The sequence below is a fragment of the Pelodiscus sinensis genome, chromosome 10, assembly GCF_052426305.1.
Source record: "Pelodiscus sinensis isolate ZL-2025 chromosome 10, ASM5242630v1, whole genome shotgun sequence".
Taxonomy (NCBI): domain Eukaryota; kingdom Metazoa; phylum Chordata; order Testudines; family Trionychidae; genus Pelodiscus; species Pelodiscus sinensis.
Window position 1 is genome coordinate 28,061,133 of NC_143061.1, and position 72,089 is coordinate 28,133,221.

At 43.8% G+C, this 72,089-nt stretch overlaps 1 long non-coding RNA gene across 1 annotated transcript; it reads left to right on the plus strand.

Moving 5' to 3' along the window:
• Positions 1–13,499: 13,499 nt before the first annotated feature.
• On the plus strand, positions 13,500–47,314 carry LOC142830774 (uncharacterized). Its single transcript, XR_012906244.2, has 2 exons — positions 13,500–13,818; positions 46,944–47,314. It is a non-coding gene; the product is annotated as an uncharacterized LOC142830774 (long non-coding RNA).
• The last annotated feature ends 24,775 nt before the right edge of the window (positions 47,315–72,089 follow it).

Here is a 72,089-nt window from a genome sequence, read left to right on the forward strand (position 1 = left end):
CTCCTGCCCTTCTCACTGCCCTCAGCCCTCCTGCAACCTGCCCCCCTCTACCAGCCCTTCATTTCCCCTGTACCCACTCCTCCAGTAGCCCCATTCTGATCATGTGAGCTATCCCTCCTCATCCCCTCTCCTAACACCTCCCTCTACACACCTGCCCTGCCTCTCTCCTCTGGTGCTGGTCCCTCTCCTGCAGGTGTCTGCTCTTCTGCTTCACCCCAGAATCCCCTGGCACCTGCACCTTCCCTGACCCCTGCACTCTCCTGGTGCCTCCCCCTTCCCTCACTGCCCTTGCCCCCTTTGCCCTCTTTTTCCCTGATGCCCACCCCCTCACCACCCTCTGCCCCTGTTCTCCTCATGCCACTGTACCCTCACACATACCTTGCTCCATCCCTACCTTTCTCATGCCCACCCCTCCTTTCAAGCCTTCTCACAGCACCTCCCCTCCATCTCCCCCCTCTAACCACCAATGCCTTTACTCTCTCCTCTCCCTGCATCACCCTGTCCCCCTCCCACTGACACCCTCCCCTCCTGCCCTTTTCCTCATTGTCTCCACTTGGCCCCCTGTCATTTGCCTCTCCTCTATCCTGTCCCTTGGTGCCTTTGCCTTTCTTCTCCTGACCTGCCCCCCTCTCCTCAGCACAAACCCCTTCCTCTTATTTTTCCCCGCTCCCCTCCCCTCCCCTACCTTCGGCTTCTCCCTTCCGATTCCTGGGGCGGGAATCAGAGCTGGCCCAAGCTACAGGCCAGCCAGGCCCTAGCCGGGTGCCCCCGGGGTGCCGCGCAATGCTGCCAGGCCGGGCAGGGGCATCCCTGGGGCACCTCAGGGGGGCTGCGCAGTGCCGATGGGCCAAGAGGGGATGCCTCAGGGGCGCCGCACAGTGCTGCCAAGCCGGGTGGGGGTGCCCCCGGGTGCACAAAGGGCGGTGCTGCCGGGCCCGGGGCACAAAAATGGCTTGGGCCGGCCAACATTTGTAATCAGGCCCCAGCTCCTTCTGGAGCTGGGCCACATGGTTTGAAAGTCCCAGGCCGTGACATCATGCCATGCCTGGGCGTCTCCCCTCTCACCTCTTGTGCAGTGTTTGAGCACGCCGCGCATGCGCTCTCTCTGCCTCACAGTGCCCTGTTGATGGCCACAGGGAATTTAAAGTGAGGGTCTGTGGCACCCTGTCACAAATCCCTCTCTTCCTCCAGCAGCTGCTAGCTAGCCCGAGACATTAGGGTGTGCCTGGGCACACCTGGCACACCCCATGCGCACGCCTATGGAGAGGAATGACTGACTGACTTCACAGCTTTGCCTTCTACAAGAGACAGAAGCAGAGAAATTGCAGTTGTAAAGAGTACTCAAAGACTAGACTTACATCACATTTTCACTTCCTGGAAGATTGACACTGTGGAAATCGATCTTCCAGAGTTTAATTTAGAGGGTCTAGCAAAGACCCTGTAAATCAAATGCTGAGGGCTCCCCTGTTTATGTTGGAACTTCTACTTCTCACAAGAAGTAAGGGAAGCCAACGGGAGCACTTATTCCATTGAATCCCCCCCCCCCCCCCCACACACACAGTGAGGATGGTGCTGAAACTCAGCTTTAAGTATATCAACTCCTGCTATATTTTTTATGTAGCTGGAATTGCGTACCTTAAGTCAACCTTCAGCTGTAGTGTGGACCTGGCCTATCTGTGTTAGGGGCACATCTAGTTAGTAATGTATGTTTTAATCATTGGATACTGTTAGGAAATTTACATGGGCGAGGTGAGGGCAGGGGCTTGGTCAGCTTCAATTGCATTTTCACTTAAGTTATTGAGCAGCCCCTTATGGGTAACTGTAAGGGTCAAATCATATCCTGTCATTAGCTTCACTGAATAAGGACTGACCACAAAATTTTGATTCTAAAATATAAAAAGGTAACTTAGACTGGGACTGAGGGCAACGGTAAAAGTAAATTCCAGAACAGTCTGTGTTCTTTGTTGACATAATTCAGTCTCTATTTTCATGGTTCATTTAGTTTGGAGTCTTTTCTTTGACCATGATGAGTATGGGATATATAATTTATGATAAAGATAGAAAACACTGATGCACCGAGCTAGTTATGAAACAGGGAAACAAGAAAATAGCAACATAGCAATACCTCAGGAAAAACAATTGAAGATAGTTGGCAGGTTTTTAAACAGACATTGTTAAGAGCAAAAGAGCACACTATTCCACTGCAGAGCAGAGATAGGAAGTATGATAAGAGACTACTCTGGCTTAACCAGGAAATCATGAATGATCTAAAAATAAAAAAGGAGTCCTACCAAAAATGGAAAATAGACCAAGTTACAAAGGATGAATACAAACAAATAACAAAACTATATAGGAGCAAAATTAGAAAAGCCAAGGCACAAAATAAACTCAAATTAGAGCTCAAATTTAGAGACATAAAGGGTAACAAGAAAACATTCTACATGTATATTAGATGAGGAAGACCAAGGACAGGGTAAGCCCATTACTCAATGAAGAGGGAAATACAATAACAGAAAATGGTGTTTAATGACTTCTTTTTTCATCAAACCAACCCAATAGCTTTCTTTGATAGGATAACAAGCCTTGTGGATAAGGAGGAAGCAGTAGATGTGGTATACCTAGACTTTAGCAAAGCACTTGATGCATTATAGTATGACTAGAGAAATACAACTTAGATGGGGCTACTACAGGGTGGGTGCATAATTGCTTCCCAGAGAGTAGTTATCAGTGGTTCACACTCATGATGAAAGGTCATAACGAGTGGGATTCCACATGGATCAGTTTTGGGGCCAGTTTTGTTCATCAATGATTTAGATAGTGGTCACCAACCGGTCGATCGCGATTGGCTGGTCGATTGTGAGGCCTCGATCAGTCGATCGTGAGGCGTTCGGGCAACCCCACCCCCATTTTCTCCCCACCCCCGAGAAGCCCCACTACCTACCTCTAGTGTAGTACCGGCTTCCCGTGGGGTGGACGGAAGTCCTGTCTGAAGCCCGTGTCACTTCCAGGGGTTCCGGAAGTGCACGGGCTGCTCCCCTCCCACAGCTCTTTTGCGTGCGGGGGGAGAGGGTGTCGGCCCTGAAGGAGGAGTGCGGAGGCTTCCCTGCGCCGCCGGCGATGGAGGGGTGAGTTGAGCGCAGGGGTTTTCCAGACCATGGGAGCAGGGGTTGGCCCTGGGGTTTGGCCACGCTGCGGGAGGGGAAGGAGTTAGCTGGGCTGGGCCAGGCTGCACAGTGGGAGGGGGGGTTTGGCCCCAGGGTAGGTGCCTGCAGGGGTTGGCCGTGCTGTGCCGTGCCGTGGGAGACGGGTTTGACCCCGGAGCAGGCACCTGCTGGGGTTGGCCATGCTGTGGGAGGAGAGGGGAAGGGGGGGATGGGCCGTGCCGTGCCGGGGAAGGGGGGTTTGGCCCCAGGGCAGGCTCCCACGGGGGTTTGGCCCCGCCACGGGAGGGGGGGTTTGGCCCCGCCGCGGGAAGGGGGGGTTGGCCCCGGGGCAGGCACGCGCAGGGTTTACCTGCGCCACGGGGGGGGGGGAGGGGTCGGGCCCGGAGGAGGCATGTGCTGGCTTCACTCTGGGGAGGGGGAGAATCCTGGGAGGAGGCAGATGCAGGGGACTCTCTGCTGCCACTGGCACCCTGTCCCCACTCCCCAGACCCCACTCCCCTGTCCCCAGCTACAGAACTCTGTCCCCATTCCCGTCCCCACTCCCCGAACTCTGTCCCCACTGGCACCCTGTCCCCTGCTGCAGAACCCTGTCCTCTGCCCTCCCAGCACCCTGTTCCCTCTCCCCTGCCCCCAGCCACAGAACTCTGACCCCACAAAATGTGTAATTATAAATGCTTCATTTTAGATTTAAATAGCATGAATAAAAACAGACCATTTATTTCATAACTATAAACATGTGATTTTAATTTTATATATTGCATAATTTAAAAATAAACTGTTTATCAGAGTGTGTAAGTAAGGGCTGGGGATAGCAAGTGATGGACAGGAGGAGAATAGAGAGGGTGGGGCTTCAAGGAAGGGGTGGGGCTTCAAGGAAGGGGTGGGGCGGTAGATCTTCGCCTGTTCTGAGATTTAAAAAGTGATCTTCGGTGTAGAAAGGTTGGAGACCACTGGCATAGAGAGTACACTTATAACACGCTAGGAGGGATTTAAAGGACTTTGGAGGATAGATTCATAATTCAAAATGATCTGGATAAACTAGAGAAATGGTCTGAGGTAAATAGGATGAAGTTTAAAAGAACAAATGCAAAGTGCTCCACTTAGAAAGGAACAATAAATTTCACACATACAGAGCTGTTGCTACACTTCAAAGGTGAACGTACTGCATGGAACCCAGGGTCAGCTGGAGACTCTACCACATGGCAGCACAATGCACATCTTTACCCTTACTAATCCACATGGGATAACAAGGAAAAACGCAGCTATATGTATTCTGACTTGTGGAAACTACAGGTCAATGTGCATCTAACCACAATGGACTACACTGAACAATTAGTTACATGCATGAATGTATATGTTCATTGTTTCCTTCCATTTTCCTTAGTTCACCTAAGTTTAAAATCCCAAGTGTTGTAAGATTTTTGTGCCTTTGTATGTTTATGTTTTAATTTTGTTAACTGCTGTTTTGTACACAATGCTGTTTTGTTTTTGGAGAGTCAGAGTATCTTTTAGTTCACCCAAAGTATTGCAAAATATATAATAGGAAGCAAAACCCCAGCCATATTTGTAAATATACATCAAATCGAGCATTGCAAGATTCATTGTGGCAGGCAAAAGACCCAACCAATATATAATCTAAAGCATACAAGACAGAGGCTATTTCATGAATGCAACTGAGCCAAAGATTCAGCTACCAGTTCAGCAGAGGAAGAATCACTTAATGTGCCTTGGTAGATAGAAGGGAAGCCGGTACTGGTTTCCACTAAATTGGAATGCTTTTCTCATGGAAAGACAATGATTATAGTTGCCTGTTGCGTACTTCAGAATATGTGAGACAAAAGGGGGAAGAACTGATACCATATGTCTGGGAACTAGGGGTAAGGGAGATGACTTGGTTTCCATTTTATACAGAATTTACAATTTGGTGGAAATTATCATCCACCCTTTAAAAATTGTTCCAGCATCTCTGGCTGCCACAAAGGCCTAGGGGTAAAATGGATCACCTGTCTGTTGAATTTGAACAGCCAGAAAAAAGAGCTATTAGAAAACCCATCAGTGGATCCATGTGGTGGAGGGAAGCTTTACAGAAAAGTGCTATCAGTCAGCAAAGGCAAGGACTGGCATTTCAACATCATTAATGATAATCCATTGGTCAGGAAAGCACCTCCATGGCTTTCTAATAAATCTTGTGTTCTTAGAGATGCATGCATCCCAGCACTCTAGAGACACCACCTCTGCGAGGGGAGTAGCTAACAGGGCTGGGAACATGGCTCACAGTGCTGCAGCCCGGTCTACACTGCTACTTTACAGCACTGTATTTTGCTGGGCACTGTATTTCAGGGGTCAGACGTATGTTTTTCACAGCCCTGAGCCGGAAAGTTGCAGCACAGTAGTGCCAGTGTAAACTTAGGCCAAAATGCACTACTTTGGACTGTGTGCATGAAAAATTATGGGATGGAGAAAACAGCATCGTGGGAACTTGATTGAGAACTCTCAGAAATCGCTAGGTGAATTACTTTTCTCTCACAAAACACTGCTAGCATGCCCCAATCAGCACTGTGCCAGACAACAGCATGGGGCACACCCACCTGCAACGCACCAAACTTAATGCTGGTGCAAGCTAGGGATGTGAAAGTTTACCCATGTAAACAGTTAACCGATAAGCCTAGGCTTTTCAGTTAATGTTCACAGTTACATGCAGGCTCCCACCCTACTCCTGTGGAGCCGCCTGCTGCCTGGTGCTGCTGCCTTTCTGATACAGCTGGCTCCTGGCATGCACTGGCTCCCAAGGAGCCTCCTGCTGCCTTGCATAATTTTCAGTGGTTGCCCAGTTCCTCAGTTACATGCATTTAACATCCATAGTGCAAATGCTTCTGGTGGGTATAGCACAGTGCCTATGCAAACCATCATGTGTCCAAATACCCAAGTGATACACAAACTTTGGTGCCAACTTAATTTTGTCGTGTAGACCTGGCTTCTGTGCTTGTGGAACTTTGCAGAGGTTTTCCCTCTTTAAAGTGGCCTCTGTACAACTCAGCAGTGTATTATGGAAGCATCACTCACTGTTCCATAATGAAGGCTGAGTTGAATTTTACACACCATGCAGAAATTCAACCTTTTTTGTGTATGAAGAATGTAGTATATTTGCCCCAAAATTGAATTTTCTGAGACTTGACAATTAAATTAATTCAAGAGTAAGAGTGAAAACTATTTTAAAATTGGGGCCTTCACAAAGTTTGAGCACCATTTTTGTCCTAAATGATGTTCCAAAAATCTCTTATAAAACTCACTGACATCTTATCCATCAGCTATATTTGAAGACTTTATTTTTTTAGAAAAATAAGTAAATTTTCCTCTACTTTTCATAACTGAAAGCTTCGTCAGCAGTGCTGCTGAATAACATCCTAGAAGAGAGAATGGCACAAAGAACTGCCCTCTCTGAAAACGGTTGCCATTTCCCATTCATCCCAAGAGACTGAGCAACCAGGCTGCTCTTAATAAAGGTGGCTGCTTGCTTCACGTTCATAGTAGAAAACAGTAGGAGGTGGCTACCATTTTCAGAGGGCACTTTAAATGAGGACAGCCGCGACTTCAGTGCCATTGAGATCAATGGGAGCTGGCAATCAGTTTGAAAGAATATTCCCGGAAGGAGATTTTAATGTGCAAGTCTCTGCTGACAAGCTTTCAGTTATGAAAACTAATGGTAAAAAGTGACCCTTAATCCTAAATAGTTCTTTTCTAAAAGTTGCTTGCTGTATCAGATCTACTGAATAGGGAATGTAGGAGCAGGAAACGAGGGGCATGAATTTAAAGGAGGGTGGAAGAAACTGGTGCACGTGTGCGAGGCAATGTGTGGCATGTGTGGATAGAGAGAAATGTGAAGGACATGGATGAGGAGAGATTTGGGGTGCATGCAGCAATGCTCAAGAGGCAGTAGGAATTTGGAGGACAGGAAAAAGGGGGAAATCTGAGATGTTTTATACTGACTTCAAATGACCAGCAAGACTGAAGAAACTGATAAGCTGTGTTATTTATGCTAAAATTATAGGCTAAGTCAAGGGAAAGAGCCCTAGTTAGTGGCACAGAAAAAAAATTGCCCTGGAGCCCAGCAGACATAAATTTGTACATATGGACTAGAAAACCTGTGTGGTTGTCCTAAACCAGTGGTTCTCAACTTATTCTGGGCTCCAGACCCATTTGCCTACAGTAAATAGAACAGTGGAGGCCTTGGGGCAGAGATGTTGTAACTAGACATGTTAGTACCAGAGGCAAACAAGCATATTTGCACCTCCTACCAGAAGTGAAGCAGTGAGAGGGTTTGCAGGATCATGAGCCCTCTTGTTTTTCAGTTGCACCCTTCCACAACTGAGAGAGGCTGGGTGGTGCACCAAGGAGGGCTGGGGGCAGAAGTGGCCCCCTGAGCCCTGCTGCCTGGGACTGGCCCAAGCTGCCTGGTGTCACTGGCCTGAGCTGCCCCTGCAGCTTTGTGCCCTGGGCAGCTGCCCCACTCACCCCATCCTTGTTACAGTCCTGCCCTGGGGTGGTTTTGGTCGGCTCCAGTTTTGCATTCACTCCTCAATGGCAGCTCCTGTGCTATGGGATGGGAAGAGCTGTGCAGCCTCTGGAGTTACACTGCAGGTTTGGCACCGCCCTTCTGATTGGACCGAATTTGTATGAGTGGACTTGTGACCTAGCTCAAGTGGTTGCTATGCCACTTGTTCAAATTTTTCCACCAGGTCTCCCATCATTGTGACAGGTGGGCCAAACCCGCAGGGCACTGAATCCCCACAAGTCGCATGCCTGGAGCAGGGAGGTGAACCCAGATGGTAATGTGGGACAGGAGCTGTAGGAGACTCTTTGAAACATTCTGGTAACCTGATCTGAGGGCCTGATCCTCTCCTGACTATTCATCTTACTTCACTGAGATAGCCTTGCTAGAACATACTACAGCTCACCAGGTGCTCGTAGACAGAATAACTTTTAAAAGTTTGCTACAGTGTAGCGGGCACAATTTTAAATAATTTGCCATGGAATATGAATTTAGACATGTAACCACTGGTCCACATTGCTACCAATCTATCAGAATAGAGAATATTAGTGTCAAAATAAGAGGCTGCCGAGTCGGACTCTGACCTATTTTTAGCATTTTTAAATTACAGAACAGCACCTGTGAAGCATGGGTTGTCACCTGCAGACATTTTGTTCAACAGAAAACAGAAAAGAATCCCTGCAAACTGAAAAACAGTGATCAGAGTCACAGATCCACTGCATGTATGCCAAGGATCAAATAATACAAACCAAAAAAAATCTTAGTATTACTGGGGTCACAGGAGCTGCTACCAGTTCATGAAAATGACACTTTGTCTCTATGATGGGAAACAATAGTCACAACCAGCAATAGTGGTCTATACATTTCTGAGATTACCACCCCAACTCAGGGGTGAACAATAATTTTTGATGGGAGGGCCACGTCAAAATTTTGGAAAGTGGTCAAGGGCCGCACTTCTCTATGGATGGGGTGTGGTGTTTGGGACAGAATTTGGGTGCAGAAGGGTGCTTGAGGTAGGGGACGGGGTGCAGGAGAGAGTGTAGGCTCTGAGAGGGAGTTTAGGTGAAGTAGGGGTGTGTGGCATGGGGCACGGGATTGGAGTGCAGGGTCCAGGAGGGAGTAGGGGTGCAGGAGCGAATATTGACCTGGGGGAAGAGGTATAGGAAAGGGTGCAGGATCTGGGAGGGAATTGTGCCCTGGGTGGGATGTGTGTGCTGAGGATTTGGGTGGTAACTTACAGCAGGAGGGGGTGGTGACCTGGGGCAGAGAGTTTAGAAGTGGGGGGGGGCTAGGGCAGGAGCGGCCTGAGGCCGGCTGCGGCAGCTGGCACCCCAGGTGGAAGGCGCAATCGGCGCCCCCGCCTACATGGCCGTCAATGGCCGTGATGTAATCATCGGGCGCTCGGATGCCCCGTGACATCATCATCGGGCGTCCCAGGCCGGCGGCGCCCTAGGCGACCACCGAGTTTGCCTATGCTCATGGGCCGCCCCTGGGCTGGGGTGCCAGAAGCAGTGGCAGGCAGGCTCTGGCCCGGAGTCACTTACCCTTAGAGGCTGCCGGCCAACAGCTCAACAGGGTCCCCAAAGTAGGCTCCCTCCTGCAGCAGCCCCAGGCTGCTCAAGGAGGTTTTCTACATGAGCTGATCAGGCCCACACATCCCTGGGGGGGGGTGAGAGACTTCATGCACTGCCCTGCCCCCAGGCCAGTCATTGCAGCTGGGAGCAGGGTCTGGGGGTGGGGCAGCATGTGAATTCTCTCACGCTACCCCCCTCCCCCACACAAACACACATCCCACCAGGGTTGCATGGCATCTAGATCAGTGGTTCCTAACCATTTTTATACCGAGGACCAGCAAACCCATTCACAAACTTTTGGCAGACTGGCAGCATTCATTTGTATATTCATTATGCAAAGAACAAATATGCAAATACAATTATACTGTTCCACCAAGGGGCTACCGCTAACAGCTATCTTCAGCTTCGGCAGCCACACGCCAGGTGGTGGATGCCAGAGCTGAAGCCGGCTGCTATGCAGCGTCTCAGAGGACTGAGGTTTACCCCAACCTCTTCCCCCTGGGCCACTGCAAACAACCAGCTTCAGTTCTGGCAGTTGCCATGGCCTGGCAGCCAATGGTTCACAGCCCAGAACCAATCTGTGGACCAGCACTTGGGAACCGCTAACCTAGAGAGAATGGCCAGCTGTTTTGAACAGCTGTCAGATCACTCTACGCCAGTGGTCCCCAACCTTTAGAGGCTTCCGGGCGCCTGGGGGCGGGGCCACTCTCGCGCCGGGCGCCCGGGGGGGTGGGGCTACTCATGTGCCGGGTGCCCGGGGGCGGGGCCACACGTCCTGGGGCACGCCAGGGGCGGGGATGCCCTTGCACCCGGCGCCGGCATGTGCTCCAGGGCCGGGGCCGGGGCCGCCAGAGCGCCTTGTGCCGTGGGCCCGGGGCCGGTGCCGCCACCCAAGCCGCGCGCCTGGGGCCGGCACCGGCGCTGCGCGCCCGCATGTGCCCCGGGACTGGGGCCGCCTGAGCGCTGCGCACCAGGCACCGGTGCGTGTCACGCGCCTGGGGCCGGCGCCTCCAGTGCACCGCGCCGGGGGCGGGGCCAGCCTAGGTTGTCGGCGGGCGCACACAAATGGCCCGGCAGGTGCCATAGCACCTGCGGGCATCGCGTTGGGGACCACTGCTCTATGCACTGCAAACCCCTAGCTGGTGGGGGAGGACTTAGCATGCTCCCTGCCCCCAGGCCATTTGGAGCCCGGGGAGCACGCAAAACCTCTCGCCCCCTCCCACCCGCTGCCAAGGGCACACTTCATGGTTTAAAAAAGCTGGTGGTTCCCTCTAGGTGCATGCACCCCTGGCAGAGGGGACCCACCAGCTGTTTTGAACAGCCTCAGGGTCTGAGCAGGAGGGCCATGGGCTGGATAAAATGTCTTGGCAGGCTGAATCTGGCCTGCGGAGTGTATCCTGCCCCAACTGGATACCCACTCCAAAGAAACAGGTGACAGTTTCTCTAAATCCCAGAAGAGCTGTAGGTATGGAACAGGTAAGGGCAACTGACACTAACACTGCCCTTTTGCCCAAGAGGCCATAGACAGGCAGCTATCACAGTAGGTTCAGATAAAGACCCAGGACATGGAACAACTACACAAGTGGACATGCCCCCTGCTGTCTGCAATGGTGCCAGTGTCTCCTAGGAGACGCCCCACAGGCATATGTGACAGCACAGGGGACCTCAAGGACTAATTAAGCACTTAGCTTAGCAAGCAGGTGGATTATAAAGATCTGAAACTCTATTATGCTAATGTTTATATATCGTTATATTCAGAGGCGCTACCAAGAGCCAGTGGCCATTATTTCACTGAGAGGCACCACTGATCAGTTAGAATTCAGACACTAACTAAAGCAGATCTCTGGCAAGCATGAGTAATGATTGAACACAAGCAATAGCTTCAGTTTCTAAGGGAATTTCAGATGTATATCCATATAGAGCCCAGGAAGTAATCTAATCCCTAGGTAACAACATTGTTTTTGACAGCAGGTTGCTTTTAATCTTTGCAACATGTAGAAACTTGCTACTTTTCCTATTTTGTTCAATGGTTCAGAAATGCTGGTAAGAGAATCAGAACCAGACTGAATATGGCCCTTAATAGTGTTATAGCTCGAGCAACCGAGGATTTTTTTATTATAAAATTTGCACATAATCTAATATTGAAATGCATTGTAGAAAAGACCCTGATTGAGTATCTTACATGGTCAAGCACAAGTCTAAAACCAGTATAAATACTGCTGAGTGGTATCAGTGCTGCAAATCATAAGGTCTTTTCTGATTGTGTGATCGTTGCCTGGGATTTGGTCTTTATTTCTACACTTATGAGTATGATTATTTGTACTGTGGTGGACTCAATCGAATGCTAGAAACCCATTGTGCGGGGCACTGTAAAACACAACCAAAAGTCAGTTCCTTCCCTGAAAATGTTACAATTTAAATATCATCTCCAGGTTTGTATAAGTGTTGGTGGTGGCCAAAAGGGGTCCAAGCAGTGCAGTCCCGTCCATAGGATGAACTGGAGCAACTACCCCAGGCCTCATGCTTTGGAGGCCCCACATCTCTGGGGGATGCATGGTCTAAGACAGTCTGAAGGGTTGGGGGGCCAGGCACCAGCAAGCAACCTGGCTCCGACCACCCCACTTCACTCAGCCTCTTCCCACCTCTGCTCTGTCCCTGCCTCTCTCCACAAAGCCCTGACTCTTCCTGCCCCTACCCTTTAGCTTCCCCCAAACCTCCTTTCTAGCTTCCTCCAAGCAACACTAGGACCTGGCAAGGCAAAGCAGAGCAGGCTGGGGCTGGGTTGCTTACTGCTGCTGGCAGCAGGCTCCTCACTAACTCCCCAGGCTGACCTGGACCCCGTGTCTCCCTGAAGAGCAGATCCCTCTCAGCACAGGACTCAGGGCAGCTGCCCCAGTCACTCCTATGTATGGGATGGCTCTGAAAATATAAGTCCAAACATTTCTGGAGCCAGGCCCACATTCCTGTATATTGGTGGAGCTCAGGCATATATAGCTCATTGCCCATGATAGTTATAGCATATTAAATGCTGCTGTGTCTCTTCCAGCTATAAGAACATAGCAAAATATTCATTTCCAATAGCACAATAGATCTTACTTATATTGTCACCATCCCACAGCAAGCAAACAAATAAAACAGGAATCCTTGTACAAAGAAGGGTATTGGAGGGGAGGTATCTGTAGCATATAGTTGTTTTCAAATGTCTTATCTGTACATTGGACATAGTGAGTATAAATAGATTTCATGTTGTGTCTAATTTTGTCCTTAGCAGGTGCTACCTTTGCATGCTGAACTGTCCTTTGGGAACAAGTTGATACAGTGAAAAGGAATTTCCTTCACCATAAAATGACTCAGCATTAGAGGAGGGCAGGATTTTGCGCCAGCTCCCTTCTTGGGAGTGAGTAGCAGATTTGGGAATACAAAAGCTTTGCAAAAACACATCTCACTAATTATTTTGGCTTAGGGCGAGAGAAAAAACCAACGAATTCTGGAGTCTAAATGTTTCATTTTCCCCTTTAAAAAATAAATTCATCAATATTTTGGTTTGAAATTATTTTAAAAAAAGTTCTTTAAAAAATCCCTATACATGCTCAAAATCAAATCACAACATTTTTATTTTGTTGAAACCCACTGTTTTATACAAAATTGCCAGTGAACCAAAAAGTCAGATATTCACCAAGCTCTGGTCAGCAAGCTCTCCCTTCTGCAGACAGTGGCCGCCCTGTCATTTCTTGCCACTTTTGATACAATAAGGTGCAGTCCTTGTGTTCAAAGCACGGGGTGTGTGTGCTAGGTCCCTGTGTCAAATATGCAAATGGAAAAAACTCTTTGCAACATCTCAAGGGTCGGGCACAATGGTCCTAAATGAAAACTTTTTCCAGTTAAACAAGTTGCTACCAACAGCTCAGATTGGAAAACAGAAGGCAAACTATAAACAGGATGTGCTAATTCCAGAACTTGCTCCTGGGAACCTTCCTCAGCCAGTGTTTCATTGACTTTTGACAGTTCAATAACTTTGATGTACAATCCAATTATAGAGAGACATGTAAAATTGCTGTTTTGAAAGCAGTTTGGACAGTAATTGGCACACATTTGATACGTTTATCTTTTGTTTAAATGAGCAAAGCCAATCTGTTTATCATTGCCTGAGGTCTCTGGTTTTCCCCCCACATTTCTGAAAGCCTGATCCTGTAGTCCTCTTGTATGCTGAACTTCAGTTGAACGGGAGTTTTGCATGAGGAAGGACAGCAAAATCAGGTTTCTGAATAACAAGGTTTCTCTCTAAAATGTAATCCCTCTTTCTTGTGAAGAAGGTCTATAATTGCTCCATATTCTCTACTAAAAAAAAAAAAAGTTTTATGCTAGTCCATCAGCTGTGTGCTGCTAAAGATCTGAGACTGATTTTTCTTCGTGTGTGTGTGTGTGGAGGTTTAATCTTCATTGTCAATCAGATAATTTCTTGTGGGCTGCAGGACTGTTTCTAAAAGCATGCAGAATCTCTGGTCACAAGAGGACTCCAGGCTTAGACAAGGTAAGGTGGCAGAGCACTTTCTAGAGAATAGATTATATGCATATTTCTTATAGGAGTGGGGAACCTTTTTTTGGGTCGGGGGCTGCTGACCCACAGAAAAATCAGTCGGGGATTGCACACAAGTGAGAAGCAAAAAACCAAAAACTACAAACAAACAAACCCCAGACCAAACCCTCACTGCCATGGTTCCCGACTGAGAAGGAGAAAGACACTTCCTACATTCCCCTCAGGCACCACAGCCTAGGGGAGCCCAGGCTAGTAGATTTTGTGTGCCCCATGGTGGACAACAGAGGGGCTGGAGCACCAGCGTGGGCTCCCCAATCCTGGGAGGAGCCCCAAGGGCCGGATGCAAACAAGCCAGGGGTCGCATCCAGCCCCTGGCCCTTAGGTTCCCCACTCCTGCCTTACTCCTACACACTCTTGACCTTATTGCCCTTCTCAGCCTCCACTCCTTCCCCAGAATGTCTCAGCATGTAGTTGTTTGTTATGATGTAAATGTACATACACAAGGCACAGTTAATTAGTGCTGGTAAAACCCTTGTATTTGTAGTAATTTTGGTTTTGAAAGTTGTGTGTGAAAGTGTTCAGGTTTTTCAACAAAATGTTAGGGCTTAAATAAGTGATTTTGGTAATTTGGTTTTGAAAACCAAACACTGAACTGGAAGACAAATTTTACTTACTGTTATTTGTTAATTCATGAAAAATTCATCATAGTCTAAAATGCACAGTTTATTTTTAGAAAAGGTTTCATCAGTTTTTTAAAAACCATACCTAGCTTTAAGCACGTGGGAAGGGAAAGGGAATTGAGAGATTGGGGACTAATAAATAGAGTAGCTCCATAGGAGAGCATGATTGTCTCTTTTTAGGGAGCTGGATTAGGAATGAGAGTAAGGGTTAGTTAGTGGATTTATACTTTTACCTGATTCCAAAAAATAGCCTTTTCATTAGCAGATGCTCATTTGCATGGGCAGTTATGATGGAATTTGCCTACACAAATATGCTAGGCATACCCAAAGTTGCATGCACAAATTCTATTTCATGTCAGTCTGCCTGATCTGCATGCATAAATTTAGAAACCATGATCAGACTGTTTTAAGAATGTAGTCTTGCAAATATTAATTAAAAAAATGCATGACCTCATGGAAAATTATGGGGAGAGAAGGGCAGTTCTTATAACATCTGAAAGTGATAGTTAAACCCAAAGGGCACGTCTTCATTCACTGCACTAGCAATTTGCTCCTGTTGGCCTACCGTGGTGGGGACGGCGCCAAGCTCTGCTTAAGGTAAACCAACTTCAGCTACATATTTTTCTATTTCTGATCTTCTGTTGTTTGAAAGTCTGATTTAGGAGCTATAAGCAAGGGATACAACTGAGACAACCTGGGAGTACTTTACTGTCAGAAAGAAAAAAACTATTATACAGAAGAATTTTGAAAATGTATTTGAGAAATTCTGGGGTTAATATCTACCCCTCTTCAAAAGACTCTTTAATAACTTGCTCTTCCATTGATCTAGAGTGTGGAGGAAAATATATATTGTTTAATTTACAATATCTTAAAATATATTATCTTATTTTCACCTTGCTTATGTTGAGCATGACTTTTAAGCAATTTGAAAGCCTTTTTTGGATTTGGGGGTTTGTTTTGATTTTTGGTACAGCCTACAAAATTATTTCTTAGGACTGTTGCTCAAATAGCCACCTCTTGGATGAAGTAAAACTCCAAGACAAAGTAGAATGTCATTTCTGTAGCATCTAGTCTCCTAACTTGTGTTTTCAATCAGTTTCTCCATAAGTCTGAACACTGTATAGCGATCATGCTGTAAAGCAGGGGTGGGGAACCTCAGGCCCAAGGGCCGGATGCAGCCCCTGGGTTGCCTGGATCTTTCTCCCAAGGCTTAGGGCCTTCCCCCACATTGGGGAGCCCGCACAGCCCCTCCCCACAGCCACCAGCCCCCGAATGATTCTTCTATAGGTCACCGGCCCCCAACCCAAAAAAGTTTCCCCACTCCTGCTGTAATGCCTGTTGGCCTTAGTGGATTCAGTTCCCTCATAATCTTTATTCCCCTTGGTATATCTGTCACATTCAGAGTAGGCTTTATTGATCACAAAGGGAAAGAACAACAGTATTTATAGTAGTTTTCTGATTAAAAGAGGAGTGATAGAAGTGGACGTTATTAGTGAAAAGCAGCTTAACAAGGAAGAAAGTTTTAAAAAATGCCCCAAATTAAGTCATTTCAACAAAACAATCCTGCCGTTAACAGGCAGGTTTCCAGTTCAGTCATATCACATAAATCATGAATATGACATGCTCCTAATAGTTAATCCTTTCTAATCCTATGATTAGTTCTAATTCTTAGTCTCTGTCCTTCGGGAGCTGTCGAAGGAAGGGAGAAAGCACTTATTGGGAGGGGGCAGACAAGGTCAAGATCTCTAGCTTTTGATGAGCTGCAGTGAAAGATTAAAACATTGCACACACTGATTTTCTACCTTTGATACCTACAGAAGTTGTCTCATGCAAATATAAATCGATTTCTTCAGGATTAACAGAGCTGTCTCTGCTTCTGCACCAGGTCACAGATTGGATTTTCTGATCTTCAAGAAAAGCTGGTGAAAAATAGCTGGAGGGGTGCCATCCTTCACAGGCCCCTGGCCTCTGGGCAAGGTGTGATTTGGCCCTGCTCCACGCTCCCAGAAGGAGCAGGATCTCGGGTGGAAGGGGCAGGGCAGCCAGCCCCGAGTACCTCCAGGGGCACACCACATCAGTTCCCAGGCAGCTCTCAGCACTGCCCCCTCCCCCACCCTCAGTGCTGCCCAGAGTGTACAGCACAGCATTTTGGTGGCAATTTAAAGAGCCCAGGCAGTAGCAGAATCAATGACCGGGAGCCCCAGGACCTTTTGAATCACCAGGCCCCGGGGCAAGTGCCCCCTGTGCCCCTCTGTGAGCAGGCCAGGGTGGCTGTTAGCATCAGAGGTCTTCTCCGACACAGTCACCAAAAAATGCCAAAAGGACAATCCATGCACTTCTGCAGTTAGCATCTATTCCCACTGGGTGCTGTTTCTTTGTTTTGAAAAACAAAGAAACCTGTGACTTGGCCTTCGGCTTGATGTGACTAGGATTTCATTTCACTTTTCCATTGCCAAATGTTTAAATAATCATATTTTTGGAAGTAAATTATTGCTTTAGAACAATTGCCTATTTAACGCTTGCCCTTGGCACAAAATATGCTTTGATCAAGTAAGAATTGGTCAAATGTATAATTTTACTGTGCTTTTCTCTGAAACATTTTTCCTGCTTTTCTATGATCAGAAATGCCATCAAATTCTGCTGGCAGCATTTACCTCAGTATTTTTCCATATTATTTTTTCTGTTTTTTTTTTCAAGTTTCTCCTAGTCCTAATGCTGCTCAAACTCTCAGCACTGGTCTTATTCCTAAGCAATTACAGTAACAAGTTTTAAAAGTCCCAGGATAAATATAAAAGAAGCCCAAATGACTAGTATTATGCTTGATTGATAAATGATCTATAACAGTGTTTCTCAACCTTTTTTTATAAAGTACCCCCTTTAAATATATATATATAAGTACCCCCTTTAAAAAAAAAGTACCCCCGGTACCTACAGTTTTCAGACACACACAATTGTTTTCTATCATTGCAACACATTTGTTTATTAACTTAATTGTAGCTGAGTGGGCAATGAAATTTTTGGCTGTAAAAAGTACAAAAATAATGAAGCGCTGTAAAACTTAGAACAAAAATTCAGCTTTCTCCAAATTTCAGTTGTGTTGATTTACCCCCCGGACTTCTCTCGAGTGCCCCTAAGGGAACTTGTACCACTGGTTGAGAAACACTGATCTATACAGTGAGTTTTGATAGATTACTGACAATATAAATTAAGCTTCAGGGGATAGCTGAGTTAGTCTGTATAGAAAAAAAACAACAAATGGTTTGGAACCATTTCATAGACTAACAAAACATGTTAGTTGGTCATCTGAAGAAGTGGGCTGTGCCCATGAAAGCTCATGATACCATCTACATGTATTGTTAGTCTATAAAGTGCTATCAGACCATTTGTTGTTGTTGTTGTTTTTAATATAAATTAAATGATTCCATGCAAGGCTAAACTTGGCTATAAACCTCTCTATAGACCTCTCTCCCTCTCATTCATATTTATGTATGTATTAGTATGTGAGTGAGCAAGTTTATCCATCTGTCCATTTGTTTTTTCAAGAACTCCTCCTAAAGTACTGTTAAGAAGGATTTGGGGAGGTTACAGTAGGTCACAAATTGAATATGAATCAATAGTGGGGTGAGGGTACAAACTAGGCTAATATTCTGAGGTGAATTAGCAGGAATATTCTACTCTACTTGGACCTGGGGCAAGGCTTAATTCTGTCTGGTGCTGGATGCCACACTTTTAGCAAGATTTGAACAAATTGGAAAAACGAGTCCACAGGCAGCAAGAAGAATGATAAAAGATTTAGAAAATATGACCAATGAAGAAAATTAAAGAACTGGCATGGTTAATCTTAAGAAAAGACAACTGAAGAGGAACCTGATAACTGTCTTCAAATATGGTAAGGGCTGTTATAAAGAGGATATAGACAAGGGGGAAAAGGGAGGAGGTGTTGCTTTATATATTAAGATGTATGTACTTGGACGGAGGTTGAGATGGACGTAGGAAACAGACTTGTTGAGAGTCTCTAGGAAAGATTAAAAGGGGTAAAAAACCAAGGATGACATCATGGCAGGGGTCATTACAGAACACCCAAACAGAAAGAAGAGGTGGATGAGGCCTTTTAAAAACAACTAACACAATCATCCAAAGCACAGGACTTGGTGGTGATAGGGGACTTCAACTATCCAGGTATCTGTTGGGAAAACAACACAGCAGGGCATAGATTACCCAACAGGTTTTTAGAATGTATTGGAGACAATTTTTCTTTCAAAAGGTGAAGAAAACTGCTAGGGTATGTCTACACTACCACCCTAGTTTGAACTAGGGTGGTAATGTAGGCAACCGGAGTTGCAAATGAAGCCCAGGATTTGAATTTCCCGGGCTTCATTTGCCTATTGCCGGGCGCCGCCATTTTTAAATGTCCGCACACAGTGCGGACACAGTGCCCCGCGGCTACACGCGGCACGGACTAGGTAGTTCGGATTAGGCTTCCTATTCCGAACTACCGTTACTCCTCGTTCCACGTGCCTAGTCCGTGCCACGTGTAGCCGCGGGGCATGGAGTCCGCACTAGCGGACATTTAAAAATGGCGGTGCCCGGCAAGATGCAAATGAAGCCCAGGAGATTCAAATCCCGGGCTTCATTTGCAACTCCGGTTGCCTACATTACCACCCTAGTTCAAACTAGGGTGGTAGTGTAGACATACCCCTAGTGAGGAGGATGTTCTAGCTTTGATTTTAACAAATAGGGAAGAACTGGTTGGGAATTTGGAAGCAGAAGGCAGCTTGGGTGACAGTGACCATGAAATGGTTGAGTTCATGATTCTAAGGAATGGTAGGAGGGAGAATAGCAAAATGAAGACAATGGATTTCAAGAAGGCAGACATTAGTAAAATCAAGGAGCTGGTTGGTAAGCAAATCTAAAAGCAAGAAGGCAGCAGTTTATCAAATGGACATTATTAAGAGTGCAAGAGCACACTATTCCACTACATAGAAAAGATAGGAAGTATGGCGTGAGACCACCCTGGATCAACCAGGAGATCTTGAGTAATCTAAAAATCAAAAAGGAATCCTACTAAAAAAGGAAACTGTGTCACTTTACAAAGGAAGAATACAAATAAATAACCCAGGTATATAAGGGCATAATGAAAAGGGTGGAGGCACATAACAAGCTCAATCTAGTTAGAGATATAAAGGGTAACAAGAAAACATTCCTCAAATATATTAGAAGCAAGAGGAAGAACCAGAACAGGGTAGGCCCACTGCTCAATGAAGAGGGAAAAACAATAACAGAATGTGGAAATGGAAGAGGTGCTTAATGACTTATTTGTGTCTATTTCCAACAAGATTGGTGCTGATTAGACACCTAATATAGTGAACGCTAGTGAAAATGGGGTAGGTTCCAAAATTAAATTAGGAAAAGAAAAAGTTAAAAATTACTTTAAAAAGTTAGATATTTTCAAGCTACCAGGCCTGGATAAAATGCATCCTAGAATACTCAAAGAGATCACTGAGGAGCAGGGGCAGATGACCATTTTGCGGGGCCCAGGGCAGCACAATTTCGTGGGGCCCTCCTTTGCCACGGCGCATGCGCAGGGCTTCTTGAAGTGCAGGGCCCGGGGTGGCTGCCCCACTCACCCTGCCTTGCAGCAGGATCAAGTACCATCCCTGATGAATTTTTGCCCCAAATCCCAGGGTGGCCTCTGCAAGGATTGAACTCACAACCCTGGGTTTGAAAGGCCAATGCTCAAACCACTGAGCTATCCCTCCCCCCTGTGCAAGCTATGTTTGTTGGTGCCTGACAAAGGAATTCAACTTCTAAAAGAGCATGTGTGTTGAACAGTACATCAGGGCTCTGCATATTACAGTTCCAGCTTGATCTAATTTTAGCACGTTCAGTTAATCGAATATTAATGTTGGTCTTTTTTCTCTTTACTCTGAAACTAAGGCTCCTTCTAGACTAAAAGCCTCTTTTGAAAGAAAGTGTCTAAACTACAAGCAGATTTTTTGAAAAGGTGAGCCACTTTTTCAAAAGAGTCTAGACGCTCTTTCGAAAAAGCACAGTTTGCATTCAATAGTGCCTTTTTTCGAAAGAGTACTTCCGAAAAAAGGCATTATTCCTTGTAAAATGAGGTTTACCATGATCAAAAAAACTGATCAATCGATTTACTTTCAAAAGAACACAGCTGCAGTCTAGAAGAACTTCTAGGTGATGTTTTTTCGAAAAAAGGCTACTTTAAAAAAAAAACCTGTAGTCTAGACACACCCAAATACTCACTATTCATCCCATTTGAGTAAATTAAAAGTTACACACAGAATGAGAGGACAACTGCCTTGTTTCTAATTAGCTCTTAACATTCACACGCCCCCTTCCCCCCGCCCTCCTCCAACACCAGCCTGCAGAGCCAGCCAACCACAGAGAGAAATGCACATTACATTATCTTAGAGTATGTCTATACTTGCCCCTTAGTTCGGACTAGGGAGGCAAATGAAGCATACCGAAGTTGCTAATGAAGCGCGGAATTTAAATATCCCGTGCTTGATTAGCATATTCGTGGCTGATTGCCATTTTAAAATGCCAGTAGCCCGAATTAACTTGCCGCGTGTATACATGGTAGTCCAATCCCGAGGAGTAATAGTTAATTCGAGGGAAGGGTTTTGGATGGGACCACCGCGTCTACACGCAGCAAGTTAATTCGGGCTACCGGCATTTTAAAATGGCGACCGGCCGTGAATATGCTAATCAAGAGCAGGATATTTAAATTCCACGCTTCATTAGCAACTTCAGTATGCTTTCTTTGCCTCCCTGGTCCAAACTAGGGGGCAAGTGTAGACATACCCTTACTGCATCAGTAGGCATGGGTCTGGATGGAAGCTCCCAGATGAGATGCTGCTATTTCCATTAAACACAGCATGCATTCCTCTCTGTGGTTGGCTAGCTCTGCAGGCTGGTGTCGGGGGGGCAGTGGTGTGTGTGACCACTCACTCCCTTCCTCCTGCACCCATTTGTGACTTAATCGTGTTAGTCAGGACCAGTCCTTCCACTCAACTCATATCTCTAGTGGGGCTCTGCAGGGCAGGCCCAAAGAAAGGTGGCCCCTTTAGTTCTCACTTTCCCATCAAAGCAGGAACTGATCCATCTCTGACTCTATGCTAGTAGCATCTCACTCACTAAGTTTACTTATCTCTGATTTTTTTCAATCCCTGTCACTGTCTTAATCCTGTTTCTTATACTTCATTACCTATGAACAGTGTCCCCTGAAAGCTGTGAGCTTGTGAGGTAATTCAGGATTTTTAAATGCTACCCAGCTGATTAGCAGAGCAGCCTCAGTTGGTTTTTGTTTCTACTGGTGTTGCACATTCACACATGCCTGGGTGCACAGAGAAAAAATTATTCTGGAATGGGTAGAAGAAGATTAGAAGGAACATTGCCTATGAGTTGGCTGCCTTTCTTACCCCTAGCCTGGAAGTAGCCAGAGAGCAGACCTGATTTCACACAGAATATAGAAATTGTTAATGGTGACCCAAAACACAGCACGAGAACGTTCACTCACTGGCAATTTCTCTTAACTGCAGCATATGAGGAGGCAATGGCAGAAGACAGATTTACTTGTCTAAACCACGTCTAAGACTTGACTCAGATGTAGAGCGATCTGTTCACTGCTGATTTATTTGAAATTTGTGAGACAGAGCAAGCCATCCGTCACAGGAACATACAGATTGCTGAGTACATAAAGAGGTTGTTACAGAATGTTTTTGTAAAGGGATTACTAAAAGATGGAATGAATAGTCTGATGAGATAGTAATTTACAGCAGTAGAAATTGCTCATTATAACTGAAAATTCTGAGGCCTTGTCAACACAGAAATTATGCCGGTTAAACCTCTAAAATCTGGGATTCTCTGGTCTGGATATTGCTGGACCAGGGAGCCCCGGCTGGCCAGGTTCAGAGGCTGGGCTGGTAGGGGAGGGAGCACAGCCTGGGTGGGTAGCAGGATTAGCACAGTAAGGAGCATAGCCTAAACTGGGACTGGCAGCAGGGAGCACAGCCCTGGTGAGGAGTGTAGCCCTGGCTAGGGCTGGCCACAGGGAGCACAGTCCTGGCCAGGAGCATAGCACTGGTGATAGCAGGGCCGGCACAGCATGGAGTGCAGCCCCACCCGGCCAGAGTCAGGGCGGATGGCAGCACAACCCTGCTTGGGGCAGCACAGTTGCGGAATGCAGCTCTGCCCAGGCCAGAGGCAACAGGGCTGGTGCCCGGGAGCAAAGTCTGGACTGGAGCCCGGGAATTCAGTCTAGGCTGACAGCAAGAGTGCAGCTCCAGCTGGGGTCAGCATGCTGGGGAGCATAACCCCATCCCTGGCAGTGCTGGGGGCAGCTGGCCTATGACAGGAAGCAGGACTGATGGACAGGAAGGGAGCCTTTACCTCCCCTGGTCCGTGACTCAGGTCCCAAGGATGCCAGACCAGGGAGGTCCAACCTGTTCCAGTTTAAATTTAACTCAGCTTTTAAATCAGTTTTGTAAAGTTCTGTGATGACACTTAGTATTTGAGTGGCTAACTTCGATTTAACTTAATTCACTTCAATATTTTAAAATAAAATAAATAAGTACAGTAACAAACTGAATGAAGGAAAATTATTTACATTAAAATCACAACTTTAGTTACAGAGGTGTAAAAGTTTATGTGGAGACAAGACCTAACTTCTTTTACATATTCTTTCCATATAAATCACTTAAGAGTATGTCTGGACTACAGGCTTTTGTCGACAGAAGTTTTGTCAACAGATACTGTCGACAAAGAGCGTCTAGACTACATCCAATTCTGTCAACAGAGCAAGCCGCTTTGTCGACATGATAGTGTAGACTGATAGTGTAGACTCAAAGGACAGTGTAGATGCAATAATGCCTTCTGTCGACAGAACTCTGTCAACAGAAGGTGTTATTCTTCATAGAATGAGGTTTACAGCCGTCGACAAAACTGCTGAGTTCTGAGTTCAACAGAACTCAGCGGCAGTGTAGATGCAGGTATAGTTCTGTCGACAAAAGTCCACTTTTGTCGACAAAACCCTGTAGTCTAGACACACCCTTATACTGTTACTTGAACAATAAGAAATTGGAAAAAGGGTCATTGATTGCCAATGAGTTGAAGCTTACTTTTTTATCAAGCATGCTAAACAGCACTTGGGTGAATAATGAAGCTGGAGTGCACTTCAGAAGAGGTCTTAGGAAGATCATTCACTATGCCATTCAGACTGATAAACAGTTAAGCCATTCCTGAGTTTACTTTCTTATGTAGAGCTTGATCCTCTAGCCTTACTCACTGAGATAGCCCTTCCTTCCCTCTTAGGTCAGTAAATTACAAGAAGACTACTTGTAGGAGGACAGATGATAAAAGGTCACAAACAGAACTGGGAAGGAGGGGCAGAATTTTGAATATAATTTTATTCTTTGTGGAGGACTTTGGCGGTTTAAAATTTCAGTGACTGCAAGTCATCCAGGAGTATCATACAAAAGGAAAGGAGACAAGCTGGGGAGCTGCTGCATTTCCTTTTAGCCATCTGCCTATAGGAGATAATGAGGGTGTGGGGAAAGAAAAGAAAAGAGAGAAGAACATTCTGACTTCAGATACCCTGGTATAAGACTGGAACTACTCCATTAGCTTAGATGGATTTACTCGAGCTATACACCAGTTAGAGATCAGAACCTAACCCTAGGTCAACAAATATTCAGTTATTTTCATACAAACAAAGAGGATATTATACAGCAATAGCCACATTCTACCCTCAAGTCCAACCAGTTACTCTTATGTGTTTAAAGGCAGAATTCAATCTAATTGTATCTTTACAACCCCCAATCAATTTTTTACCAGTTGGAGGAGAGACACAAGACAAGCAGAGGGGAGTGCCTGTTGTTGACTGCAGCCACCTGAAGAAATTACTCTTTGCTTTCTCTGACAGCTGCCAAATATCTGATCAGCAAGGAGCAAGCTGCAAGGAAGCCTCCTGCCAGCAGGGGGCAATTATTTCCTGTAGGAAATGTTACTCTTCTGATTATTACATTCTACTATAGAAGCTTTGCTGAAAAGTGGAATTAGACTAATCAGGTTTTAATTGGGATAATATGTTTGCAAAGACAAATGAAGATCTGCAGTAGCTTTGTTAAAAATAAATTGTACGTCTGAGAATAATAAAGTAATAGTTTAGGACTGTACTGTCTGAGAAAGAAAACATGGTAGAGTTTCTTCCAAACTGATCCATTGATGGAGGAAGGGTTGGTTGAAGAAGCAAGTTATCCAACCCCTAAGTTATTGGGATCTCCAAGGATACATTCCCAACGGCAGATTTCTCTATAGTACCATTTGCATGGATTCTCCATAGAACTGTGGGAGTAAGAGGAAGGAACATTATGTCCAAGTCAGCCTCTTCTGATCCTTTGTTTCCTCACCAACACTTGCAGACCCTCTGTTAGGGGGAGATGGTGCCATGGAATCAGACAGACCCTCTCCCTTTCTATGTAAAAAAGCCCTAAAGAGGAATGATTCCTACTTGTCCCCTAGAAGTTAAATATGGAAAAGGCCTTTGGGATCATTTAGTGATGGGCAATAACCAGCCCATTGTTCAGATGCAGTTAACCAGGGTTAGCATCTGGTGGGCAGTCGGCACTTTATTTACCTGGTATGGCTGCCTAATACAGTAGACTTCCGATAATCCGGAACCTATGGGATTTAGGTGGTGCCGGATTATCAAATATGCCGGACTATCAGGAGGTACTATAAGCAGGTTATATATATACTGTATACATTATAGACTGTATATAAAGTGTTCTTAACCCTTTTTATTGTACATACTGTACTGTATACTGTATGTTTTCGTTTTTTTAAGCCTTTTTTACCCTTTTTGCTCAGTTCAGCTGCTGCCGCTGTTACCTTGTGACTCATTTTTTGCCGAAGCTCACTCACTAGGCTCTTGCCATTTTGATGCCGGACTATCAGGAGTGCCTGACTATTGGATGCCGGACTATTGGAGTTTTACTGTACTCCTTTTCACCGAAGATTTTTTTCCCTGTCCAATAGAAGCTGGGGGAAGCAGCGTGGACCAGAACACTACTTTCTGTAGCTCTCATTGGCCAGGAACGGTGATCCACACCCAATGAGAGCTTCAAGTGGCCGTACCTGCACAGGTGCAGATAAATAAATTGCTGGCACCCGCTAGGGGCTAAGTTCTCTCCCAGGTTATATTTGCTAGTGCTTTGTCAGGTTCATTTTAAAGTGTCCCAAGTAATAAGTTTCTATCACTTCCTTTACATAGTTATCTACATCAACTCATGCTTACATTTCTTTTTCACTTCCTGCTGGCCTCTGCGCTCCACAGCAGATACACACTAACTTCTCTATTGTTTTTTCATTTCTAATATCCTTACCTACAGAACTTTGACAAGGCATGTTTCACTGTCAAATTGCGTCTTGCTGACATTGTACATTCTTTTGCTGTAAAGCACCACCTCCTCCATCTCTTTTGCCCATTCTGTCACTGCTGTATATATTGCATGTCTATATTTATAGTCAAATATGAAAATCAGCCTTCCACACTGTTGTGCCCACATGGCTATAGTCTTCATCATTCAGAAAAAGTTCTATCTTATTGTGAACCCTTGCATTGTGAACTGAAATTTCAGTGCATTACTCTTCATCTTACCTTATCTTCTACCTTACTTTTTTATATTGGAAATATGACAGACCATTTATATTAGACAAGAGCTCCCATTTTTCCCGTCACCACTTTGTTTAAAGTTAGCCTAACACATCAGCAGTTGTAAAAGGCTGGTGCCCTTCTTTCAAGTATAGACCATACAAGCAAACAAATACTTAATGAATCCATGCTCAGCTGTCTAGGGACCCGTAGTTTGTTCCATGGTACCTGCTTATTTTGTTCCCAGTTTCACGGGGATTATAGTACAATAGTTATTAAATGCTAGGACTCATTAAACATTAATGCTGGGATTGCAAAATTACTCACTTGTTACATCTTCAGGCATATTTGACATAAAAGCAAAACAAAAAAACAAAATACATGAAAAGGTAACATCTTCCCCATCTAATTTGTCTGAAATATTCTAACAACACTTTTTATAATGATTTTTCAGTTTAGAGGAAAAACCTAATGAAAACAGACAGAGATCTGGGTTCTTATAAGCAGACATCGCAGTTTGTAATCCAGATCTTTGTCAAACTAAAGTGATAGATTGACATACCTTTACAAAATAGTTCTGGGCATGCAGTGTCTCTTCATGTAGGAGCGTCCTACAGGCAAATGGGGCATTACCATTGTCAGTTTGCTTTGCATGGTGACAAAAAAAGAAATAATACAGCCCAGTGGCATAGTGGAAGAATTTCTATCAATCTTATGCCTCCTTCTGATATTATTTTAAGTTAAACTAGTCAGATGGATTTCCAGGAACTATCTCCAACTTTGTAACAAGAGGCAAGTGTTTATGGACCAAAACCAAGAGCGGAAACTCTCAGATTAAGTGAACACTGTAATTTTTGCTGAAGAAGTTGTGTCAACCATTTTATAAGCTACCATTTCAAGGATTTCTGGCTTGCAGAGATAAATTTGAATCAGAATTAACTATTGATAGTTATTGTTTGTCTATTGATTTTTTTAAGTATTTTAAAATTATGACTGAACAAAACAGAAGTTTACTGACTTTCTTATGGCTTGTGCTTGTATCATCCAATAATCTGTTTGCATTAAAAAGCAAGTATTTTTGTATAAAGTCTGAGCATTAATTATATTTTTCAATGTCCTGTAAAGTGCCAAGCATACTTTAGTCACTATATATATAAATAATGTTTCTGTATTCTGAATCTTTCTAATCTTCTGCAGTACTGTATTATATATTTTTAAATAGCAAATGTGTATATGCAGTAATTGTTTTCCAAGTATATTTTATAAAGATTTTCAAGTCACATGCCAATATTTAATGTCCACAGGGGTAAATAAATTATTCAACAGTTAAACATATATAAATATTTAAGTAAGTAACAGAGCAGAAAAGCCCTGGGGGAATTATTCTATTTTTTTGGGAAAATAATATGCCATTTAAAATATGCTCCATGCACATTTATATGGAGGGATTTTGTACTGTCATCTTACAGCAGGGCAATACAAACTCCTCAGTATGCTCACAGTTATAAAATCTTTAGGATCCAATTTTGCTTTTATGCCATAGGCTGAACTCGTGAGGTACACAGAGGGGCTGCAGAGAAATGGGACTCCACAGTGGAATTCCTGCTGACTCAAACAGGAGCTAGAAGGCAGCAGACATATGGCTACCATTTTGCACAATAGGGACTGAGCTTTTTCTCCCATTCACTTCCAGACACACACACACACTAGGTCAGTGGTCTCCAATGCGGTGCCCACGGGCGTCATGGTGCCCACTGGAACATTTATGTGCGCCCGCGGAGCAATCTGGGCTGGCCCCGCCCCCAGGCGTGCGGCAGGTGCCAGCCCTGGGCGCATGGGTGGCCCCAGGGTCGCGGCGCATACCAGTGCTGGCCCCGGGTGCGCGGCGCATGCTTGGCCCCGACCACAGGCCCGTAGCCCATGAGCAGCCCTGCCCCCGTACGCGCAGCGCGTGAGCGGCCCTGCCCCCGTACGCACGGCGCATGAGCGGCCCCGCCCCCAGGCACCTGGCAATCCCAAAACATTGGGGACCACTGCACTGGGTTGATCCAAGTGTGGTAGGGGCTTAGTCATCGTCCTGCCTTCCTTATGCCCCATCCCATTTGGTGTGGCTAATGCTAGCAGCAGCACTAACATAATACAAAGCCTGTACTTCCCAGCTTGATTATCTAAGTGTAGCCCCTCCTTTTCACTAGCCCAGTATGAGGTTATTCAACATAGCCTTGTGACTTTTTACACAGCTTGAGGGGACTAGGCTTGAGGCTCCTGTGTATGCTCTGTGTTGTGTGTCAAAGTGTGTGAGCACCTCAGACCAGACTCACTGAGACAAAACAGCAGGAACAGACTTTATTCTGTAAGGTACATACAATACGATTGCAGTTCAGCAGTTTCTCCTCTGCTTGCAGACTACATGATCCTAGCTCAGCCTTGGGGTTGCTAGATGGTTTCAACAAAAATACCAGACACCCTTGACATTACATCACAACAGAGTTGTTGACTCGAGTCCCACGACTTGAACTTGAGTTTGACTTAAGTCGCCTAGGTGACTCGACTTGAGACTTGACTCAGGTTCATTGTTTGTGACTTGAGAGTCGACTTGAGACTTGCTAATTTTGTTAAATCGACTTGGTGAAAAAATTGTCCGAAAATGCCGATATTGATGGCTTGTACAAAAGTGATTTGACTTTTTTAAAATTAAGACTTGAGACTCCACTTGGGACTTGACACGAAAGTGACTTTAGTGACTTGAGACTCGACTTGGACTTGACAATGACGACTTGAAGACAACACTGCATAACAATCTACATTACATCTTATTTAGAAAATACCGGACAGTTATATTTTCTCATTTATATTTTTTTCAATTTGTTTCCCGAACAGAGAGCTCAAATACTGGACTGTCCAGTTCAAAACTGGACACCTGGCAACCATACTCAGTCCCTGCTCAGACCCTGCTGGGCAGGGGAGAGGAGAGCGGATAGAGGGTACATTGTATAACATAATCCCCTTTGCAAACATGCTCTAATTCCCACAACAACTAAGCCCCAGAACAAACAAACCCATGTTTTCTCTTTGTGTCACTTAAACACTTCTGAGGGTGCTCTATAAGTCCTTTTTGGTCCTACATGGAAAGAACATAGGATTGGATTACAGTTCAGCAGCCTTTCCTCTGCTTGCAGCCTAAGTGCTCCCAGCTCAATTAGTGCTGAGACTCTGCTGGGGGGCAGAGGGTACATCTTGGCTGGAAGCAGGAATTTCTCCCAACATGCCACAGTATGTAGTCTCATAGACTCATAGACTTAAGGTCAGAAGGGACCATTATGATCATCTAGTCTGACCCCCTGCACAATGCAGGCCACAGAATCTCACCCACCTCCTCCTAGAATAATCCTCTCACCTATATCTCAGATATTGAAGCCTTCAAATACTTTGAAAACCCCAAGATGCAGAGAATCCTCTAGCTGTGATCTGTACCCCATGCTACAGAGGAAGACGAAAAACCTCCAGGGCCTCTGCCAATCTACCCTGGAGGAAAATTCCTTCCCGACCCCAAATATGGCGATCAGCTAAACCCTGAGCATGTGGGCAAGACTCACCAGCCAGACACCCAGAAAGTTCTCTATAGTAACTCCTATCATCCCTCCATTGACCTATTTACCACTGATAATGAATGGTCAATTAGTTACCAAGTCCACATCTTGTAGTTCCATGAGCTGCTCCTGATGCACACTGGACCTTGGGCTACATAAGCACCAGCCACAACAAAAGGGTAAAGCTGCTGGTGCCTTCTCCCTGACCATCTTACCCTCTGTCTTCTCTCCCTCTCCCCCACCACCTTTCCCTTCCAAACACACAATTAACCTGCCACAAACTTGTGTTAAATGTCAATTATCTATGTCTTATTCTTAAGAAAGCAGATAAAAAAATTCCCATAATGCATCTAGGCCCTTATCCTGCACCACTTAAAGGCAATAGGAAGTTTAACACCAACTTGAGTGGAAACAGACTCTTAGCCAAGTGACAATACTTGTGGCAGAGTTAGAGCAATATAAAATCAACATGGCACACATTAAATGGATTGAAAATTGGTTAATTAATGTCTCAATATGTAACTGCAAAAGGGGAGTCCATCACTGAGCAGACGCATTCCACATGGATTGATTCTGTACCCTCCACTATTTTATATGCTTATCAATGACCTGGAAGAAAGAAAATCATTGATAAAGTTTGCAGATGACACAAAAATTGAGCTAGTGGAAAACAACAAAGAGGACATTCATGCTCATTTCTATTTTCCTCACTGAGACTTAACTTCCACTTCTTTCTAACAATGTCTTTTTGCCTCTCACTGCTTCTTTTACTTTGTTGCTTAGTTACAGCGACATTTTTAAATTTTTCTTTTTTCTTTTTTTATTTTGTAGTATACATTGAAGTTGAGCCTTTATTATGGCTTTTTTTAAGTTTTTATGCAGCTTGAAGGGATTTCACTTTTTATTTCTGCTTAACCACTTCATTTTTGTGTAGTTCCCCTTTCAGAAATTAAGTGCCACAGTGTTGGGCTGCAGTGGTGTTTTTCCTTTCACAGGGATGTTAAATTTAATTATAGTATGGTTACTTTATCAAGCACTACACCTGGTTCCTCTTGGACCAGATCCTGTGCTCCACTTAGGACTAAATCAAGAATTGCCTCTCCTCTTGTGGGTTCCAGGATCAGCTGCTATGACAAAAACAGTCATTTTATGTCTCAAGAAACTTCAGCTCTGAATCCCATCCCTTGAGGTAACATATACTCAGCCAATATGGGGCCAGTTGAAATTCCCCATTATTAAATTTTTATTTTAATGGCCTCTCCAACCTTCCTCTGCATTTCACAGTCACTATCACCATCCTCGTCAGGTGATGGGTAATATATCCCTACTGCTATATTTTTTTTTAGAGCATAGAATTGCTGTCCACGGAGATCCTTTGATACGGTTTGGCTCATTTCAGATTTTTACCTCATTTGATTCTACACTTTCTTTCATATAAATTGCCACTCTTCTACCAGCACAACCTGTCCTGTCCCTCTGATATATTTTATACCCTGATATTATTCCTTTTTCACCAAGTTTCTGTGATATCTATTACATCAATATCCTTATTTAATATGAGGCACTCTAAGTTCACTATCTTATTATTTAGACTTCCAACATTGGTATATAAGCACTTTTAAAACTTGTTCTTTTTTAGCTGTCGGCCATTACATGGTGTATTTGAATGGGACTCTTTTTTCATTTGACTGTTTCTGATCAGATCCTGCCAGTATTTTATAATTTTCCATCCTCTCCTCCTTACGAGGACATTAACAGATCCTCCTCTTAGGGATGTCTCTTCTGAAACGTGCTCTTTCGCACCTGTTGGCTTTTTCCCAAGGTCTTAGTTTAAAAACTGCCCTATGACCTTTTTAATTTTAAGTGCCAGCAATCTGGTTCCATCTTGGTTTAGGTGGAGCCCATCCTTCCTGTGTAAGCTCCCCCTTTCCCAAAAATTTCCCCAGTTCCAAATAAATTTAAGCCCTTCATCGCTACACAATCATCTCATCCATTCACTGATACCTTGCAGTTCTGCCTGTCTAACTGGTCCTATGCAGGGAACTGGAAGCATCTCATGGAGGTCCCAGGCTTCAATCTCTTACCTCTACATCTAAGAGGTCTCATGTAATCCTTGGATGTATAAACAGGGGAATCTCAAAGAAAAAAGGAGCAGTCATTTTACCTTGGTGTTTGACACAAATGCAACCACTGCTGGAATACTGTGTCCACAATTCAAGAAGGATGTGAATGAATTGGAAAGGGTTCAGAGAAGAGCCATGATTAAAGAATTAGAAAACATGCTTTATGGTGAAACTCATGGAGCTCCATCCATTTAGCTTAACAAAGAGAAGGTTAAGAGGGTGACAGTCTATAACAAATATTAGATAAAAGGCTCTTCACTATAGCAGAGAAAGTTATAACACAATCCAAATAGATGGAAGTTAAAGCTAAACAAATTCAAACTAGAAACAAAATGTAACTTAAACAGATAATTAACTATAGGAACAAAAGGAATCCAGCAGCTCCCAAAACATTCCCTTTATCTCTGAAGTTGATTCTGCACAAGCAAGTTTTAAAATCAATACAGGATTTCTTTTTCTAAATCATCTGCTTTAGCAACTATTTTTGGGGAAGTTCTATGGCCCGTGTTTTACTGGAAGTCAGACTAGAGATGATCACAATAGTGCTGTTTGGATTTGCAGTCTATGAATTAGCACTGCTGTCTTATAAATCAAAATATTTATATAGGGCTCTAACCTGAAATCCACACTATTCACTAATTACAAGTTTCAAATACTGAAGTTTCCTACAAATTCTACTATTAATGGGGTGCAATGTTCCTTGGAAGCCACGGTCCTATTCCCTTGCCTGTGGAGCTCAGAGGAGCCTGGAGCCAAGGTAATCCTCATTGGTCCCACCAGATTGTGCAAGACCCAAAAGAGCATAGCAGCAGCTTCATGCTTCCAGAAAGTATCCCCCCAATGGAGGATACCATAGTATACAACAAGAAACAGGCCAAAATAATATGGTCTCGGGCTGTTTTCATCAGCACAGGCTTTTCAAAGTTAGTAAAGGAGAAGGCAGAGTTGTCCAGCAAGCTCCCCCAACCATCACCCTTCATCTCTGTGGAACATGAATCACACAGAAGCTTCCACAGGGTCTTGGTCAAGGTGGTATGCGGTCTAGGCAGAATTCACATGGTTGATGGTTTCTCTCATGTACGTGGAGAAGGAAGCATGGGGTTCTGTGAGAGGACTGGGCCATGTTGCTCTCAGAGAAATATTCAGCAAAGACAAAAAGACTAGCAGGCTCTTAAAATGAGTGATTGCAGCTCCTGCTAGCTGCAGATCACCATTCCTGGCCAATGGGAACTGCAGGAAGCAGCATGGGCACTGCTTCCTACAGCTCCCATTGGCTAGGAACAGCAATCTCTGGCCAATGGGAGCTGCAATCCCCCATACCTATGGAGATGCATATAAATATAGCAGTGGCAGACGCCTAATCCTGAGGAACTGGTGTTTGCCCATCCCTGACTTAGTAACACCTGCTTCTCAAAAAAAGAAAAAAGTCACATCATAACTGTTCACAAATCAAACTGACCTGAAGTAAATGTGTGTAATTTAATCTGTGAATTCATGGCTAACAATGGATGGAGAGCAGATGCATACATAACTGAACAGGCATAACACTTTTTAGTGACCCTATCCTCCCCCCCACAAAAAAAAACACACCACAACCCAAAACCCACACACAAAAAAACCCACTGATTTCTATGTATCACAATCACACTGTTACTGTATTTTTCACAGTTCTTTCCCTGAGTTTTTCATAGAATCATAGAACTGGAAGAGACCTCAGAAGGTTATCAAGTCCAGCCCCCTGCTCTAGGCAGGACCAATTCCAACTAAATCAACCCGGCCAGGGCTTTGTCAAGCCAAGACTTAAACACCTCTAGGGATGGAGACTCCACTACTTCCCTAGGTAACCCATTCCAGTGCTTCACCACCCTCCTAGTGAAATAGTTTTTCCTAATATCCAACCTGGACCTCTCCCACCACAACTTGAGACCATTGCTCCTTGTTCTGCCATCTGTCACTACTGAGAACAGCCTCTCTCCATCCTCTTTGGAACCTCCCTTCAGGAAGTTGAAGGCTGCTATCAAATCCTTCCCTCACTCTTCGCTTCTGCAGACTAAACAGACCCAAGTCCCTCAGCCTCTCCTCATAAGTCATATGCTCCAGCCCCCTAATCATTTTGGTTGCCCTCCACTGGACCCTCTCCAATGCGTCCACATCCTTTTTGTAGTGGGGGGCCCAGAACTGGACACAATACTCCAGATGCGGCCTCACCAAAGCTGAATAAAGGGGAATGATGACATCTCTGGATCTGCTGGCAATGCTCCTCTTAATGCAACCTAATATACCATTAGCCTTCTTGGCTACAAGGGCACACTGTTGACTCATATCTAGCTTCTCATCCACTGTAACCCCCAGGTCCTTTTCTGCAGAACTACTACTTAACCGGTTGGTCCCCAGCTTGTAACTATGCTTGGGATTCTTCCGTCCCAAGTGAAGGACTCTACACTTGTCCTTGTTGAACCTCATCAGATTTCTTGTGGCCCAATCCTCCAATTTGCCTAAGTCATTCTGTACCCTATCTCTACCCTTAAGCATATCTACCTTTCCCCCCAGCTTAGTGTCATCCGCAAACTTGCTGAGGGTGCAATCCATCCCCTCATCCAGATCATTAATAAAGATATTGAACAAAACTGGTCCTAGAACCGAACCTTGGGGCACTCCGCTAGAAACTGACCGCCATCCTGACATCGAGCCATTGATCATTACCCGCTGGGCCCGGCCTTCTAGCCATCTTTCTATCCATCTTATCGTCCATTTATCCAATCCACAATCCCTTAACTTGCTGGCAAGAATATTGTGGAAGACCGTATCAAAAGCCTTGCTAAAGTCAAGGTATATAACATCCACTGACTTCCCCATGTCCACCGAGCCAGTTACCTCATCATAGAAGCTAATCAGATTGGTCAGGCACGACTTGCCCTTTGTGAATCCATGCTGACTATTCCTAATCACTTTCCTCTCATCCAAGTGCCTCAATATGGATTCCTGAAGGATCCCTTCCATGATTTTTCCAGGAACCGAGGTAAGACTGACTGGCCTATAGTTCCCTGGATCATCCTTCTTCCCTTTTTTGAAGATGGGCACTACATTTGCCTTTTTCCAGTCATCCGGGATTTCTCCCGATCTCCACGACTTTTCAAAGATAATAGCCAAAGGCTCCACAATGACATTTGCCAACTCCCTCAGTACCCTCGGATGCACTAAGTCCGGACCCATGGATTTATGTACGTTTAGCTTTTCTAAATAGTTCCTAACCTGTTCTTTACCCACCATGGGCTGTCCATCTTCATCCCATCTTGCGTCACTTAGCGCAGAAGTTCAGGAGCCGACCTTGTCCGTGAAGACAGAGGCAAAGAAAGCATTGAGTACTTCAGCTTTCCCCACATCATCTGTCACTAGGTTACCTCCTTCATCCATTAGGGGCTGCACACCCTCTCTGATCACCTTCTTCTTGTTAACATGCCTGTAGAAACCTTTCTTTTTATCCTTCACATCCTTAGCCAGTCGCAATTCCATTTGCGCTTTCGCCTTTCTGATAACCCCCCGGCATTCTCGAGCTATACCTTTAAACTCCTCCCTGGTCATTTATCCAAGTTTCCACTCTTTGTAAGCTTCCTTTTTGTGCTTAAGTTCACCAAGGATTTCCCCTGTAAGCCAGTTCGGTCTCCTACCATGTTTGCCTCTTTTGCTACGCGTCAGGATGGTTTCTTTCTGTGCCTTCAATAAGGCTTCTTTAAAATACTGCCAGCTGTCCTGGACTCCTTTCCCCTTCATGTTAACATCCCAGGGGATTCTGCCCATCAGATCTCGGAGGGAGTCAGAATCTGCTTTTTTGAAGTCCAAGGTGTGTATTTTACTACTCTCTTTTCTTCCTTTGGTCAGGATCCTGAAATCTACCATCTCATGAGCAAACTGAACTTGAATATGAGTTAAAATAAAAGAACAATTTCTAGATTATATTATGTTTGACTTTAACAGGAAAAAAAGGCAAATGTGAGAGTATGGCATTTCTGATCATTTGGTTATACAGGCAGTCCCCGGGTTACATGGATCTGACTTACATCAGATCCCTACTTAAAAACGGGGTGAGGCAACCCTGCACTAGCTGCTTCCCCCCAGCAGACCAGGGAGACGTGAAGCTAGCGCCCCCCCACCCCAGCAGACCAGGGAGACGCAGAGCGGCTTTTCTCAGCAGACACCTCAGCTTGAGAATAAAGGACTGAGGGAAGTGAGGTGTCGGAGAATAAAACTGAGCTCTGGAGAAATGTTTGGCTAGAGTTTCCCCTACAATATGCACCAGTTCTGACTTACATACAAATTCAACTTAAGAACAAACCTATAGTCCCTATCTTGTACGTAACCCGGGGACTGCCTGTAACAACTTGTTTATTTGACATTATCAGTATCATTATCAAATCTACCCTGAATTTTTACTTCACTGTTACCTTGAAAATCAGCAGTGAAAACCAGTCATACCAAAATGCTACTGGATTGAAGACTTTGTGATTTGTTTGCCTCCATAGGAAACATATGGCTCTGTTGGGGTTGATGCTGGGGATGTTTTCTATGACTGCATTGACTTATTTGGTTGGCAATTGGGGAACAGAATTTCTAGGTCCTACCAGTAGGTTCTCTATCACAGAATAAGCAAAGGAGGCAGTTTTTCCTGGACAGGAGGCATGGCTAGACTGCAAGCCAAATTACATGAATGTCAGCTTGAATAGTAAGCAAAAGCTATGAACATGCTGAAAGCAACAGCAAAAAGCACCCCACTGAGCTCTGCAGCTTGGTCTTGTGCTTAACGGGGTTCCTTATTAACTGGATATAACACACAGCTATCTCTACTTCTTTCTGAAGATTTACTGATTTCCTTCCCAAACCAGAGCTCATCTTTGATACTGAATAACCCTTGCTGCTTGCTGAAGGAATGGAATGTGCTCATTTAGGCTTTCTTCATAAAAATTTAAGAGGGAATTGTCATTTTATTTTTGGCTGTACTTAGCCCTCTTTCTCTATTTTAATACAATAAATTATTGTAAGACACAAGAGATCTTTGTGATCTTTTTTAGAATCCATTATTAGTGGGCATTAAATTGGTTCTGTCACCCTGGGATAAATCAATAGTAAGTTTAGTCCTCTGTACCCATGAATATTGGGGCATCTGTAAGGTAGCTTATTAACTCTGCAGTATCACCTCCCCCATCCCATCCCACTACATGGCATGTGCCACCTTGATAGAAAATCTACTTTATGAAGTTTGTTGCTATTGGTTTCCTGGCTCCCACTGCCCTTAAGCCCCCCACCCTTAGGAGTGTTGCACCATACAGGAGGATGCTGCACAACACTGCATATGCAGTGATTGTCATTGGTTTCTCCTGAAAGTTTGGGAGAATAAGAAAAATCTGAACATACGAGTTTCTTCATTTGTAAAATGGGGTAATATGCATACAGATGTGGTTGCTCATCTCAAGAAAAAAGGGAAAAGAAAAGATATATTGGCATTGGAAAAGGTTCAGAAAAGGGCAAAAACTGATTAGGGGTTTGGAATAAGGATGTTAAGCACTAGTCGACTATCTGATAAGCAAATGCTTATCGGATAGTTGACTAGTTGCTAACCACCCTTTGCTGCTTCTATCAGATTTGGGGGTGGGGGAGAAACCCGGGCTCTGTGCTGCACTGCCCCTTTGAAACACTGGATGGCATTTCAAAGGAGCAATGCAGCATGGAGCCTGGGATCAGCTGTGCGGCGCTGCCCCTTTGAAGTGCCACATGGAACCCGGGATCAGCTGGGTCCCCAGCTGATCCTGGGCTCTGTGTGGTGCTGCCCCTTTGAAATGCTGCAGAAGCATTTCAAAAGGGCAGTGGTGCCCCATTGACTAATCGAATACTCACTGCGAAAATGCATTGACTATTTGATTAGTCAATTACACAATATTTAACATCCTTAGTTTGGAACAGGTCCCATATGAAGAGAGATTAAAAACACTGGGACTTTCCATCTTAGAAAAGAGGAGACTAAGGGCAATGTTCCCTCTAAGCTGTGCAGCAGCAGAGCTCCACAGGTGATTAATCAGCCTCCGCCACTCAGAGGCTCAGGGCTGCTGACTGACTGGGTAGGACTGATTAAGCACCTGTGAATCTCTGCTACCATGCAGTTTAGAGAGAACACTGATAAGGGGGAATATGATAGAGGTCTATAACTGGTGTGGAAATACTGAACAAGTATTTACTTGTTCCCATAACATAAGAAAAAGGGGTCACCAAACACAATTAATAGGTAGCAGGTTTAAAACAAACAAAATGAAGTTTTTCTTCACACAGTGCTTGTGGAACTCCTTGCCAGAGGACATTGTGAAGACCAAGACTTTAATAGGGTTCAAGAAAGAACTAGATACATTCATAGAGGTTAGGTCCATCAATGGCAATTAGCCAGGATAATTAGGAATGGTGTCCCTAGCTTCTGTCAGAGTCTGGGAATGGGTTACAGGAGAAGGATTGTTTGAAGATTTCCTGTTCTGTTCACTCCCTCTGGAGCATCTGGTATTGGCCACTGTTGGCAGACAGGATTCTGGCTAGATGGACCTATGGTCTGACCCATTATAGTTGTTTTTATGTTCTTATGGGTAATGATACATGCCCTTCTACCTCCAGGGGTCTTGTGGGATTAATGAATACAAGTCATATTGAGAACTTCAGAGGAGACTCTAGGACTTCCCTAAAAGTCATTCTTATGGCCTTTGTTATACAGGCAGTCAGACTAGATCAGTGTTTCTCAAAGTGGTTCATAAAATCACGTTGAGAAATCGTTTAGCTGGCTTTGCCAGTTTATTTACTGGTGCAGCAGCCACAGAGCGCATGGCTCATATTGGCGCCGTTTAGCTGTTTGCAGCCAAGGTGAGCTGTGAGAAGCAGCATGGTCTGAGCTGACACTTCCCATGGCTCCCCTTGGCTGCAAACAGTGAAAAGGAGCCAATAGGAACTGAAAATAAACAAACTAGCTCAGCCAGTTATCAGCTTTCTCAAAGGGGTTTCATGGACCATTTTGGGAAACACTGGACTAGATGAGTATAATTATCCCTTCTGGCCTCAAGCATCTATTAAAATGATTGAAGTTACATTCTAAGTTTATTTACCCTTTTGAGCTTTGCACCACAGACCACTTTTTTCTGTACTTCTATTCTTATTTAGAAATAGTTTGAAGAAATGATGAGAACTCATCAACGTGGACTATGATAAAGAGAAAGCCAGAAGAATTCACATTTCATTTCTTTCGTACTCTAATGACAGTTCAGCTAATAACTTTATAGAGCTGTCCTAATACTTGATATTATGAGCAATGCTAGTCCAGACGATTTACATGAAATGACATTGCTGTGGCTTCTTTATGGCAAAAATTGACACTGAAATTATCTTTCTCCTTTTGCTAAGGGTTTTGAATTACTCTGCTCTCACTTCCAGGCAAAGTATTACCGGTAATTTATTAGGACGTTGCGCTCTGTTGGCCTGTAAAACCACAAACACATTTTTACATTGAGCAGGTTCATTATTTCGATAACTTGCCATCTGTGACAGTAGTTCAACAAGCATTCCCAGATTCGTTATTTAGATAGTTTCCCATTAGCTAGAAAAGGTGAAAGTGCAAGATTTTAAAGAGATCAGATGAGTTAAGGATACACAGCCCAAATCTGCAGCACTTGCTCATCTTGAACAACACTATGAGAGTAATTCAATGCATCTAGTAAGAGATTTTCATTGGTAGTAGGGGTGACAGATTCAGCTCCTCCATGGCCAAAGTTAATGACCAAAACCTATGCCCAGGGCAATCAAATTCAGGCTATGTCTACACTACAGACCTCACAGCAGCACAGCTCCTGTACAGCCACTCTATTCCAGCAGGAAAGAGCTCTCCTGCCAGCATAATTAAATGACCCTTAACAAGCAGTGGTAACTATGCCAGCAGGAAAGTGTCCCCTGCAGACATAGTGCTGTCCACACAGCCACTTTTGTTGAAGACACTTTAGTCAATCCAGGGGATGTTTTCCTCCCAAACAGCTAACAGATTTCACCAACGAAAGCTTCAGTGGAGGAACCTGACAATCTTTTGCCAAATTTCACCCACTCAGAAGAATTTCAGTAGTTTTAGAGGGAAATCTGTCATTTTATTTTGGCTGTACTTTGCCCTGCATTTTTTCTTTAATATCAGAGACCATAGTAAAACATGAGATTTTCGTAATCTCTCTTTGAAGCCACTGTTAGCAAGAATATGGACGTTTACTGCTGCCTCACTAGATTTTGATAGAGAGCACAAAATACGACAAGCTACACCATGTACAAACACTTTGTACATTGTCCACATGCAAATCACGTTAGCCAATTTTTGATTATGGGACTCTTCAGTCTTTTGTCTAATCAAAATATCTATTGGATAGTCACATGCTCAGTTATTGGTGTATCATCTGCCACAAGAGATACAGGTTCTGTTCCTCTGCCTGATACCGAAGTCCCCTTAGCTGGAAGTACTGCAAAGACTGTGAGCAGTGCTTGTCAAGGCAGCAGATTATACTGACCAGAAACAATCCCTGTAGTTGAGTGCGAGGGAAGGAGGTAATAGTTAGAACAGAGGACTCTCAAAGGGTACCCATCCAGTCTCCTGTGGCGAAAGATGGCCAAAGATGAAGAGATTTGACAAGTCAGAAATGGTTGGGCATGGAACATGGTGGGTAGTTGGAGTCAGAGGGTGAGCTTGTCCTATAATGTGGGTAGCAGCTAGAAAAAAAAAATCATTCTCCCTAGTTCATTTGTGTTTCAGTATTAAATGTTCTGAATAACATGTTCAAGCCATTTTTAGCTCCATGTAACTGTGAAAATGTGCCATTACAAACAGACTCATTACAAAAGATCATTCTTCACTAACCCAAAGCAGAGCTAAGAATGGCATATTCAAACAGAATGTCCAAGGAGTTCTTAATGTTGCTCCTATGGCCTGACCTGATGGCCAATATTCAGTTGTTTGCAGGGCTGTCCTTAGGATTTAGGGGCCCTATGCACATACACCCTGTACATGCTGCCCCATGTGACTTGTTTTCACCCCCAGTCCTGGCCACCCTGCACTCCCCCCATCTCCTCCTCTCCACATGGCATGACATGTGGTGCCAGGGAGCAGGGTAAGTGCCTGGCTGCTGTAGAAGCTGCCACTTGGCTCTGCAACTCGCTTGGAGTGGTACCAACAGTAACCAAGTAACTCCCCCACCAGCAGCATCACCCAGCAGGAAAATGAGCTTTATATTTACCTTCCAAGGTAGCAGAATCTTTCTATATGGTACAACATACTCATTAAAAATACTATGAAATATCACATTTCTGCAGGGCTGGCAACTGCAGGCCCAGGACAATGGTGGGGGAGAATTCAGCTCTGGGCCCCTAGAAGCCAGCCCTCAGCACCACACAGACTGTGCGGCGATTTCACCAGCCAGCCCTTTGCACCACTGGGACTGCACTAGGAGAGGGTCCAGTTGCAATTTAAAAGGGCCTAGGATTTTGGCTGCTGCCTCAGTCAGAGCACCAGACCTTTTAAATCACCAGGCCCCAGGAAACTGCTCCCTTTCCTTGCCCTCCCATCAGTGGCCCTGCATTTCTGAGATATTAGTCAGTCTTTGAGCTTGGGCAATTAAAGCAGAAGAAAGCTAGGAAGCATCTGTAACCCGACCTGTTCACTAGCCCAGTGTGAAGTTATTCAGCATAGGGGAAGCCTTGTGACTTCTTACACCATTGTGGGAGACTAGGCCTGAGGCTCCTTGGTGTGCTCTGCCTTGTGTATTAGAGTGTGTGCACCTCAGACCAGACTCACTCAGCCAAACCACCAGGAACAGGATCACAGTTCAGCAGCCTCCCCCTCTCTGCATGCAGCCCGTGTGCGGCTTCCAGCTCAGTCCCTGTTGAGATCCCGCTGAGGGCAGAGGGTACATCCTGGCAGGAAGCAGGAAGTTCTCCCAACATGCCACAGTTTGTAGCCCACAACTTTTAGTTCCCAGGGCTGCTGTTGAAGCACACTGGACCTTGGGCTACACATCTGTAGGCAGGGTTGCCAGATACTTTAAAAAAAATACCAAACATGGCAGGGGGAAAATTGGTTGAGCAAAAAAAAAAAAACAACCATGGGACTAAAGTTGTTGAACAAAAACAAACAAACAAAGGGCACAAAAGAAAGAGGCACTGCGCCTTTAAATCCCCACGCTCACAGCTCTCTCCACCCCTGCCGTCAGACGCAGCAGGGGGAGGGAGAATGTCCCAAGCGGCCTTCCATCTGAGAAGAACAGAAAATACAGGACATTTTATGTGTCGGGTATTTTCTGGTTTTTTTACCGGACAGCGACCACAAATACCGGACTGTCCGGGCCAATACTGGACACCTGGCAACCCTGTCTGTAGTTTTTATTCATTGTAGCAATACAGTCTTGGTGGACACTTATTTGACAGGCTTCTCTTCATAAACAAAACAAATGTTGTTAGCAAGCTTGTGCACCAATGCCTGAAGCAAAGACGCACTAGGGAAAGTCAGAAATAATGCCGTTGCTCTCCCACATTTCCAATTTGGGAATGTCATTGTGGTTAATTGAGTCTGAACACATTATCACTGATGTTCCAGTCTGTGTTGATTGTTTTTAACAAGTCTGTGTCCATTTAACACCAAACAAGAAAACGGAAAATGGGCTGGAATTTTGGGGTCCCAAACTATGCTGATGGCAGGTAGGCTAACTGAAAGTTGTGAGAAATTCCAGAAGGGTCTAGGAGCACATAATTAGTCAGTACAATAGCAGCTGTAGTTTCTTGGCTGGCTTTCCTTCACGCCTGCTCTCCTTCTAGACACTGTCACTAACTCATTAATTTTTAAAAAGTGATAGAACACTTGCAATAGTTATAGCTATCAGGCTTTTGCTATAGTTGCCCCTTCCTCCCTGTGCCTTTCCATGTATTTTAAAGAGATCCTTTACTGCATTATGTTGTTAAAAAATTGTGGGATGCTGGATCAAAGGGGTTATGTTTGTTAGTGGTCTGGTCTGCAAAGCATTAGGCACACCTGTGACACTGTATCAGAGTATGAATTCACTGCATAGAATCACAAAGTGTTCTATACCAGACACCTGATCCTGCCTTCCTTCAGCACCCCAAATTCCCCCTCATATGGCTTATTGATATTAAGGTAATACCACATGGGTGCATACATGCATGCATACAAAACGAAGAGAGCTGTTCTTGCCTTAAAGAGCTTATAGCCTAATCAATGCAAGTAGGAAATGCTCACAGGACAAGGTTATGGATGACACAGTTTAAGTTACATGTACACAGGAAGCACTGACTTGTTTCTAAGCTCTCAGGAAACAGGACATTGTGGACATTTTCATCTACCATAGAGGACCTGTGTAGATAAGTGTTATAGGAAACCTTTCTTTCTCCACAGGGATGTCCCTAGCCTCTCTCTCTCAGTAAATGGGTGACAGGGGACGGATCACATGAGGATTACCTCTGGGGCATCTGGTATTGGACACTGTCGGCAGACAGGATACTGGCTAGATGGACCTTTGGTCTGACCCAGTATGGCCATTCTTATGTGATGCCAATAAAGTGAGGCATCTTATGTGATGTCAATAAACTGGACTAGTCATATTCCTAACCTTATGAAATCACTGGCACCTGGCACTGACTTGCATATACTGCCTCTCAGCAAGTATCAATCATGGTGTACAGAGAGGAAGTTGAACTCATCTGGGTCATCACAGGCTCTGACATGCATAGAGCACACGGTCCACAATTTTTGCTACAGACCTAAGAGGATTTCTCCAGCATAGTCAGCTCCAGTACCTATTGGCAGAGGAGTTTTCTGTTTGTAGCTCCTTACTGATGCTCAAAAAGTATAATGAAGACAACTAAGGGTATTCCCACAGCCACTAGCTTTGCAATCCTACTTGATGGCTCTGGGCAGGAATCAGTCCCTATAATTCATCAGTCTTATGCAGGTGTGGAGGAAGGAAAAGGGAATAAGGGAATTTGTGTGCAGCCATCTTGGTCTTGTTAACAAGAGAGCAAGAGTAAGGCTAAGTCTGTGGCCTGACAACGCGAGATCTGTAATTAGATGCTGCCTTTGCCTCTCGCCTCCATACAGAGATAAGGATAGAATGCTGACTCTGGCAGGGACCTTGAGATAAGGAGCATCTGGGTGGAACTAAATAACTGTTAGCCCTTGGTGTTTGTAATGGGAAGGAGACTAATTGTTATTGTTATTATATCTAATAGACAGTATATAAACTGCTTCATAATTGCTTGTATTCGAAGATCTGCCTCAGGGGGGAGGGGCTTCCCCCCTGTCCGAACCAGTTTTTCCCTTGCTGCAGCTCGTAATAAAACTGCCTCTGGCTACTTGTTGCTTACAAACTCAGAGTGAGGACAATGTTTTCTTCCACAATTTGGTGCCGCGACTCGGATGGCAACGCTCGATTGAAGACAGCGACAGCGGCTGCAGACCATCCCCCTTCACCCTCATGGCACCAAACGAGAGGTAAGAGACCTTTTGAAATCTCTACTGGGGTGTGGAGGAGGACTGCCTGAAGGGTCGTCTGCTTCTTGTGGGCTCACGCCATCCGAACTTCTTGAATCTGCAACAAGGTCAGACGCAAAACGGTTCCGGGGAGGTTGTTTTGTTATCCCCGAGTAGGCCTAAGTTTATGCAGTGCTGGGAATTGCAGTGGTATTGGTGGTGCCGCCCCGGGTACGGGAAGAAGGTTGTATTGCGTCCGGACATAAGGCACCTAGGTTTATGCAGTGCTGGGAACTGCTGTGGTTCTGGGGGGAAACGTGTTGTTTGCCACCCCAAATATGGATGAGGTCCATAATGAGAGATGCATCTAAAAGTGGGAAAATTTCTGTGTGAAAAGCATGCTGAGTGTGAATATAATAAGTGGAGTGTGAATGCTGCTGCCCAGGTCTCTGAAAAGTAAGCTGATTCCAGCCGCACCAGGGCTCTCCCACGAGGGAGTTCTGAACGCAAGGGGGGGTCAGCCGAACCTCGAGACCGAGCAGATATGTGAGGGAGTGACGACTCCCCTTATTTCATGAGCTGCTGATAAAGTCTGACACTCTAGACCCAGCAGACCCCTTCTTTGGAGTGTGTAGATTTAGTTTCCTATAAGCCACTGAACAGACGGGGAGTGGACAGGATACTCCCCTGAATGACTAAAATGGATGGGGATCAGTCTAAGCATACCCCCTCACCACCAAAAGGCACCCCTGCGTACTACATGTACGTGCATCATGGTCCAAGGACCTGTAAGAATTTGACAGATTGACAGAGAAAGAAATTAAAGCCCTGAGGGATGAGATTGAAGCTCAGAAAAGCAAAAATCCGCCCTGCAGTGAGAAATGTAACTTACACGCAATTGCACTGCCTCTCCCAAGCTTAGGGGGGAATTTGGCCCAACATTACCCCCTCTACTCCTCTCTATGCCCAGCCCTATATGGCCCTTACCACACATTACTGAAGATAGAGAGGAGGCACAGAAGATAATTGAAAGGTATCAGATCTTCCCTTTAGAAGAACGGGCTCTAGTTACAAATCTGTCCGATCCAAAGCAAAACACTGAGTTTTGGAAGAGACTTAACAGCTTGTGGGAAGTATTCCTCCAAATTCTCAAGGAAGGAATGCCTGCCGACCATCAAGCCATATTGGCCCTAGGCATTTTGGTTGGAAACATATATACAGAACATAACGCAGGAGTAGGAAAGTGCTGCCAAGCAACTTCAGGAGATTCTCAAGCCCTTGTTAGCGAATAGATAACTACAGCCTCTCTGGCTGGAATCGCAGGCTACCCAAGGATGTTTCACAACGCACAAGTGGGGGCCGTCCAGAAAAAAAATAAACAGTTAAAACCTTTCCCTCACACACTGTTATAATTAGCTTGAGGGCGTGGGAGGACGTAACCTAAAAGCCACCCTAAAAGCCAACTAGTGGGAATTGAATTTGAAGATGTAATCACTAGAAGCTAAATCTGCCCTAACAAGGAGACACATTCTGCAACATAAATCTCCTTACAGAGCATGGTCGAGTGATCCACCCCAGAGTCAGCAGCATAGATCAACTGCTGCAGCATGGATGTTATGAAAATCCTATACTGAGAAGTTTAAAATTAGTAATAGCTGACTGCAGTAATACACATTTGGATTTACCTATTGAAAAGAATTAGGAGGTGTGGGGGCTAATGGGAAAGCCCATCCTCCTTACCAAATTAATACTGGACAAACCTGTGTCATTGAAAAAAAGGTCATTTAGCAGGAATCAGGACAGATCATAAGAAGGAAAAAGCATGTGAAAGGGGAAGGCAAAAGGTTTGGAGCCCTATGGGCATAGTGGAAGGAATAAGGAAAGTAGGAATACAGTCACTGGAAAGTTAAATTAATAGGAATGAGAAACGTTTTCTTTGGAAGGACAAAGCAAATGATTTGAGGGTATGTGAAGGTGAAAAATGGACTCTGTGGGAGTGTAGAAGGAAATAAGCGATTGTTGTAATATATGAAGGGAAACCTGCTTTAAAAAGTGACTCCTTGTTTCTTGCAGCCTTTTTCAATAATCCAGGCAAAGAAACAATCAAATTTAACTATTTGGCTACAGACACTTTTGTTAAATCTGCAAAAGGAAAATAAGGAATTCTATTTACACTTAACTGGTTAACTGTATAAAAGAATGAAATCTATACATTCAATCCTTAAGGTTAAATTTACTCTTTAAGAAAACAAATCTTTGTTTTAAGAATCCAAGCCCTGAAACTTCACTGTGTCTCTGTTCAAGGCTGAGTTGATAACACTTTTGACTTGCTTTCAAATCCAACATTATATGTGAATACAGGCTGCCTGGCTATTTCAAAGGAATATAAAACACCTGTCCCCTCAAGTAAATTGTCCAAATACAAAAAAAATATTTATAAGCACCCATTTAACAAAATTTAATGTCAATATTATTATTACTATAGTCTTAATAAGTAACACTGTATATGATTCTTTTCAGGAAAAGAAAAGCTTTTTGCTTGCTGGAACAATAACTGACCAACACCTTGTGCTAAGGAGAAGCATTATAGCTTCACACATTAAGCCTGATCTGTAGTACAAGAGGGAAACTGAGGCATGCCACTGTGGTGGAGGGCTAGCAACTCTAGAGGTAATTCGAGGGAGTGGAAGGTCACAAGTACCGATGAAGCGCCCTTGTTCTCGTAAAGTTATAGCTCACTCGCCCATGGAAGTGGTAAGGAACTAGCTGTAACCGGTTCCCCTAACAGATCTTAGGCAGTATTTTAAGTTATAATGGGCCACCCCGACGGGGGTAGAAATGTTTTTTTGTCTTTCAGATCATCAGAAAGCGCTGGTGCCAGCTGAAGAAAACCAACAAACAACAACAACAACAACAAAAAACCATGGTTCTGTGTCATGACAAAATAAGTTTGTGTTCTGTCCAAGTTTGTCTTGTGTGTCTTAATTGTAATACGTATTGCAAATAGTGTTGTGTGTAGGATATTGTTTTAATGAAAGGATAATTTGAGTAAAGCAGAAGCATTAATTTAAACCATCAAAATTAATAATTGGGCCCAATCAATTGGCAACTTTAAAATTCAGTGAAAGGATAATAGTTTGGTAATTGTTTAGGCTAGGAGAATGTTAATGTCTCCACAGGTGAACAAAAAAAAAAGGAACTGGAAAGAAGCAAGGAGTGCATCACGTGAACAGAAGGACTGGGAGTGGGGTACCAGCCCTCTCCCCCACCAGATTGGTTTTGCTTTAATGGCTACACAAATGAAATATTTAGCTTCTGCAAATTTGCACACCAACCATAAAAGTGGTTAGGCCAGAGATAATAAGAAATCTATAAGAAACAACACGGGCAAGTGAGACATCAGCATATTTAAGTAAAAATGCCCACAACAATGAGGAAACTAGTAACCTCACCATTGCATTAACAGCTACTTGACCTGCTACTCATTGGTGCCTGATGCCTTAAAAAGCCTCAAGAATTATGGAATTGCATGGGTTCCTATTCACAATTAAACATCTGTGAACCATGCTTGGTCCTATAAAAGAAACAGTGACTCTAGTCAACGTAACCTCCTTCAAGTCACATACATAGAACAAATGCACGCTAATAGCAATGGGGAATACATGGCCTTGGGCCTCCCCTCATTCACACATAATTGTTTTGTTTATTGTAACAACATGAACACTACGAGGACAAAGAATACACAGTCCTCTGAGTTAAAGTTTGTATGGAATATTGTGGGAAAGAAGCTAAACACTAACATCAGGCCACTGAAGTTGGACCTACTGACTCCCACTGGGGCTTACCACTTAAAGCCCAGACAAAGGTAACCCCTGAGGCATGGCTGTCATTTGTTAAACAATGGCCATTGCTAACTTGCCCTCATTTGGATATTATTAATCAGGTCCTTAAGGACAAAATAGAGCCTCCCAATTGTGCATCATGCCCTGAACAGACCCATCTCAGAACCAGGACAACTGTCACTGGTCCTTACCTTGGTGATGTTCCACACTGGTATAGACTAGCTGTGTGCTAGACTGGCTAATCAAATTGGCAAGTGCCTGATTAGGCAACGACGGGGCTTAGTAGATACCATCGCAGATTGGTTTGGGCCTGGAAACTCTGTCAGCAACACTTATGTCATAGCCCAGAAATTGTATGAGAATCCAGGCTGATAGATGCAGTAATATCCAGTGCCTGTAAAGGCCTAGACACCAGCCAAGCTAATCAAGTGATCCTAAATAGTTTGAAGGATCTGTCCAGCTCTGTGTCCACTTCCAGATATTTGGACCAGAGACTAATTGGATTGCTAATTAATGGAACTAAATTAAAGAAATTAGAAGGCCAGTATTGAAGAATAAGATAGCTTTGACCATCTAGCCCTTATGGTGGTGAGTCCCCATCTCCCCTATGCCTACCCATGGGAGTGGGGAAGTAGAGAATCCATGAGGACCCAAAGGCCCACCTGGACAGGGCATAGTATAACCTTTTGTTTTTGGCTCCTCTGGGGATTCCTCCCTCAGATCAGATCAGAATGGTAACCTCCCTGCCTGTACCAAAGCAGGAGCATATAGATAGATCGAGGGCATCGCTTATTCTGAAGGTGTGGGAGCCTTCCTATACCCAGGGATTGTTGCACCCACTTTGATAAGGAAATTGTATGTACTTGCCCATTTAACATCATGACGAATCTGCCTAGGTTTGATGTGGTTGTCTCAGACAAACAAAAACATCGAGCTGGTCCAAATAAATGGTACCTACTGGTGTTTGACTACCCAGACAGATCACTCCATCCTGCCCCTCTACATATCCGTCTGTGTGCATAACAGCCCCTCGCTGAATGATCCTGACCATTGATGGAGTGTAGCTCTATCGCATTTCGGCAGTGATGAGTAAGCTAACATGAGATCCTGAGTGGCATGGCGGAAGTAAGTACCTAGAGGAGGGTTTACTGGCCCTGCAGGCAAAGATCGAGGAGTTGGTGGCAAATGCCCAAAGATATATCGGGGCTGGCCGTCTGAGGTACACACAGATAGGGAAACACCGTAGACCATGCCAAACACCTACTTCTGCAGCACTCAACCAGGCAGTAGAGGTCAAACCTATAATCATGGGCAGTGCCAGTAAGGCGATGAAATATCTTAAAGACGGAGTTGAATAGTGTTTGTCAAATTATGTGGGAAGTTTCGATTATAACATCTATAACAGTCCTGGTGCTGTACTCGTACTTCCAGAGTAAATTAAAACCCCTTAAATTGTTGTATTTAACCTGGTGGGTTAAGGAAAACCCCAAAGTCAAGAGCAAGGAACTATAGGAGTAAACTGAGGCAATCCATGGTATCTTGCTGAGAACTGACAACTCAAACCTGAAAGTATTAGGCCAGCTTGGGAAGTAAAACAGTTCAACAGTTACTGTGAACCTGATTCCCCTGGCAACCACATTCCAAAGGGCCTCACTTTGATAAGGCTGGTACCAAACAACTGCGCGGGATTGTTTTTACGCTTTGCTTTATTCCTAGGAAATAACCTTGGTTCCAAAGGAGCTAGCTGGATTTTAGCTCAGAGAATAGAGACTCTTATGTCCATCAGCGAAAGACCGCTCTAGAAAGACCTTTACCAAGTTTTGCTAGCCATCAACACCGCTGTGATGTGCCAAGAACTGATTGTTGGCCAATGCTTCTCACTGCAAAAAGATCCCTCCATCTCAAAATGATCCTACCCCGATTGCTGATAAGCCTCTCTCTTCTGGTCCTGCTTTCCTACCTGCTGGACACCAGAAGAACCAAAATATTACAGGGTGATGTGCTGGTAACCTCTCCCCTGCATGATGCTGAACCACGACTGTTTCAAGGAAAAAAAGAGGACAAATCCGCTCCTCTGACACGGTCAAAGCCCAAAGATTTCTGACTACAAAAGGACATTAAAACTGACATTGGTGAAAGAAGCGAAGTATTGTATATTGCCAAGGAGAAACTTGTGGGAGAGGTTTGGGTTTCTCCCTTTGATCTGGACTCTGTGCTTATGGACAGGTACCATCAGCATGTACCTGCCCTCCCTAATTTGGTTACTAATTATGATATGTTGTATGATGTTACTAAAATTATAGAACAGCCCCATCATAGAATTATATTGGGGATATTAATGATTATATTGCTTTTGCTTATTAAAAGTTTCATATTTGATTGTTGTTGTAAAAGATGTAGTAATAGAAATAGCTTTTATGTTTGTACTAATTATGTAATGTTTAATGAAAATAAAGGTTTAGAAAGATAGTTGTGCTGTAAGCACAAAAGGGGCGATTGTGGAGGCAGGAAAAGGGAATAAGGGAATTTGTGTGCAGCCATCTTGGTCTTGTTAACAAGAGAGCAAGAGTCAGGCTAAGTCTGTGGCCTGACAACGCGAGATCTGTAATTAGACACTGCCTTTGCCTCTCGCCTCCATACGGAGATAAGGATAGAATGCTGACTCTGGCAGAATAGTGATAGAGATGTAGCCATGTTAGTCTGGTGTAGCTGAAACAAAATACAGGACTATGTAGCACTTTAAAGACTAACAAGATGGTTTATTAGATGATGAGCTTTCGTGGGCCAGACCCACTTCCTCAGATCAAATAGTGGAAGAAAATAGTCACAACCATATATACCAAAGGATACAATTTAAAAAAATGAACACACATGAAAAGGACAAATCACATTACAGAACAGAAGGGGGATTGCAGTCACCTTCCTTCCCCCCCCCCAAAACCCCCTTCTGTTCTGTAATGTGATTTGTCCTTTTCATGTGTGTTCATTTTTTAAAATTGTATCCTTTGGTATATATGGTTGTGACTATTTTCTTCCACTATTTGATCTGAGGAAGTGGGTCTGGCCTACGAAAGCTCATCATCTAATAAGCCATCTTGTTAGTCTTTAAAGTGCTACATTGTCCTGTATTTTGACTCTGGCAGGGACCTTGAGATAAGGAGCATCTGGGTGGAACTAAATAACTGTTAGCCATTGGTGTTTGTAATGGGAAGGAAACTAATTGTTATTGTTATTATATCTAATAGACAGTATATAAACTGCTTCATAATTGCTTGTATTCGAAGATCTGCCTCGGGGGGGGGGGCTTCCCCCCTGTCCGAACCAGTTTTTCCCTTGCTGCAGCTCGTAATAAAACTGCCTCTGGCTACTTGTTGCTTACAAACTCAGAGTGAGGACAATGTTTTCTTCCACACAGGGAAAAGCTGACTATGGCACCTGTCTATAACAGCTGTCAGTGGCAGAAGTGACATTTCTGTACCTGAGAGGAGGCAAATAAAGTAGACGGCATTAGAGTTCTTATCCATCACCTCTGAGTGTCTTTGGCATTTGGAGATTTTATTGCATAAAATAGGATGTGGTGGTGCACTGAGACTGAGAGGAAGGAAAAATACAAATAGGGCAGTGACTATGATCCTGCTGATCTGATTTTTGTGCTGCTTTGGCTTTGATGGATACTTAGCCCCATGACAGGCATGTTAGAGTTGCTGATTGTAGCCAAAGTATAAGAAAGAGTGGCTGAGGTGCCATCATTTATTGAACTAACTTCTGTTGGTCAAAGACACACACTTTCAAGCTCCACAGAGCCTCCAGAGCTAAGTAGACAGAACCATCTTTACTCATAGGCAGGGCACCCGAAAATTTGGAGCACCACTGGGTCTTAGTGTCCATTCACCCACCTCTTCCTAGCTCCACCACAGTTTCACTTTCTCTGGAGAGCATCCAGTTAAATTAAAACTGAAAAAAGCCTGACAGACCTATTAGCAGCACATTGAACCTGCGAAAGAGCCATTCAGGTGGTAATGAAGCTACTTAACCTTAGGTGTTAGTTTCTGAATTTACTATGTCAGTCTACAGGAATTTAGTTTAAATTTTGTTTTTAAAATATTTCATTAGTGCGTTGCTGAAGATTATAAAAATCACATCTCTAAATATTGTGTCCTCCCCCTAGTGCCTTCGGGCATGGGGCGCCAGTTTAATAGTACTGAGCAGGACTACATAAATCCTAAGGACTACCCTGTAAGTAGAGCTTGACAGCATGTCTCTTAGACTGACAAAAGTTGGTTGAATAAAAGATGCTGTCCCACCCACCTTGTCTCAGTTTTTTACAATCGCAGTTTAGAGGAAAGGAAATAGGGTCTAGTTTACATTCCTCAAACTTCTCTATTTAAGCCAGTTTTCTGCCAATTTCCTAAAGCCTTCCAAATGCAACTTGTTCAAAACAGTGCCATGGGAGACATATGTTCACTTTGCTGCTCTGCCACAGACTTCTTGTGTGACCCTGGGCAGATCGTTTAGTCTCTGTGCTAAAAGGGGGGTTATAGCACTACACCACCTCACATGTTGAGAGGATCAATATAAGCACTCAGATACTGTGTCAGGGAGGGATGTGAGTATCAAAGATAGGTACACAGACCATGTCGGGGGTAGGCGGGGTACAGATATCCAGCCAGAACTACCTCACACCAAAGCAAGACTAATGACAATCTTTGAAAGAGTGCAGTCAATGTGTTAGCAGGACTATACTTGGTAGTGCACAAATTGAGCCAGCTCTTTTGGGCATGGCTGTATTTCAGAATTCATTGTGGAATTTGTTCGTAAGTACAATTTTGATCAAGGCAGCTAACAGAGTTGGCCATCACTTGCTGGACACCGTAGAACAGAAAAAAGTACATTCATATTATGTCCAATAACCAGTGTTGTCTTCAAGTCATCATTGTCAAGTCCAAGTCGAGTCTCAAGTCACTATAGTTCAAGTCTCGAGTCCCTAAAGTCACTTTCAAGTCAAGTCCCAAGTCTTAATTAAAAAAACCTCAAGTCACTTCTGTACAAGCCCTCAATATCGGCATTTTCGGACAATTTTTTCACCAAGTCGATTTAACAAAATTAGCAAGTCTCAAGTCACAAACAAAGAACCCGAGTTGAGTCTCAAGTCGAGTCACCTAGATGTCAGACTTGAGTTCAAGTCGTGGGACTCGAGACAACAACTCTGCCAATAACCAGAATTGAACCCTGGTCCCCAGGATCATCTCAGCTAATTCAATGTTGTGATTATTTTGCAATACAGGAAAGCCCTTCAGGTTGTTTGGTTTTGTTGTTGATATGATGCACCCCCATGGCCTTGTGCAGAGAGAAGCCCTTCACATGCAGTGTGGAAGCTCCTTTCATATCTCCACACAAAGGTCAATCTTACACAAGCCCTTAGTTTGCAGAAACAACTTATCTCTCAGTACAAAGTGAATTCCTGAACACATCTCACTTATTAAGCAAGATTTACTGGAACCCTGTAATGAGCATTCATAGTCACCTAGCGTAGACAGAGAAAAGCAATATGAAGTTTTTGTGCAATAATTTCAATAAAATGAGTTCAGCAGCCCCCAGAGCCACATTCTCTCTCATAATCACACACAAACAAACACACTAGTAGAAGTTTACATACCTCAAACTTCTCTCTTCAAGCCAGTTTTCTGCCAATTTCCTAAAGCCTTCCAAAGGCAACTTGTTCAAAACAGCACTTGGCTACTATCTCCTGGAATCCAGCCTTTTCTAATGATTAAGAAATGCATTGCAGAACTTCACTGAGCTGACAAAACATTTGTAGAATCTGTCAGAATTTTACCTCAGACACACTAATACTGTGTGTTGCAAACTATAATCCTTCCCTTTCCCTGTTCAAAATGGGGAAAACCAACTTTCCCAAGCATAAATCCCAATCACAGTTAGGGTACGTCTAGACTACATGCCTCTGGCGACAGAGGCATGTAGATTAGGCTACCCGACAGAGTAAAATGAAGCGGCGATTTAAATAATCGCCGCTTCATTTAAATTTACATGGCTGCCGCGTTGAGCCGACAAACAGCTGATCAGCTGTTTGTCGGCTCAGCGCGGCAGCCATGTAACTTTAAATGAAGCAGCGATTATTTAAATCGCCGCTTCATTTTACTCTGTCGGGTAGCCTAATCTACATGCCTCTGTCGCCAGAGGCATGTAGTCTAGACGTACCCTTAGATTAAAACATTAGGCATCTGTAAACTGGGGGCTGACAGAATTGCTTGGTCGCAGAGCAAGGTGAAGGGAGCTACCTTGTGCTCCCAGACAGGGCTGGGTTGGGAACAGCCAGCCCCCCAGCACCACCCAGACAGTACTGTGCCCCCCACAATCAGCCTTTTGTGCCACCCAGGGCTCCAATGGCAATTTGAATCACCGCGCCCTGCGGCAATTTCCCCTCCACCTGCTACCTGGTCAGCAGGCCTGTCTGTAAATGCTAACAGAAATCCTATCTCCTATACTAAGGATGAGCAGCCTGACTTAGTGCAAAGGGCTTATGGGGCAGGCAGGTGAGGAACCTTTCCCGTCCAGAAGATTGGAGCTGCTCCACAGTTGGTACTGAAACTCCTGCTCCAGTGATCCAGGGAAAATTCATGCACTGGCACATTAAATAGCCTTCCTCCTCAGACATTTGAACGATGCAAATCTTTAGGCTGGCTGTGTCTAGGTGTGAAGAAGGTTAAGTTGATCATGACCCTTTGCTGTGTAGGTGGAAGTGTAACAGTATTTGTTCCTGCAGTTCATAAAGTTTGCTTTTTCTCCTTGGCTATGTCTACACTCACGGATTCTTGCACAATAAATATTCAAATGAGGCTAAGCGTTGAATATTGCCAAGCCTCATTTGCATACCTAATGAGCTGCCATTTTTGCAGAAGAGGCTCTTGCACCAGAAGGAGCTATCTACACTGCCCCTTCTTGTACAAGAAAAACCCTCTTATGCAATGCTGTTATTCCTGAAAATAATCAGCGTAGCGCCATTGTGCAAGAGGGCTTTTCTTGCACAAGAAGAGGCAGTGTAGATAGCTCCTTCTGGCGCAAGAGCCTCTTTTGCAAAATGGCGGTGGTTCATTAGGTATGCAAATGAGGCTCAGTGATATTCCACGCTTAGCTTCATTTGCATATTTCTCACGAAAGAAGCCGCAAGTGTAGACATAGCCTTTGTGTCTGACTAACAGAAGGCTAGTAATTATAATGTTAATGGTAATTACTCTCGTACCCTCCATAACCATCAGTTATTGGGGATTCTAGGGTTATTATATATTTTGGTTCAGATAGTAATTCTGGCCCAGTTTTAAAAAGGAAAGTTGTTAAGATATGACTTTGTTTCATGAATAAGAGGTGCCTCTGGGCATTCCCACAGAGGATGATATATTCTTCCTGAAATTATTCCAATTAGTGAGAACCATCTCATTAGTGTTCTATGCATTGTTTGTGTCCCAGGGTCAGCCACCTCCCAAGCAAGGTGGCTCTATAAAATCCTGACTCACTTTCCTTTCTTTCGCTTGGCTCCTCACTAACTCACATCACAGTGCAATATGAACTAAGAATGCTTCCCTCCTGACCAAATAAAGCAATCTGGCCGTCTTGCACATGGTCCAGCCATGGCCTGTGATGCAGGAGACAGGATTAGTAAATCAGGAGATTTGGAGGATATCAATAAGGTTGCCAACTTTCGGACTAAACAAAACTGAACATCCTTGTCCCACTCCTTCTCCGAGGCCCAGCCCGGTCACTCCATCTCCACGCTCTCTGTCGCTCCCTCTTCCCACCCCCACTCACCCATTTTCCCTGGGCTGAGGAGGATCCCCCTTTGACCAGGACTTCAGTTGATAACTGGACACCTGGTAGAAGTTTCCCTGATGTACCAGGCAACAAAGTCCGTCTGCCTGCTGGCCACTCTAACTCCTTAGAGCACTCATTTGCAGCTACTGCCTCAAGCCAACTAGAAATTTGCAGGCTTCTAGCCTACCTGGGCCTCCTCAGTGAAGTGTTAAGAACTCTGACTTCAACCCCTTTCCTTCCCTTCATTATCTCCCATAGGCCTACCCAGAGTTAATCACCTGCCTTCATTATTGCCCACTTGGGGAAGTGGGCTGAACTTGTTATAGGCGGATCAACACCTCATTTCCCCTTAAAGGATACCGCGACTCTATGACACTGTACACTAAGGTTGGTGCCCCATGTGTATGCAAGAAGTAAGCAGAGGACAACTAGCCCTGCCATTTCTGTTAGCTCCAAATGGCTGAGTGAACTGGTGGCTCTAGCTTTCAAGTGGCTTAGGTATAGATGGGTGGGAAATGGCTACACTTTGCAAAAAGGTAGCAAGTTTCAATACCCAAGACACTCTCCTCAGTGCCCAGAAATCATTAAGCTTTACATATGCACTCAGCTAACCTGGGGCATTGGGGGCAACTCAGGAATGTAGATGAATATTCTTGACCAGACCCCTAGTGAATTCCCTCAAAAAACAAAGACATGGAGGGTGAAATCTGTTCACATAGAAGAACTCTATGCTCCAAGAATTCCCTTTTACACTGGGACTGAAGATGAAAGAGTTCCAGCACAGGCAGCTGGTAGGAGACTTCCTTTGCAGAGTCCTCAGGGCAAAAGGCAGCGGGATAAATCTTTGTTTGTATAAATCAGCATGGTACCATTGAATTCAGCAGAGCTAGACCAATTTACACCAGCTGAGATCTGGTCCAAGATTCACCATCTTGTTCTATTCTGATAAGTGATGGTGTAAAAATAGCTCTGTGTGATGCAGCACATCTGTTCCCCCTGTCTGCTTAGAGCCCTAGTTACTCAAGTACTGAGAAATGGTTTTCCTGTATGTTACTTTGGCTGATCTAGTTTCTCATTCCTTCCTATGCATCGGCAAAAGCAGTATACTCAGTTCCAATCATTTACCCAGAGCAACCCCTCTGAAAGAAAGGGGTTTGCACAGATATAAATAAAAGACTAATTTGGCCTGCAGAACTTTTATCAGTGGGAATGAGCCCAATAGAAAGAGACCACTCTGACTTTCAGATCGTAGGCTAAATTTACAGAACTAGCAGGGAGAAAAAATTATTCATAAACAGTGAAATGTGAAGAGATAAACACAGAGAGCCAGGCCCTATGAAATAACTACAGCAGTCCCTCACCAGGCAATCCCTCTCTTCAGAATGTTCTCCCTGCACCACATCCAGGTCCTGTCTGGTGGGAGTGGAGGAACAGGACCTATAGAACCATTCCACAAACAGAATATATTTAATCTAGTTCTGAGACTGTAAGGATGGAGTCCCACATCATCACCAGTTTTACAGAGTCACTTTTAGAGTAGAAGAATACTTTAAGAAGGAAGTTGTGCTAGAGTTGTCTTTCCCAAATGGTAGGTCCCAAGCCACCATTGGGTCATGTTAGGAAAATTCTAATCCAGGGCTGAATTAGCCCATTAGAAAGCCTTGGCCCAGGCAATACTATACTTCTTCCAAGCCAGTGCAGAGGGAAGGACCCAGGGAAATTGGAGAACAAGCCAATCCCACAGCTACAGCTCCTGTCCTAGAGGCTTGGGTCCAACTCCCTGATCCGGCCACTGCAATCTGGAGCACCTGTTTGTATAGTCTCCATTTGGATCAGCCACTCTTCCCCCGTAACAGAGCAGTAACTGCACCCAATTCAGAGTAATGCTCAGAGTTGCAGTTCCAGGGCAGGTGGGGCATGTATGTATTGGGGAATCACCCGAGTAAAACTTTGAGAACCAGTATGCTCGAGTCTACCTCTGTTTTCAAGCTTTTTTTTTTAATTTTATGACAAATGTTGAGTCTTTATTTAGCTATAAACTTTGGCCTTAAAGCTTCCCCATCTTGTACCTTGTCAAAGTGGAACGAAAATATTATCCAAATTTCGATGCCATTTTCTCTTGCTTTATACTCACTTTGCATTGTCACAGATGTATGTGGTAATACAAAGAGAAAAACAGGGGAGAATCACATCTCATGTCTAACATTTTTGATGGTCTTAGAGCAGGATTCGTACACATTCCCTTCTTTGCTATATAGAATTGTATCTTTCAACATTGCATCCAAATAATTTGACATTTTTGTCTGCAACTGACAAATTGCAGCCTCTAGGAAAGAAGTAGTCTTTTGCATGAGCTTGTTGTTTGAAATCTGACAGACTCCCAGTAGCTCACGGTCTGCTGGAAGTGAAATGGTGCCAGCTCTGATGAGTGTTTCTTGTATAAAATTAAACAGTGTTATCGGGAGTTTTGCTGTTGCTGACATCGCTCTAAATCATAGCAGTGACATCAAAGATAGCAAACATAGCTGGTAATAGGCAAAGACATTGTAAAATGATGTGCTTTATGCATGGAGTGTTAGTTTGAAAGACTTCATAACAAGTCTATCTGCATTATATTTCACCTCACTGGGGTGAAACATGTTAGCAACTTTATAGGTTGCCACTCTACAAAAATATATGTCACTTTCAAAATAAGCACTTTGAAAACACTTTGGCTACGTCTATACTGGCATGATTTTCCGGAAATGCTTTTAACGGAAAAGTTTTCCGTTAAAAGCATTTTCGGAAAAGCGTGTCTAGATTGGCAGGATGCTTTTCCGCAAAAGCACTTTTTGAAGAAAAGCGTCTGTGGCCAATCTAGACATGCTTTTCTGCAAAAAAGCCCCGTTCGCCATTTTCGCGATCCGGGCTTTTTTGCGGAAAACAAATCTCTGCTGTCTACACTGGCCCTTTTGCGCAAAAGCTTTTAGGAAAAAGACTTTTGCCCGAACGGGAGCAGCATAGTATTTCCGCAAAAGCACTGACAATCTTACATGAGATTGTCAGTGCTTTGCGGAAATTCAAGCGGCCAGTGTGGACAGCTGGCAAGTTTTTCCAGAAAAGCGACCACTTTTCCGAAAAAAGTGGCCAGTCTAGACACAGTCTTTGGCTATGTCCACACTGGTGAGTTCTTGCGCAACAAAGGCCGTTCTTCTGCAGAGCATCCACACTGCCCACCCACTCTTGCGCAAAAAGGTTTACAGTATGGTGTCAGAGGAGAGGTGCTTCTTGCACAAGAGCTACACTCTTTTCTAACAAGTGTAAGCCCTCTTGCGCAGGAGCTCTTGCGCAAGAATGCTGTGTGGACGCGTGACAGGGATTTCTTGTGCAAGAAAGCCTTAAGGCTAAAATGGCCACCAGAGCTTTCTTGCACAAGAGAGTGTCCACACTGCTATGGATGCTCTTGCGCAAAAGCACATGGCCGTGTGGACATGTTCTTGTGCAAGAGTTCTTGTGCAGGAACTCTTGCACAAGATGTTCTTGCACAAGAACTTGCCAGTGTAGACATAGCCTTTGAGTAAAATTGGCTGATTGGCAAGCCCATCTACATCACAAATATCAAGTGTTAAGTAGAAGAACCATGTTCATAGCAAGACTGGTTATTTCATGAACTTGTAAAGCTGATTATAATTTGTCACTAGATGATGAATAGCTGGATAAGCCATTCTGAGTCATACCATATTCTCATTTATACCCCTGAAAGATTAACAGTTGATTTGGATAAATCAATGAGATTCATGTAACAATCCACCCAACCTGGCCCTGCCTCAGTAACGGAGCCCAGATCACATTGTGTTGAGTGTTAATCTGTTGCCCAGCATTACATTCTAATAGCATGCTGTGGCTTGCTTCAGCAGGGCTTCCTTGTTAAGGCTGCCCCGTGAACACATTGCTCCCAGGAAGCCACAGATTTGACAGGATCTAAACCTTTCAAGGAGCTCTATACATATTCGACCTTCACATCAGAGGAAGCCTCAAACAGTAAAATTGAAGAGGGAAAGCCAGGTTTGCTGCTATCATGTGTAAGGCAGTAGCACTTCTCATGTGAGAAGCACTGCAAGGAGCAGCCTGAAGAAAAGCTTCTCTCCCAGTGGGGAAAAGGGTTTAAGCCCTCTGCTCCACCACATTCCTGCTTTGGGAGAAAGGCTCACTAAACAAGGATGTACAGGGAGAGGCTCCTGTGAATGCCTGGTTAAAATTCTGCCTCGGACTGGTGGGAGAGTTGGAATAGTTTCCCACCACTGACAGAATTGCTTCCCTCCAAGGAACATCCTTACTTATGGCTTATAAGAACACTTGTATCTCATTTGAGAGATATAAGTGAAGCAGCTTGCAACGTGTCAGAGACTAGGGCTTTGTCTACACTGGCAGGTGTAAAGTGCTGTCAGTTACAGCACTACTCAGGCTATGTCTACAGTGCACAGTTATTTCAGAATAAGCTATTCCAGAATAATTATTCTGAAATAGAATAATTATTTCAAAATAGAATGTCTACACTGCAGGGAAGCCTCAAAATTAGCCCGAGGCAGGTTCCTTAATATAGACGTGCTATCTCGATTTAAAACCCCAGGAGGAATAACTTAGAATGGCCCTAGTGAGGGGCTATTTTGAAATAGCACAAGTGGAGTGTTTCAAAATACCTATTTCAGAATAGGTGTTATTCTTCATAGAATGAGGTTTACAGAAGTCGGAATAAGCTGTCCGTTATTTCGCAATTATTTCAAAATAACAGAATTGCTATGTAGATGCTCACATAGTTATTTCAGAATAACAGCTGTTATTACGAAATAACTTTGCTGTGTAGACACCTCCCCACAAAGCATGGTAGTGAAACCACTGTTGTGTCTTCACAGTGTTAGCTGCTGGCACAGTAGCACCATGGCACATGCAGCAGCATTGGAATGGTGCACTCTGGGCAGTTATCCTACAGAGCACCTCTTCCTCTTCTGCTGCTGAGGCTTGTGGAAAGGCCAGGAGGTGTTGCAGTACATCCTGGGTCTTGTCCCAATGCCCTGTGATGCATCCCTTCATATCCCAGCAACCCTTGTGCTTCCATCCATATTTGGCGCCATCTTTCAACAGCTTTTGGGCTGGGCTCTTCTGCCTCTTCAGTCTGCAGGAATGGATGTAAAACTGTTGAAGAAAACTCTGATCGGTCTCACTAGCACATCACGAATGGCTGTCAAGTTATTCCTTCAGCTGCAAAGTAACAATGAGGAGTCAGACACTGAGCTTGCCACACATCGTACCTAATGATACAAGATTTTGCAGAGGTGCTGATCGCAGAGGAATGCCACTTTTGGAATTGTGAAGCAAGCACCGAACAGTGAGATCACATTGTCATGCAAGCCTGGGGTAGCGAGCGGTGGCTGCAGCATGTTTGGATGAGGAAAGCCACTTTCATAGGACTGTGAAAGGAGCTTGCCCCCACGCTCCTGTGCAAGGACACCCGAATGAGAGCTGCCTTGCTGGTGGGGAAGCATGTGGGCATTGCACTATGGAAGCTGGCTATTCCAGACAGCTACCAATCAGTCAGGAGTAGCGACCATTGGACTCATATTGATGGAAGTGTACTGGGCCATCAGTTGCGTACTGCTCCCAAAGATCTTGACTCAGGCAATATGAGTGAAATAGTGGATAGCTTTGCACGGATAGGCTTCCGTAACTGTGGAGGGGTGATAGATTTTCCAATTCGGGCACCGGACCACCGAGTCTCTGGCTATGTTAACCAGAAGGGATATTTTCTATGGTTCTCCAGGCATTTATGAATCACTGTGGGTGTTTCACAGACATTAATGCAGGCTGGTCCAGAAAGGTGCATGCACACTCATCTTTCAGAACACTGGCCTATTCTGGAAGCTACAAGGTCAGATTTTCTCACCAGACCAGAAGATCACGGTGGGGGGAGCCAAAATGGCCACTGTAACATGGGAGACCCCACCTACCTCTGGATGTCATGACTCATGAAGCCCTACACTGGGAGCCTTGACAGCAGTAAGGGGCATGACTGCAGAATGTGCTTTTAGCATTTGTATGGGAAGCTGGGCCTGGCTGATGACAACCCTCCATAATATTTGTGAAGGGAAGGGTGAAAGCTTCACTCTGGGCTGAACCACTGAGGCTCAGCACTTGGAGGCTGAGTTTGAACAGTCTACGACCAAAGCTACTAGGGGAGCGCGGCCCAGGGTCGTAAGGATTAGGGAAGCCTTGAGGCAGCAGTTTGGTGCTGAGGCCAATAACTTTTGTTGCCAACATAGGAGCAATGTGGCTGCGCTGCTGGTAGAGGACTATGAATAGTCCCTGTCCTGCACTTAGTGCCTGGTGCTTGGCTGGGGCGTGCTTCCTTGTTTTCGTGTACTGGAATAAAGGATGCTTTCAAACCCAAGAATTGTATTTATTAAAAGCACCAAACATTGAACAAACACACACAGCCTCACAGAGAGCAGGAAGAGGAGGCGAGACTGCAGCACATTTACAGATTTATGTATGTCTAGGCATCACGTGCACCATGCAGTCTGCTGCGCTGTGCAAGAGGTGCTGTACTTCAGCAGGGCTAAACTGCACAGGGATGGAGATGACATGCATTGGGTGCCTGTGGGAGTATGCAGGGCTGGACAGTGAGGGGGCAGGTGTGGAGTGCAGTGTGTGTTGAGTCGGGACAGGATGATGGGCAGAATATGCTGGAAGTGAGAGGGAAGTGCACGGAAAACAGTTTTGGAACACCAGCTGCAGTAGGACGTTCATGGAGCTGCTCAATCTGCAGTGCCTGGAGCATGGCACTCCATAATGTTTGAGCCACTCTTGCCTTCATTCCGGCACTCAACATTCTCCTTCTGCTCCCTCCTCGCCTTGTCCCTCCACTCCTTCAGTTCTTTCTTTGCAGCAACAACCTTATCATAACTAAGGGTACGCCTACGCTAGGAAATTTTGAAATAACTATTCTGAAGTAGTCTGTGCACACTACAGAGAAGCCTCAAAATTAGTCCAAGGCAGGCTCCCTTAATATGGATGCACTACCTCGACTTAGAGCCCCAGGAAGCATGGGGGAATAACTACTTTGAATGATGCTGAGGAGTAGTTATTTCAAAATAGCAGCATGGAGCAGCTATACTATTGCTATTTCAAAGTAAGCATTATTCTTTGTGGAAAGCAGAAGTTATTATTTTGAAATAACCAGACTTGGTAGGATGGACGCTCTGCTTGCTATTTTGAAATAACTCCCTAGTGTCGGCCAGGGCTTAGAGAACAGGCATTTTGCGGGGCCAGGTAATTTCCAATAGGTCATTTGAAGTGGAAAAATGAATTCCAACCACAATTGACTCATAGCATTATATATACACACAATGGCTTTTATTTAGTCACTACCTTAATTGATAGTGTTTGTGAGCACTTTAATTACTTGCAAATATTGTTGATATATATATCCATTAATATAATCTTTTGGCCGAGAACACTCTTCCTCCAACTTCCCTTACTCCTCGTGAAATGAGGGTTACAGAAGTCAGAGTAAGAAGTCCTCTCGAAATTATTTTGAAAAAACAGCTTGCTGTGTAGATGCTCACTTTGTTATTTCAAAATAACGTCAGTTATTCCAAAACAATGCTGCTGTGTAGACGTATTAGAAAGGAATTTAGAAGTAGTCTGTGAAAAACTGCTGTGTCTATTTATTTCTAAATGCCCTCCAGGACTGTTGAACATTTTTCTAAGCAAGCAAAACTAACAACTGAGTTGTCATATTAAATATTTTTCTGGGTGACTGGATGTTCTATTGTACTGGTACAGCTAGGACAGACTTGACACTTTCTTTACAGTGTGATGCTGTATAACACATTTACTTATTTCACTTTCTGAGTTATTAAAGGCCATCCCACTTTATGTGATCTGCAACTATTGCAATATAGTCGGTATCAGATTTGAATACAAATTACTAGAGCTTGGCTCAATGATCCAAGTTATAGAGGAGACTAAATAAGCATGATTGTGTTAGCCAAACTGCCTGGCAAAGACACAGGGCCTATGCTGTTTAAATTTTGCAGCAAGCAAGGGGAATTTCAGATTTTCAGTAAGGAGTTTGCATTGCTAACTCAGCTCTGTGCTTACCCTTCCTCCCTCTGGCTCACCCAGGTGACGGAGCCAATGAGAGCACTCTTGCCTCAGGAGCCATGCTGCTGGGAGGCTAGCGGAGAAAGGAGAGTTTGAAGGACAAAGGGCATGACTCTCAAGATCTGTCTAAGCACTCCTCTCCCCCCCCCCCACATCCTCAGTGTAGCTGTAAATCCCACTTTATACAGGGGGACGATGGCTAGTGTTTTCTATAACACACGTGCTTTTCTGAGCAAATGGGGAAACCTGGACTCCAGAAGATGGTTATTTCCTTCTCAAAAGAAATATGATTCAACACAAGTATAAGATACTGTATCCTACTCTACTCAATAACAACTTGGGTTTTTTTTGAACAGGAACATTAATTGGCAAGAGCAATGTGTGGTTTGAAACTTGCCAGAATAGCACAGGAGATCTGCACAAGGAACCAGCCCTCTGTCGGTCCATCAGCCAGACGGTGTTCTTATCCACAGCTCTGTTTCCCTCAGGATGCTACATGCGCCTGACTGAAAACTCAGAAAATTACCTTACGTGCTGTTGAGTTGTCACTCACACTCAAGCACACTCCTCTAGTTAGGTGGCTTGCAGTCAATATGCTTACATCTGTGGATTAGACACATGGTTACCCACTCTAATCTGAATAGACTTGAAAGGAATTTCCAACTCAAATGTATTTTAGTGATGAACTGTGAACCCAACTTATTAGGGTGTTGCAAGAGTCTTTTGTATAATGATTTTAGTTAAGCCCATTCATGAGGTACCTCATTTCAGTAATTTAAATTTGGTGATCTGTTTAATATGTTCACCACAAATATTAAGAGCAAGAAAAACTTCAGAGAGGGGATAGAGATACTGTAGGGATGAATAGTGGCACTGCTCTGGAAACAGCCTTCCAGACAAGGAGTTTATGGGAGGAAAAATAAAGTTGAGGATTTCTAGTCTTGAGAGAAAAACTAATGAGTGAATTCAGGAGAGTTTTGGGGAAGTGAGAGACATGGTTCTAAAAGAATGGCTTGGATAATGGTATATGCTCTTTCAGGTGGCCATTTATAGTCTGGGAAATGTTATTACAGAAACACCTGATTATTTTATACTGACTAAAATGCACCTCTGCTTACATAAAAGTTTATGGTCAATCTTCAACCATATTGTGATAAAAACCCAGTCCACAAATTTAGGAGAAAGAGTTAATTAGTTTTCAATCTTCTGCTTACTTTTCAGTCTTGGATTAATTATACTGTGCACTAGAGAAATGTGTGTAAAGTTGGTTACAGCAACGTTAAACATTGTTGGTATGATAGCAATCTTGCCAGAAGAAAGAAAACAAAAATGTTTTTCTTAGCAGAGGGATTTCGTAGTTCCTTCCCTGTGTGGGAACGAGAAAGAGCATGTTCACAGAATGAAATTTAAAAAAAAAAAAATACACTTCTGTATAAAAGGAAATCTAAAGCAAATCATCTTTCCCTCCTCCCTTATGGTTTTAGTTTTTAATTTACCTCTACATTCCTGTCCTTATCAGTTTCCAGAGAGATTATAAAGCCATGATTGTCTTTTAGTGGTTTTACCCCCAATCTTCTTGTAGTAAATCATTACTTTTGTACTTTCATCATTTTGTACTTCCTGTACACAGCATGAATGGAGAATAATCTGTGTATAGAAATAAATTAATTGTGGTGAGGACAGAGCTATCTTGGCTGGAGTAGCAGCAAGTCCACATATTTCTGACTTTTATTGAGAATCTGGAAATTAAACAAAAACAACAAGGATACCAACATATCTTGACTTTTTTGTTTAATATTGGAAAGCAAGCTCCGTCAATTGCAGTCTCTAAATTACAAAAATAGTTACTGTCTGCATATCTTTCTAGCTGCCTTCCTACTCTGCTCTGAAAATTGCAAACTTATTTTACACAAAATGGCTCTGATGTCCCCTGACGTAATTCCACATAGTGCATGCATAAATCACACACAGTTACAGTGATATACCTGAGAAAGGGACCCTTGGACTTCAATTTTCTTTTTTCTAGCAATTATCTAACATTAATTTGTTTTAATTTAATTTGATGAGTGTTTATAATAAAATTTTATGCAGGAACCTGAAACTATTTGAATACATAGAGGATTTACCCAGCATTGCTCAGGTCCTTGAGGGGGCTCAGAGCTGAGGGTGAGGAGCGCAGGAGTCAGGGCTGGGAGGACTGGGGTGGGACTCACTATGGTCATTCACAGAAGTGAGGATGGTGCTGCTCTGGTGACAGCAGTTCCCTGGGGCACATACGGTAGGGCCATGCTGCCCAGCCGGCAGTTCCTCACAGGGGTCAGGGCTGCACTGCCTGCCCCTGACCTGTGCAGCTCCTCCACAGGGAGGGGGCGGGGCCAGTGACAGCCCCAGCCTGCAGTTCCTGGGGCGGGAGCACAGTGGCAGGCTCACTGGCTGGTGTGCTTCCCCTGTCACCGTGTTGGCTGAGGACCAGGGTGGTGGTGGAAGTAGTTTGGGACAGGGAGGCCACTTACCTGTGGCTGGTGGCCAGCAATATGGAGAGCCCTAGACCCAGCTGGCCAATCTCTTCCTGGTATGGCCATCGTCCTGTGGTCATTATTCAGTATAACTGTCCCCCATGCTTGTTATCCCCTATGGTCATTGCAGAGCATAACTGTCCCTGCTCTCAGACCCTCCCTTTCCATGTTGTGGAAAGCAATTGGATTTCAGGCATTTCTCTTTCTCCTGGCACAACCAAACCATGACCCTGCTTTAAGTTAGGATAAGAGGAAGAAGTCTACCACATGTGGTGGTCTTTGCTTTTATAGTTTAGGAGGAGTTCTTGAACAGATGGACAGACTCACAGAGATTCTTTGTGATATATTATTGAATGGTACTGCCATAAATTCCACCCAGGTAAGGATGAGCATTTACAACTATTTTTCAGGAATACTCTACTCTTGAGTCTCATTTATCTTAACGCAACTACTACCCTTGCTAGACTGGGAACTTCACCAGGAAGAGTCGTGTTTCTCAGAGATAAGAAAACTGCTGTCTATAAGCTACATTTAATGTGAGATTAAGCTACAAAACCATCATCCCATTTGTCTTGAGACTTTGGGTCAGACAAAAATAGTTTCAGAGGTGGAATTCCTTTTGTTAGTGCACTGGAGGGTAATTTATTTTTGTGATCCATAGACCTTGTTTAGAGGGTAGCAAATGACTTATGGTTTGATTTTGTCTTCCTCAGCCTCCCACATTATAGAAAAACAAAAATGTGTATTTTCTTGCAAAATAATTAAATAGGATACCATTACCTATGGGTAACTGTATGCAGATGATTTACTATCTGATTTAAATAGTTTTCATTACAAATAGTCTTTGTGCAGAAGCATGGGAGAAGATACTATGTTTTGACGTAGGTGCCACAGGACTTCTCGTAGCTTTATAGATTAACAAATGTATTGGAGCATAAGCTTTCATGACCAAAGACCTACTTCCTCAGATGCATAGATATTACGTTTTGACTTGTAAGTGAAACTATACATTGAGTAGAAGAACAATATTTTTAATAACTAAATTTAGATTTAAAAATTAACACATGGTCAACTTAATATCAAACAGCAATGCCACAGCTATAGCTTTTTTTTACATCTATCAGTATTGCTCAAGTATAATAAACAGTTGAATATAAACAAACTTATTTTTGATTTGAGCAAAACTTGTCCTGACACATTCTGGAGGCAGATGAAAGTGATAGTTCAAAAGAATGCATAAACTAAAAGTGACCATATTGCTTCTGTGTTTAGTTAAGTAATTATTATAAAAATCCTTAAAGTCAATATTTAATTTGTTTATATATCAGATGTTGCTTTTAAATATAGGCTCAGCTCATTCCCTTCTATGGAAATACCAGTGGAAATGGGTCTAGGGAGAGTAAAATTCCACAGATGATCTTCTTACCAAGTTTTCCCCAACTCATTTCCAAGGGCAGAGGGGAAATGTGTTTCCTCTATCCTTACCTTTCCCCTAATGCACCAACTTTTGAGTCTAGAACCAATGATTCTGTAGGAAGGAGAGCCAACAGTGATCAGACCCTATACATCTGCACTGGGATTGTTGCTTCTGGCCTCGCTGATATCTTAGCTCCAATGGGGTTCTACTACCTACAGCCACTGCTGTCCCCCTCTAGAGCTCTTAATAAGTGAGACGTTCCCCCCCACCAAAGTATTTCATACTAATGGGAATGTAGCCTGGAACTGAATGACCTCTTTCTAAGTCAGCTATCTACACAGATCAATGGAGAGATGATGAGACTTTTCCAGACAGTGTGATTGGTGCCTTCTCATTCATCCAACATGGCCCAACTTTCTCTGGATCCTAGGGAAGGATCTCTGCAAAGGAGAGCTGGCCATTCCCTCTGCCTCATCTCTGCAAAGAAAGGGGTAGATTTCAGGATATAATTCTTCCCCATAGTAAGTTTGGTGTATAGTCTCTATTTTACAAATGTGCTTTTGACTAAGCAAAAGATCTGGCCCATTCCCACTGAAGTCAGAAAATGTTTGCTGTTGATTTCATTGTGAGGCTTTAAAAGGTCCATCCTCTCACTACAGCATGGACTAGGTGATCTCTCATGGTCCCTTCCAGCCCTCCCTTTCTATTATCTAAGGCTGTATCTACACACAGTTTGTCTGGGATACTGAAGGTATCCCAGAAAACCCTCTCTGCCACATCCAGGCAACACATCCACTTTTTTCAGATCTGTTTCCGAAAAAGCGGGTGCATTCTTTCAGAAGCCCTGCATTCCTCATTTTATGAGGAATAAGGGCTCTTCCAAAAGAGGAAGTTTCCCCCACATTTGGCCCTGTGTAGACGGGCCAAGTCAGAAAAGACTCTTCTGAAAAAAAGGATTGGAAAAAGGTACGCAAATTGCAGTTTGCAATTTGCGTACCTTTTTCCGAAAAAGAACTGCAGTGTAGACATAGCCTTAGTGACTAATAATCTAATCCAGCTCCAAGTATAGCAAAGATATTGTTTGCATTTATAAATAGCCTAAAATACAGAGATTTTGGAATCTCTTCAGATAAAACTCTAGATTAGAAAGACAACATTAAAACCAAATCTGAGTGGTTGATATTTAATTATATCCTCAGGCCTTTCACTTTTGCTAGAAGAATTATTTTCTAATGGAAAGTAAATATCTCCGGTCCAGTGCAATTAGACACACTGAGGGCTGGTCTACACTAATGCTGTAACTTACATAACCGAAGTCAGTATTATTTAGATCAACTTACAGCAGTGTCTACACCACACTATGTTAATGGGAGATTGTTTCCAGTTGACTTGGCGTGTCTTCACCAGATCCACTAGGTTGACAATTGCAACAGTGCCTATTTAGTGGCTAAGTGTAAATGTAATGCCGACAGACTTTGGGATTTCTGGAGCTTACTTCATGAGCCTTTACCACAGGAGCCAAAAGGCAGTTTGCTGATAGCTAAGGCTGTAGATCAGACTCATTAGTCAATCCGTACATGGTGTCAGTGCCACTAGATGAATCAGTACACGACACCCAGAAGGTGTGTGAGTTACATAGATATGGCCTCAGTCTCTACACTGAAATGCATCTCTCAGGTGAGCCTGCCAAAGCTCAAAAAGAAAAACAAAAGCAGTACAATAATTCCTGACATTTAAATGGCATAGGAGTAATAAAATAAATAATAATAATAATAATAATAATAATAAAGGGTAAATTATATTTCCTGTAACCTCATTTTCATGATTCAACCATTTCTCAGGTCAATAATCAAGTGCATTAAAAAAAAAAAAAAAAGCTACCACCAAGGTGACAGCAGTGGTAAGACCATAAAGACACAAGACCTGAATTCGGAGAAGATACTATGTTTTGACGTAGGTGCCACAGGACTTCTCGTAGCTTTATAGACTAACAGATGTATTGGAGCATAAGCTTTCATGACCAAAGACCCACTTCCTCAGATGCATAGATACTACGTTTTGACTTGTAATTGAAACTATACATTGAGTAGAAGAACAATATTTTTAATAACTAAATTTAGATTTAAAAATTAACAGTCAACTTAATATCAAACAGCAATGCCACAGCTATAGTTTTTTTTTTTACATCTATCAGTATTGCTCAAGTATAATAAACAGTTGAATATAAACAAACTTATTTTTGATTTGAGCAAAACTTGTCCTGACACATTCTGGAGGCAGACCTGAATTGACTTTTCTCCTGAATCATCTGGTCTTGAATGAAATAAAATTGATCACTAGTTAACTGAATTCCTCTGTCTCAAGGTTCAGGCATCTTTTATTAACTCTTTGGTTCACCTTTCAGGAGATTACCTAGTTATTTTAAGACTTGTGTTTTAACAAAGAATTCTTAATTTTCTGCTTCCATTTCCTGTAAAGGTACAGATTGAAATGCTCTAGCTGGATGTTGCAGGACTAGAGTCCTATTGGAAGGGAAGCAGCAGGGGGCTTTTAAGTTTTAGCAAAACCTTATATTTTTAATGCCAGTTTTACTGTAGTTTTAGTCACCGATGTTGACAAGTTTCCTCCAGAGGTTATGGTTTGTTTTCCATAATGTGGCAAAAATAATTTGAAGCACAAAGGTGATACCATTAGTTGAGATTCCTTCAGTGCTGGGAGACTGAAAACCATGCAATTAACCAAATGCTTTCAGTGGTTACCTGAAATACATTAATCGATTTGTGCTCCTATTGTGAAGCAGCATTATTAATTTAGTTTTAATTATACAGGGTGACAATTAAATAGCTTTTCCATTTTGAAAGAAAGATTCTACTGTTTTGAATGAGGTTCCCTACACTCCTCACCCTGGTTATAGCTTTCAAAGAACAATAAATATTTCAGGAGACACTGGTGCACAGCCTCATTGATGTGCCTGGCGCCTGCAGATGAGGATGGTCTCCATTATGAAAATCATGCATTGCTGAAAGCAAAATGTCAGTCACAGGGACAGTTAAACTAATAGCTGAAAACTGTTTAACTACAAACATAGCCAAGGATGAATTGAGTTTGACAGACATCCCCAGCCTCTAAACGGTTTGCATCTAGTGAAAACTTGCTCAACTGCGCCCACTTATTACAGCTGTGGTCAGCAAGTGGGTTACTACGAAAAATTACCTCAAGACATGATTTGACCCCCCCCCCCAAAGAAACAAGGAGACTTAGGGTACATCTAGATTACAGAGCTTTCCCAGGATACTGCTGTCCAAGGAACATGTCCGCTTTTCCGAAAAAAAATGTTGGAGAAGCGGACGCATTTTGTTGGCATCCCTGTAAACCTTATTTCATGAGGAAGAAGGGATGTTCTGAAAAAGGGGTTTTTCCCCTGACATTTGGACCCGTGTAGATGGGCCAAATGTTGGAAAAGCCTCTTTCAGAATTAAATCGGAAAAAGATATGCAAATTGCGTACCGCAAATTGCATTTCTTTTTCCGATTGATCTTTGTAGTTGATATATAGTCTAAGTTTTTTTACCCCATTAACCTTTTTGCTCTTTAAACCAAAATACACAGTGTTCAGATTTACAAAAGCTTCAGAGGGGTAGTTGAGTTAGTCTGTAACAGGAAAAACTTAAAAAACAACAATAGTCCAGGAGCACCTTAAAGACTCACAAAACATGTAGATGGTATCATGAGCTTTTGTGGGCACAACCCACTTCTTCAGATGACTGGAGTATTAGAAGTCCAGATCTAAGAATAAATAAGGGAAGGGGAAGGGGCCGGAGGGGAGGGGAGAGAAGGAAGGAGGAAAGAAAGAGAGAAAAGGAAAAACAAAAAGAGAGAGAGAGACTGAGTAGATCAAGTAGTTATAAGAGGCTGATAAGAAC